General features: G+C 34.9%; 3 protein-coding genes and 1 long non-coding RNA gene across 10 annotated transcripts in view; 2 read left to right on the top strand and 2 right to left on the bottom strand.

The window, feature by feature from the left end:
- The window catches only part of LOC111048156 (DNA replication licensing factor MCM4), a 31,756-nt gene extending 9,123 nt beyond the window's left edge, over nt 1-22,633 (top strand). The window contains exons 6-15 of one of the 2 annotated variants that reach the window (XM_039427752.1): nt 2,697-2,914; nt 4,711-4,924; nt 8,971-9,165; nt 10,487-10,663; nt 12,379-12,466; nt 13,048-13,208; nt 16,208-16,325; nt 19,399-19,640; nt 19,975-20,185; nt 22,153-22,633. In XM_039427752.1, the coding sequence (XP_039283686.1) occupies nt 2,697-2,914; nt 4,711-4,924; nt 8,971-9,165; nt 10,487-10,663; nt 12,379-12,466; nt 13,048-13,208; nt 16,208-16,325; nt 19,399-19,640; nt 19,975-20,185; nt 22,153-22,248 (1,720 nt within the window). In that variant the 3' untranslated portion in view covers nt 22,249-22,633. Of the gene's footprint in view, nt 1-2,696; nt 2,915-4,710; nt 4,925-7,616; nt 7,812-8,970; nt 9,166-10,486; nt 10,664-12,378; nt 12,467-13,047; nt 13,209-16,207; nt 16,326-19,398; nt 19,641-19,974; nt 20,186-22,152 lie in introns of both variants that reach the window. The other variant, XM_039427753.1, reaches the window with a different exon arrangement.
- Nucleotides 22,634-26,267: 3,634 nt separating this feature from the next.
- LOC111048153 lies at nt 26,268-37,099 on the top strand. 4 transcript variants are annotated; one of them, XM_039427746.1, is made up of 4 exons: nt 26,268-26,377; nt 31,212-31,396; nt 33,572-33,858; nt 34,800-37,099. In XM_039427746.1, exons 2-4 carry the CDS (start codon nt 31,261-31,263, stop codon nt 35,301-35,303), a joined length of 927 nt encoding a protein of 308 aa, XP_039283680.1. In that variant the 5' UTR covers nt 26,268-26,377; nt 31,212-31,260; the 3' UTR covers nt 35,304-37,099. The 4 variants fall into 4 exon arrangements, with proteins under 4 accessions (XP_039283680.1, XP_022189710.2, XP_039283683.1 ...); XM_022334018.2 differs by lacking the exon at nt 26,268-26,377 and adding an exon at nt 27,828-28,049; XM_039427749.1 differs by lacking the exons at nt 26,268-26,377; nt 31,212-31,396 and adding an exon at nt 27,835-28,049.
- Nucleotides 37,100-37,337: 238 nt separating this feature from the next.
- LOC111048158 (ubiquitin carboxyl-terminal hydrolase 4) lies at nt 37,338-70,972 on the bottom strand. 3 transcript variants are annotated; one of them, XM_039427745.1, is made up of 12 exons: nt 70,770-70,972; nt 69,195-69,463; nt 67,464-67,731; nt 65,446-65,607; nt 64,558-64,740; nt 48,086-48,388; nt 46,700-46,901; nt 45,551-45,688; nt 44,232-44,418; nt 41,387-41,643; nt 40,559-40,647; nt 37,338-37,873 (listed from the first exon to the last, which is right to left on the bottom strand). In XM_039427745.1, exons 2-12 carry the CDS (start codon nt 69,410-69,412, stop codon nt 37,808-37,810), a joined length of 2,073 nt encoding a protein of 690 aa, XP_039283679.1. In that variant the 5' UTR covers nt 69,413-69,463; nt 70,770-70,972; the 3' UTR covers nt 37,338-37,807. The 3 variants fall into 3 exon arrangements, with proteins under 3 accessions (XP_039283679.1, XP_022189714.2, XP_039283678.1); XM_022334022.2 differs by lacking the exon at nt 37,338-37,873 and adding an exon at nt 38,842-39,142 and having other exon boundaries at nt 70,770-70,957; XM_039427744.1 differs by lacking the exons at nt 37,338-37,873; nt 70,770-70,972 and adding exons at nt 38,842-39,142; nt 70,166-70,257.
- LOC120351249 lies at nt 57,202-61,775 on the bottom strand. The gene is made up of 3 exons (XR_005571254.1): nt 61,765-61,775; nt 59,026-59,027; nt 57,202-57,429 (listed from the first exon to the last, which is right to left on the bottom strand). It is a non-coding gene; the product is annotated as an uncharacterized LOC120351249 (long non-coding RNA).
- Nucleotides 70,973-72,089: the final 1,117 nt, after the last annotated feature.

Below are 72,089 nucleotides of genomic sequence, written 5' to 3'. Positions count from 1 at the left end.
AAATCGTCATACCCGAATAGAATGGCGCCTTCTCAACCAATGTCAGCCTATGCACAGGATATCGAAGCAGCAAACCTCCGTGTCTTGTGTTATATGGGTGAGATATTATGTTGTCACAATAAGTATTATTATTCTTATGCGCATACACAGCAATCTCAATGCAGGCATTGTAAGCAGACCCAATTGTCTAAATATGGGTTTGCATGAATGCCTTACGCTAATACCTTCAATTATTTGCATTCTTTCTTGTTTTAAATATTGTATACAGATATCCTATGGAGCCTCCCCAAAATATCTTACCATAACGGACTTGGGACATGAAGTACCCATGATAGACCGCAAGAGCTGTTTTTCTGTTGGAAATATTCTTTAATATAAGTCTTTAAAGCAAATACTGCATGGGACAACTTTCTTCTAAGGCTTTTAATTTCAGTTTCCCACGTTAGATTGGACTGCAGCTCCGGACCCAAAAACTTAGTTCCATTTGTTGAATGACACTCCACTCCTGAGTCGATAGTAAGCTTTTCATTAAATTCATTTTTTACTGTGGGAAATTTAATGAAATTGAAAAGTCATGGTTATCTTCTATTCAGTACGCCTGCGCACTTTAGTTCTATCACTCCCAGGGCTCTAGCCGTGCAACCTCGGCCGGGGGAGTTTGCCCGGGGATATTAGCTAGTATAGCGAGTGACTTGCACTTCTCTGTTGGATGTAGTCGAACAGAACCCACCTCTTGTAATGCGTCGTTCAAACCTCTCCCTCAAAGTCGCTAGACAGTATTTTATCATTTTTTAATGAACCTCAATATTAGTTAGGCATCGTTATTTTCGTCACTATAGAGACAAGCAAACTGACAGCTGATTATATGTTTTGCGATTGAAAGAATAAAGCTCGGGACACATATAATCGCACCAAGCCCGTGCCGAGGTACGGTCGAGCTACGTCATAGCCACCTCTAATACAAGGCCCCGGCCTACGATATTGCAACGTCGCAGCGTAGGCCTAGAATCTAATACATGATTGGTAAAAAAGATCAGCTGGTATTTTTTGAAATCTTTTTCACCAATCATGTATTAATTTTAGGCCTACACTGCGACGTTGCAATATCGTAGGCCGGGGCCTTGTATTAGAGGTGGCTATGGCTACGTCCGTGACAAGGTGATGGTAGTAGAACACACATATCCGTGCGACAGCCGAGCGGCAGCAGTGTCTCAGATCTGTAGTGCTACTGTGGTTTGATTTCTGAATGTGTTAAACTATTTTCAATAATAAAACACTATTTAAGCTTGTTACATCCGATTTAAATTCATATTTTTCAATTTTAAACTAATTACCTGTAGACACAGAAGATGAGAATCATAGTGCTGGTATATATTTCGGTGCCTAACAATACCACAATCAGTCTTGACAGACAGACAAACAAAAGATATTTATTTCAAAAAAATGCACTTTACATACAAATTAATAATCCTATGTACTCATTATCAATATAAAACAAACAAAGAATAAAATCAACCTCATGAATACAGTAAGACAAGTATATCTTTAGAAAATGGTCTGCATGGGCAAAAAATGCCTGTGCGCAAACCAGAGTTGCATATTATAAGTTTGTCAGAGAGAAAGGAAAGACTAATTTTGCTGCATTCAGAATCCTATTTAATATTATTATTACGTACAGAGGATTATTGGATAGCTCAAAAAAAAATAAAAAGGTTAATTATTGTAATGATGCATACAGATTCCAAGAACAGTAGTCAGGTTGTCACCACCAGCGAATTTATCAATTAAGGTAGGTATAATTTGTTGTGATGATGTTTTCTGAATTGTCCACTCCCAGCTGTATTAAAAATTTCTTCAATTTCAATTTAAATAAGGATTTTGAGACGTCCTGAAATACTATGTGGTGTGGGAAGTGACGAGCCAAGTTACGGTACAGAACATGTGAAATATAGAAGGAATTTTGTTTGTGTAAGGGATCTCTGGAGGGGTATAGCTGTAATACCAGTGTTAACAGCATACAGCGTTTGATGCATATGTGTAATGGGCCCAAGAATATTCATGTTGGAGAATAAATGTATTAAAATGTTTTTAATGAAGATCTTGTATCGTGAATATATATATCAGCGAAAAAAATTGTTATCTTCTGTCTTATGTATATCTAAACGTAATTAGTTTTAAATTTAAAATTTAAGACACAGTCATGGGTTCTTCTCTCATACTTTTTGTTGTTTATCTCATTATTTATTATATTATGTCTATTATACCTTTGGCTTGAGTTATTTGGTTCTACTTCTACTTTTGGTTCAACTTATTTTTTCGTACAACCATATTTCTCATCACTTTGATCGTACCCAACTGGAAAATTCCGTATCTCTTCAAACAGTTTTTAATCCTCCATGTTGAACGAGGCCGCACCGTCTCCGTCAAAGTAAACTGAACTAGACGGTGACGGCGCGGGCACGGCTCGGGCAACAAACACGGCGACGGTGCTGACGCGGTGCGGTAGTATGTGTCCCTACACGTTTGAAAGCCTTTGTTTTCTCACTCGCAGTAGTACGTCCGTCACTGGCCGTGCCAGTGATATTCCTCTCATATTTATTCCTCAAATATCATATTTGTGATATTCCTCTCCCAAATTTAGATAAGGTTACATCTCTTACCATACAATCAAATTATATTTTTCGACTGTTTGTTAGGACAAGCAACGTGATGCCGGAGATGCGCGAGGCATTCTTCCAGTGCATGGTGTGTGCGCTGACATGTTCGGTGGAAATGGACAGAGGCCGAATCGCCGAGCCGACTCTTTGCAGCAACTGCAACACCAACCACTGCTTCACGCTCATCCACAACCGGTCGCAGTTCACCGACAAGCAACTAGTGAAGCTCCAGGAGTCTCCTGACGACATGCCGCCAGGTCAGTCAACTTATATCGATCTTAAAGTATCAATACTGTCGATAATCAAATATCGATACTATTGCTATTCGAATATTGAAAATTTTGATATTCAAATATTGATACTATCAACCTCAACAGGTCCCAGTTCACCGACAAGCAACTGGTTAAGCTCCATTAGTCTCCTAAAGACATGCCAGGTCAACACAAAAACTTTGGATAACTTACTTACTTGATCAATCCTCTTTTATCCTTAGGTGTTGAGGTTTACGAGAGCCCTCCATCTTTCTCTTTCCTGCGCCTTTCTTCTCACTTCGCTCCACCCCACGCCTCTATCTTCCGCCATCTTTCGAACACTATCCTTCCATCTCTTCCTCACCCCCTAGCACCCACAACCTTGCACTCCCAGACCCTCCTTGGCAGTCTGTCAGTTGACATCTTCATCACATGTCCCAGTCAACTCAACTGTGCGGCTTCAGAGGTTTTGAATTCAGGTTGTCTCTTATGTTTTGGTTCCTTATCCTATGCCTTCTTGTTTTCCCCGCTACCCTCCTCAAGTACCTCATCTTTTGGGCCTGCAGCTGATTCTGGCTTCTTTCGGAGAGCGCCCATGTTTAAGAGTAGGTTAGGATTGGAACATTGTAGATCTGAAAACCCCTAATTTGGTAGCCTGGCTCACCTCCCTTTTTGGAAATTTGTAGATAATGCCCAGTACAACCTTCCTGCCGCTGCTGCTTTATTAGGATAAACTTATTCTAAAACCACATTTCTATTCTATCCTATACCGGTCAAGTGCTAAATGGGAGGGAATCCTCAATACCCTTTCTGAGAATGGACATCTAAAGGTCGTAACTTCACCGTGTGAAAGTGGTTGTAAGACTGTCTCTTTAATTAGACAGAGAACAGTTATATTTTATTTTTGTATAAAGTGACTTATTTCAATAGAACTTGAGGTGTTGTTGTGTTTTTAACTTGTTGTGTATTTATCTCTATATTTTCACATACGTGATAGGCCTACTGTGTACAGTCTGATATCTGTAATATGGTTTTTTATGTTAACTTTCAATTTGTTATTGACTAGTATTCATTGTTTTTCTAAATTTGTATTATGCAAAAATGGAAATAAAACTTTTTATTATTATTATCACAAATTTATTGAAAAAATAGCTTACCCGGCGAACTTCGTACCGCCAAAAAGTCAATGTATCTCGTGTCACACTTGACTTTATTTGGTGAATCATGAAATTTATCTCAATATTTTCATTTACATCTCAATACGGACTTCCTATGTGCTAAAACTATTGTTTTAATACCAGTAAACAATTCTATCACAGAGTGACGTGTTTATTATAGCTAGTAAGTTTAGATGCTAAATCATATTATCACAACATGATCTGGAATCATGATAATATTCCCGTTCTACGTTAGCCGCTCGGCCAAGAATTTTTAAAACATAGGTATGTAAAATGGATTAATATATAATTATTATTAGCCCCCCCCCCCCTATTAAAATTTCTGGTCAGAAACCATCCCCAATATTCACACAACATATACCCAAAGTTTCATGCCGTTCTGTCAAGTAGTTTTCGAGTCTAGAAGGAACAAACAAACAGACATTCATTTTTATGTATATAGATAACTAAAGATGACTAATGACACCATTGGTTGAAACATTTAATTTTTCAATAAATTTGTGATAGTTCTAGACAACATCTCAGTGTTTCATTATTCCATTGTGTTTCAATACTTTCTTGGAAATGCGTTCAAGTGAATCGGTATTGCATCAAGAATTAACGATCGTTTGTTTTGGTTGGCAGGCCAAACTCCGCACACTGTGGTGCTATTCGCACACAATGACCTTGTGGACGCCGTACAGCCGGGAGACCGAGTGACCGTTACGGGCATCTATCGCGCCGTTCCCATTCAGGTCAACCCGCGCATGCGCAATGTACGCAGTGTCTACAAGACGCACGTCGATGTTGTGCACTTCCGCAAGCTGGACTCGAAACGACTGTACGAGCAGGAAGAGGGGTAAGCTACGATTTGTTGTTATCATTCACATTTCTATTCAGGGTGGCCACTAACGACTGGACAGATGTGTTGATCATGACGTATCAGTCAATGCTTGACAAACTTGGTATTGTAGCAAATAAATTCATGAAATTTAGAGGATACTTTCTCCAAGATAAATAGAAATAAAAATCTCAATACCCTTTTTATTTTTCTTGCCCTATTACCATAGGTAAGGAAAGTATTGCTTTCCGAAAAAATCAAGGTACCCCAATTTATAAATTTCTATACGTTTCAAGGTGCCCTGAGTCCAAAAAAGTGGTTTTTGGGTGTTGGTCTGTGTGTGTGTGTGTGTGTGTGTGTGTATGTGTGTGAGTGTATGTGCGTCTGTGTACACGATATCTCATCTCTCAATTAACGGAGTGACTTGAAATTTGAAACTTAAGGTTCTTACGATATAAGTATCCGACACAAAATTTCAAGTGGAAAAGATTGAGCATTAAAATCTCTACAATTGATGTTTAGTAACATTTTCACCTAAAATTTAAATTAAGCTCGAAATTCGAGAAAATGTTATTACTTTAATTATTGCAAACTGTTGGCAACTGTTGATTCTATTAAATCATTCACTATGAAGAGATAGCAGACTTCGTGTGTCACCAGCTGGCTTGGATTTTTGAATAGTAGACTTGAAATGCGCGTGCACACTAGCTTCAGGTGATAAATTTTCATAACGGCAAGGAAAGTTGTGTGAGTGCGCCACACCAGATTTTTTGAATTATTTTATCACATGTTTCAACATTGATGCCATTTTCAAGTGATATGAGTAATAAATAAAGCTGGAAGATTCTTATTTTTGATCATATGTTAGTGTATTCATATAATTTTATGAACTAGGACTGTAAATTTTGGATTTGAATTTGCATGATTCTATCAAAAATGGGGTTATTGGTGTCTAATTGGATTAAGTTTATTATTTTATCTTTATTATTTTAGTTTAATTTTGCCGCCTCTTCTCCAAGATATTGTTTATCGAGTGTCATACGAATTTGATTTCACAGAATATAAAAATACATAAATTTATTCCAGTGGAAAAAATAACTCAAATTAAGTATGGCACAACTAAGGGACGGTTTCCGAGCTCGGGATTTGGCTAAGTTCTAGACTTAAATAAAGCCATAAACAGCTGGAGTCAGAAAATTGGCTTTGAGAAACGGGGCGTAGTCGCAGTCATTGTCATAGTCACGTTTGAATTAGATTTCAAAAAACAAGAAAATTGAACACAAAATAAAAAAATCTGGTGTGGTACACACACAACTTTCCTTGCTCATTGAACTGGGAGCCTCATTCTTCAACGACAATAATTTAGAGAAATAACATAATGACGATTGGCGGCAACATAATTATTTGAAACTACGATCAGATTACTGTATATGTGTGTATATAATTGTTCTCAGAGTACTTTTTCCTTTGTGTAAATTGTGAAATCCGATGATTTTTTAAAAGTCGTCAAAACAGCTGTTCTACAGATGAAATATCTTGACTATGTGTTATTTTATAGACTGTTCTACCTACCTACCTCATGCACGAGAAGGAGGTTACAAAGTCCATTTCTCAAGGATGGGGTGAACCCCCCATTAGTTTCCCAGAAAGAAGACTCATGCCAGTTGATGGAGCTGATAAATAACTATACAGAGTATGAATTTGAAATAAATCAGTCGAGTAATTTTTGAGAAAATCGTGAAAAACATGGTTTTTCAGTAATTATCCGCCATTTTTCTCGAGAATATTACGCAGCTCCTACAATTTTCCTAGAAATGAGACTCATGTCAGTTGATAGGGCTTATAAATAGCTATCCATGGTATAAATTTGAAGAAAATCGTTGGAGCCGTTTTTGAGAAAACCGTGAAAAACATGGTTTTTTAGTAATTATCCGCCATTTTTCTCAAGAATATTACGCAGCTCCTGCAATTTTCCCAGAAATGAGAATCATGTCAGTTTTTAGGGCTTATAAATAGCTATCCATGGTAGAAATTCAAAGAAAATCGTTAGAGCCGTTTTTGAGAAAATCGTGAAAAACATGTTTTTTTTGTAATTATCCGCCATTTTTTCCGCCATCTTGAATTGAATTTTATTGAATTTTATATTGTCGGGTCCTCATGGTATAAGGACCTTAAGTTTAAAATTTCAAGTCAATCGGTTAATTAGGAATGGAGTTATCGTGTTCATAGACATACACACACACACACACCACACACACACACACACCACACACACACACACACACACACACACACACACACACACACAGACCAACACTCAAAAATCATGTTTTTGGACTCAGGGGACCTTGAAACGTATAGAAAACTTGAAATTGGGGTACCTTAATTTTTTTTGGAAAGCAATACTTTCCTTACCTATGGTAGTAGGGCAAGGAAAGTAATAAAGAGAAAATAGTGTAAAGTTTCAGCTATGTTGAATTATTAGAAGTGTTTAATTTCGTCAAGGAAAAACGTTTCCAATTATAGAAATGGAAAATAAAAACTGCGACTACGCCCCGTTTCGAAAAGCTAATTTTCTGACTCCAGCTGTTTAAAGTCTAGAACTTAGCCAAATCCCGAGCTCGGAAACCAGCCCTAAGTTACTCAACCCAATGGTGTTTGTGATTATGATTGAATTTTCAATAAATGTGATATTTCCGTTTAATTTCAGAAAAGACCATAGGTTCTCACCTGAGCGTCTTGTCCTGCTGAAGGCCCTGAGTGAGCGAGAAGACTTGTACGAGCGTTTGGCGCATGCTATTGCGCCTTCCATCTACGAAAACGAGGATATCAAGAAAGGCATTCTCCTGCAATTGTTCGGAGGCACTAGGAAGACTCACACTACGTCAGGAAGAGCGAATTTCAGGTAGGCCTAATTCAGTTGAACTAATTAGTTGAATCATCTCGAATTAATGAATTTTTGTATTGGAACTTTGCTTTCTCTAGCTGTTTCATTAAAACCGGGGTCATACCTTCCATGCAGCGTTCCGATCCGATAACGGATGACAACAGCTTAGAATGGTGCAATGGTCCATGTACGTCATGTGATCTGTTCATCTAATTTTCAATCTGATTGATTTATTCTAATAATTTTAAGAGATTCCGCTCTCTATTTACTCTAAACATTTTATTTTGTAATGTAGTGCAATAAATTTGTGATATTAATTCAATTCAATTTATTCTTATCTTGAATCATAATTAAAAGTTATTTCAATTATGGAGAGATTCCACATCATCGATATTTACTATACACCTATTTTTCTTATTTAAGGCAATAATATAGGCTTGCTACTAACGGTGGAAAATGAATGAATTTCGATTTTTTTTAGTAAACTTGAAAAATAATAGCTTCGTTAGTCATTTTTGTCATGGAATCTCTTCAGTATCAATGGATTTCCATATAAAACAGTTTTACGTTGAATGACAGGTTGTTTTCTTTTATGATTTTACTATTTTTATTATATTAAATGATGAAATGACCGTTGTCAAAATCACTAATTGACAGTGTTCAAAATCCACTAAATACAATACAGAAAATTCATCTATTGAGATGAAACAACTAAGAGTCGGTTTTTGAGCTCGCGATTTGACTAAGTTCTAGACTTAAATAAAGCCATAAACAGCTGGAGTCAGAAAATTGGCTTTGAGAAACGGGGCGTAGTCGCAGTCAATGTCATAGTCACGTTTGAATTAGATTTCAAAAAACTAGAAAATTAAACACAAAATAAAATAAAGAGAAAATAGTGTAAAGTTTCAGCTATGTTGAATTATTTAGAAGTGTTTAATTTCGTCAAGGAAAAACGTTTCCAATTATAGAAATGAGAAAATAAAAACTGCAACTACTGTTATAAAAACTGCGACTACGCCCCGTTTTGAAAAGCTAATTTTCTGACTCCAGCTGTTTAAAGTCTAGAACTTAGCCAAATCCCGAGCTCGGAAACCGGCCCTAAGTTACTCAACCCAATGGTGTTTGTGATTATGATTGAATAACTTTCAATAAATGTGATATTTCCGTTTAATTTCAGAAAAGACCATAGATTTTCACCCGAGCGTCTTGTCCTGCTGAAGGCCCTGAGTGAGCGAGAAGACTTGTACGAGCGTTTGGCGCATGCTATTGCGCCTTCCATCTACGAAAACGAGGATATCAAGAAAGGCATTCTCCTGCAATTGTTTGGAGGCACTAGGAAGACTCACACTACGTCAGGAAGAGCGAATTTCAGGTAACTCAGTTAAACCAACACGAACTAATGAGTTTTTGTATTGGAACTTTGCCTTCTCCATATGTTTCATTAAAACCGGGGCCACACCTTTCATGCAGCGTTACGATCCGATCAAGGATGACAAAAGCTTAGAATGTTGCATGCCACCCATGTCCGTCATGTGATCTGTTTATCTAATTTTCAATCTGATTGATTTATTCTAATAATTTTAAGAGATTCCGCTCTCTATTTACTCTAAACATTTTATTTTGTAATGTAGTGCAATAAATTTGGGATACTAATTCAATTCAATTTATTCTTATCTTGAATCATAATTAAAAGTTATTTCAATTATGGAGAGGTCCAACATCATCAATAGTTACTATACACGTTTCGATTTTGTAATTTAATGTAATTATTTTAGGGAAATAATTCAATCCAATTTATAATTATCTTAGAACATCATAATTAGAAATTATTTAAATTATAGAGAGATTCCACATCATCGATATTTACTATACACCTATTTTTGTTATTTAAGGCAATAATATAGGCTTGCTACTAACGGTTGGTCATGCATGATAAACATGTGTACATGCATTTTTATCACTATAGTTTTGGGAAGAAAATTTTTATTTCATCATTGTTATTAATCTTTCAGATCTGTTCAATCTACGAGAGTCATTTTTTTCAACCTCCGATTGGCCATGAATAAAAGACGAATGTATATAAAAGAATCATCTTCTTACTTGAAGTTACTCACACTTATGATTATTCTTCAACGTAATTGCCGTGAAGATTGAGGCATTTTTCATACCAGTGGACTAGCCTACCAAAATCCTGTTCATAAGATGTCGCCAAATGACTTTAAGAGGGGTATGACGTTGGTTTGGAGCTCCACGATAGTTTTGGAGCTCTGCCCTCAAAGGCATGTCATGAGTTTGGGGTAAAGATATAAATTACTAGTGGTAAAGTCAGATTTGTACGGTGAGTGATCGAAATTATCCCATTTGATTTGCTGGAGAAGCCGTTTGGTTGTACCCGCACTATGTGATCGAGCTGTCATGGATATCGTCGATTCCGGAAGTAATTTCAACTGACGTATTTGATTTTTTTATACCATTCACGCACAAAATCATCACTTATAATGTTCCCTGCGTAAAATTGAATTGCTGGGGATAATAAGCTGTTAAGATCTGTGAAAATCATCCCCTTAACACTTTTCTGTGTCCTATGATATGTGATCGGAGGTTGAAAGAAAATTACCCTCATGCATATTTTATACTTGTAATTAAATTGTTTTCTTTTGGGAGAATATTTTAGTTGAATATGATGTTATCAGATCTGAACTGAACATCCTGTTGTGCGGAGACCCGGGCACGAGCAAGTCCCAGCTGCTGTCATACGTGTATGACCTGGTGCCTCGCAGTCAGTACACCAGCGGCAAGGGCTCATCAGCCGTCGGGCTCACCGCCTACGTCACCAAAGACCCCGAAACCCGTCAACTGGTTCTGCAGACGTGAGTTACCCACCTCCCCACTTCCTTATCGAAACAAAGTGTATTAAAGATGGCCAATATATTTAGATTGAAATAGACACACAATAAGCTCCGGTTGACGTGTGGGGTTCTTTGAACCTTTGGATCCTTGAATCCGTCCCTTCAAACATAATAGTTAACTCAAGAGCCTGTAACATAACAGGCAGCTCAAGAAAAAAATTGAAGGACTGGCTGGCTGATAAGTGTTTTTATGACATAAATGACTTTTGTTGTGATTTTTTTGTTTTGTAATATGTGACGATTGCCAAACAATTTTATTGTTGTACATGCAATGAGTAATAAATTCAAATTCAAAACATAGATTGAAATGAAGGCTTTAATTTCACGATTGACGAAAGCAAGATATTCCAAAAAGGTATCTATTAAAATAGCAAGTTATGGTAGCTGCAGACAATTATGGTTTCAAAGTTGATGAGTATAATCTAGATTTTAGAGCAGTTAATGAGTGTGAATAATTGCCGTCAGCAGTAAGCGCTGCTGTATTCTAATAAAGGGAGTGTCACTATTGTTTAGTGATAGTATTGATGAAAATGTATTATTAATTTATTGTGACGAATTATTACAATAGTAGAGCCTATGCTCCATAATTGAGACTAACCATTTATTTGCTAAAGTTGATGTCTTTCTTTCATAATTTCTTCCAATTTTTGCAACTCTATATGATCGAGACCTGTGGCTTGGTGCAAAAACTACCAATGTCAATTTTTTTCAAAAATGAGTTTAATACATCACTAATATCGATTATTTATAGTTCCAGAAGTGCCAATATCCTATTTCAAAGCAATAAAAAGTTATAACATTCATACTACCAATGTCATGATTTAGTTCCACTCTCAGAGTGTGAAAACTACCAATGAAGACATATGTTTTTAGATTGTCATTCATACTCCGTGCCAGAACTACCAATGTCGACTTCTGCACTTCTAGCACTCGCATTTCCGTATTGAAATGCCTTAGTTCGAAAACAAGGTGAACTTTCAAGCTGATTTGTGAGAAAGTTGATATTTTGACATAGGTAGCTCTTGCACCAAGCCACAGCCTTTTGCTAAAGGAGATGTCTTCCATTTCATAATTTCTTCCAATTTTTGCAATTTCTTTCTTATTTTATATACTTTTCCAGTCACTTCTACTAAACAGTATGATTTATTCCCTAGTAAAATTATATTCCTATGGCTTTTGTTGGTGAGGAGTCCCTTGCCGGAAGGTCCCACTTCGCCTGAATATAATTTAATAGTTATCATTAAACGAAAATCCAAATTAAATGCTGTAAATCACCCCGAAGACTTCTGCTACTGCAAATATTGACAACAGGGTAAACAGCTAGATGAAAATTTGATGAGCGCTACTATTCAAAAATTGTTTGTCAGCCCGGGAATCGAACCCGGTACCTCATTTTGAATAGCGCTCATCGACTTTCCATCTAGCTGTTTACCCTGATGTCAATATTTGCAGTAGCAGAAGTCTTCGGGGTGATTCACCTCATTTAATTTGGATTTTCGTTTAATAATTATTAATTCATTAGTATTTGAATAAATGCAATATCTCAGTAATGTCCATCTATATAATTTAATTTAAGTTGGCAATGTGCCTTATGACTCATACTTCTCTAGTACTTCACTGTTTATCTTAATCAATTTTTATTAGAGTTAATTCTTCTAATAATCTTTTTTTAATAGGGGCGCATTGGTTCTGGCAGACAATGGAATCTGCTGCATCGATGAATTCGATAAAATGAATGACGCCACTCGGAGTGTTCTTCATGAGGTGAGGTATAATTTTGTTTAATTTTATTAATCCCCTCATTATTCAGATACTTAGTTACAGGCCTATTAAACTTGTAAACAAATATTTCATGTTGCATTCTGAATTTTCTTCTCTGCTCACCATTACTTGAATAATTACTTAGCGATTTTGTTAGAATCGATTCAAACTGTTTTTGTTATTAAAAGAGATGGCACTGACTTCGTATATTATTTTAACGATTTTTTTTTTTAGTTTACTGATATACGGCTTAACCGGCTAACTAATCTAATTTCAAACAAAATAAGTTTTAGAAAACGTTTGCTAGAGCACTACAAACAAGGAAATAATTGTGGCCAAATATTTTGTGCGTAGATTTTCTAACTGAAAGGTACATTTTTTTTCTTATTCGCTTTTTCTCTCCTATTAAATCAATGGAATGATATTTATTAGCTTTATTGCCTTTAAGCGTACATTGCAGCGATTGGTTCGTCAAAAAACAAGTACATAATGGATTCAACCGTTGACTCTTAACAAAGGAGAGACAGTCTTTCATGTACGTTTTCTAATAGAATTATGTAATGATTTTTTTTTCTTTCTCATAGGTTATGGAACAGCAAACGCTGAGCATAGCAAAAGCAGGAATTATTTGTCAGTTGAACGCGAGAACTTCGATTTTGGCTGCTGCTAACCCAGTCGAATCCCAGTGGAACAAAAATAAGACAATCATTGAAAATATCATGCTTCCTCACACGCTCCTGTCCAGGTAGGAAAAACTTCATGATTATTTATTAAGTTGTCAGTTTCTTCTTTAAATATATTTTCATTTAACCTTCATCCGCTCGCGCCTTGTGGAGTTACAATTCAGCTCGCGCGGCGGCAATTTGGCCGCCATTGATTTTTTTAGGTTTATTCATTCCCAAAGTGTATAAGATATTTCCAATGTCACTGATTACAAGTACTACCATAGAGAAACAATAGCATAAGTAGATATCCCATTGTATAGGGCGTTTATGTCGCAACTTTTACTGTTATCTCAAGCCGATTACTGTCGATTATTGTCGATTTTTACTGTTTTGACCAGGTAAGAGTGTATGAACGGCACAATATGAGAGACTACCAATGTCACATAGCTTCACGGGAAAGAACTATGTGGACTATCGGCTTGAGATAACAGTAAAAGTTGCGACATAAACGCCCTATACCATGGGATATCTACTTATGCTATTGTTTCTCTATGGTACAGGGATATAATACGATTTTGATAAATCATATAGCTTATAATATACCTATAATATTTATGTAGCCTTCGTGAAGTTTTAAGGCTGGTATTAGACTATGATGACTTGTTATTAAATATTTATGATCATTTTACATGTAATTTATATAATTATTGACATATGACCATAGTTTATATATTATGGTATTAGTACATTGTAATAATTATATAAATGTAATATTTTCATCAAGGGTATTTGATAATTAATTTATGTCACAGAATCAGTGTAATACCGGCCGTACTAGTCGTATAAAAGATGTTCATTTGAAATATCAGGGACTGGTAGAAATGAAAAAAGTTAAGTTACTTCTCACAAATTTTTATAAATATCTATTTGATAATGAGTAGAAGTTTACAATCCACTAGAACTTAGAAGTATCTAATCCACTTCTATGTTTTCTTGCAGTTAGGCTATTGCAATTTTACAAGCCATAGGAGATAACTTGAAAAATTAAAATTGGTTTGAGATGAAAATGACGTATTGTAATGTGAATAAAAATGATATATTTGCAGAAAAAATCTTGGTGGAGATCCCAACACAAGTGCTCGCGCGGGCGGCAATTTGGCCGCTCCCCGGTAGTCACACGCTAAAAAATCACTCCTATGCTCAAGCAAGTCACCAACTGAGCTGGATAAGGGCTGAAGAAGTTAGGGGAGATAGTGGGGAAGGAATACTTTGATAATCATTCTCACCACTCACTAATTGCCAGATTAGGAAACATAACAAAAGTTCTGAAAAATCTGGTGTGGTACACTCACACCTTGCTTCCTTGCTCATTGAACTGTAAGCCTCATTCTCAAACGAGAATAATTTAGGGGAATAACATCATGACAATTATTGGCGGCAACATATTATTTGCAACTACGATCAGACTACTGTATATGTGTATATATAATTATTGTTTTCAGAGTACTTTTTCCTTCGTGTAAATTGTGAAATTAGATGATTTTTTTAAAAGTCGTCAAAACAGCTGTTCTACAGATGAAATATCTTGACTATGACTGTGTACTTTTTATAAACTGCTCTACCTACCTCATGCACGAGATGGAGGTTACAAAGTCCATTTCTCAAGGATAGGGTGGACCCCCCATTAGTTCTCCAGGAAACAGACTCATGCCAGTTCATAGATCTGATAAATAACTATACAGGGTATGAATTTGAAAAAAATCGTTAGAGCCGTTTTTGAGAAAATCGTGAAAAACATGGTTTTTTCGTCATTGTCCGCCATTTTTCTCAAGAATATTACAGAGCTCCTGAAGTTTTCTCAGAAATGAGACTCATGCCAGTTGATAGGGCTCATAAATAGCTATCCATGGTATAAATTTGAAGAAAATCGTTAGAGCCGTTTTCGAGAAAACCGTGAAAAACATGGTTTTTTCGTCATTATCCGCCATTTTTCTCAAGAATATTACAGAGCTCCTGAAATTTTCCCAGAAATGAGACTCATGTCAGTTGATAGGGCTTTTAAATCCATGGTATAAATTTGAAGAAAATCGTTAGAACCGTTTTCGAGAAAACCGTGAAAAACATGTTTTTTTTAGTAATTATCCGCCATTTTTCTCAAGAATATTACGGAGCTTCTGGAATTTTCCCAGAAATGAGACTCATGTCAGTTGATAGGGCTTATAAATAGCTATCCATGGTATAAATTTGAAGAAAATCGTTGCAGCCGTTTTCGAGAAAACCGTGAAAAACATGGTTTTTTAGTCATTATCCGCCATTTTTCTCAAGAATATTACGGAGCTCCTGAGATTTTCCCAGAGATGAGACTTATGCCAGTTGATAGGGCTTATAAATAGCTATCCATGGTATAAATTTGAAGAGAATCGTTAGAGCCGTTTTTTAGAAAACCGTGAAAAACATGGTTTTTTAGTCATTATCCGCCATTTTTCTCAAGAATATTACGGAGCTTCTGGAATTTTCCCAGAAATGAGACTCATGTCAGTTGATAGGGCTTATAAATAGCTATCCATGGTATAAATTTGAAGAGAATCGTTAGAGCCGTTTTCGAGAAAAACGTGAAAAACATGGTTTTTTAGTAATTATCCGCCATTTTTTCCGCCATCTTGAATTGAATTTTATTGAATTTCTTATTGTCGGATCCTCATGGTATAAGGACCTTAAGTTTAAAATTTCAAGTCAATCGGTTGATTAGGAATGGAGTTATCGTGTTTACAGACCCAAAAATCATGTTTTTGGACTCAGGGGGACTTGAAACTTATAGAAAACTTGAAATCAGGGTACCTTAATTTTTTTTGGAAAGCAGTACTTTCCTTACCTATGGTAATAGGGCAAGGAAAGTAAAAGGCGGCCAATTTGCCGCCCGCGCGAACAGATGAAGGTTATCGAAAAGATAATGTAATATATTGTACCTGTGAAATTATGTTTGGAATGAAGATATTCACTGGAATAAAGTGTAGAAAGTTTACGTTTTTTGTAAATATTGAAGTGAATAGCTTAGTAAATAGTGTTCTGCTTGTTCCAGATTCGACTTGATTTTCCTCATTCTGGATCCACAAAGTGAGCAATTCGACAGGAGACTGGCCAGACATCTGGTTTCTTTGTATTATAAATCGCACAGTGCCGAAGATGATGAACTGATGGTGAGTTTTTTAATTATTATCACTAGAGAATATTTGCTCCCAAGTGCTGTAGTTATATTGAACTTCATTTGTCACCCAATCAAAGAATCCTGTTTAATAGTAAAGAAAAATAGTTTCAATAACAAAAATAATTACTATTGAAAACTATTTTTCTTTACTAAAGTGAGCAAAGTTAGGGCCGGTTTCTGAGCTCGGGATTTAGCTAAGTCCTAGACTTTAAACAGCTGGAGTCAGAAAATTGGCTTTCCAAAACGGGGCGTAGTTGCAGTAAATAGTTGCAGCAAAATAAAGATTTATTTTCTCATTTCTATAATTGGGAATGTTTTTCCTTGACGAAATGAAGCATTTCTAAATAATTCAGAATAGCTGAAACTTTACTCTATTTTCTCTTTATTTTATTTTGTGTTTAATTCTCTAGTTTTTCGAAATTTAATTTAAACGTGACTTTGACTACGCCCCATTTCAGAAAGCTAATTTTCTGATTCCAGCTGTTTAAAGTCTAGAACTTAGCTAAATCCCAAGCTCGGAAACCGGCCCTTAGTGGTTAGAAAGCTTGGCTTATAGGCATATCATTATTTTCATCTGTATAATAATACATTTATTGGGAAAAAAATTTCTAATAATTGTGTTGAACAATCGAATGCGAAAATCTAATTACTCTCAAAGATGTGATTCATTGTAATTGAAAACAAATTTGTAGATAGACGAAACTTTTTAGGTTCTTATATAGTCTGATGGTGGGTTGTAACTTGGCTATATGTAATTTCTATGTTCAACTGGCCCAATAAAACTTTGAAACTTACAAGTTTATCATTACCTCATTGACCGAGCGAAGTGAGGTCTAAGATTCAAGTCGACGGTTTGGCATTTCTCTTAATGTTTAAATGTTTATATGTTGCGTATTTACGGCGAAACGCGGTAATAGATTTTCATGAAATTTGACAGGTATGCTCCTATTTAAATTACGCGTCGACGTTTAAACAAGGTTTTTGGAAATTTTCCATTTCAAGGATAATATAAAAGGAAAAAGGAGCCTCCTTCATACGATAATATTTGAGTAAAAATCAGACTTATTCATCATAAATCAGCTGTCTAGTGGACTATAATACTACCCGTTCAAAAACATCGAACATCTTGAAAATGTATCTTTCAATCAACGTTAGTAGACAGTTGACTATAATACTACCCGTTCAAAAACATCGAACATCTTGAAAATGTATCTTTCCATCAACGTTGTAGACAGTTGCAGCCAGACCTGATAACAGCGCTCACACTCACATTCCGGGACGACACGTCACGGTACGATAGGACAGAAAGCTCTATGTTTATTTAGGATTTTTTCTAGACATTTTAAATTGATGAATTATTTATTAATTTTTGAGAAAACATAACAACAGGTCAATGTAACTTACTGAGCGCGAGGTCTACTGTTCTCAGAACTACTAGTGTATTATAACCATGCCATTCATTATGTTCAATGTAACGACCTCCTTTTTTAACATTAATATTAAATTGTAATATATATATATAAGGAAGATAAGATCATGATATCAAATTTTACGAAGTATGATTCACATTAATTGTGTTGGGTGAGGCCCATGATTGCTCTTATTGCCTTTTTCTGCCAAAAAACGCTCTGGTTCGTTGAACAGTTACTCCACATTCAAATTCCATAGCTTAGATGAGAATTGAAAAGAGAATTGAACTCCTAATTTATTTATTTATCACATTGTGTAAAAATACTTGACATAAGGAAAAGCACAACAGGCTCATGCCCAAAACTGTCCCATTTTCAATTTATACTAAAATCAATACTAAGCTAACATAATTCCTTAATTATCTAAGAAGGTAAGTTACCCATGCTAGTTTTCTAAATAGACAGTCTACATGTTCCTCCAAACTAAGCTTACTGTCAAGGACTACACCTAGCAATCTAACCGGGTTAGCGTTTTCCATTTTTGAGTTATGTCCTAAAGAAAACATTAGGTCAATTGAATAAAGCTAGCAGTTGCTAGTTCTAAGTGATTTTCAAGGAAATGCTAGGATTCGAGTAAGCTGTATAATATTTTTTTTATAGCTAGAACCAATGACTAGTTGCTAGTCACTAGAATCCAGTTTTTATTTAATCGACCCATTATCTTTTCAGTTTTTCTCATTACTTTCTAAATTATTCGATAAATACCATGACTTGGCTTGGTTAAAAGAGCAAGCTAGATAATTACTCACTTTGGTCATATTCGATTTGGCGTTTCATACTGTTGTAGAACATTTTCCTGCTGTGCAACTAACGTACATTGAATATTCGATGTAAAGTTTAATTTTGTTGTAGGACATGGGCAATGTGCCTGTTGCGCAACTAAATTGAATATTTGATGTGGCGTTTAATATTGTTGCAAGACATGGGCCAGTTAAGGCTGTTCGTTACACTTTTTTATTTAAATTGGATAATCTTTTTCAATATGATTGTTAAGATCATTATAAGAGTGAGAAAAAGTGGCAACTGAAATTTTCAAGTGGTCTAATGTGCAATTTATGGGTTGTTGAAGTGAGAACTCCGTTTTCTTTGCAGATCATAAACTGTTTCGAAGTTTCCATTGGAGTTTTTTTTAATACATTCAGTATATCATTGGCTTTGTTCTAATATGCATGTTTTCGCGATTAATGCCAAAATAAACAAGTTATCGAATTTACAAAAAATGTTACTTTTTATGAACGATATGAGGAATAAAATGTTTGAGTTTGGAAAGATACATTTTTTTTTAATTTTTAAGAGAAGTTCTGTTAATATAGTCGAAACCGTTCATGATCTGGAAATAAAACGGAGTTAGCACTTAAACAACCCATAACTCGCTTATTAGACCACTTGAAAATTTCAGTTGCCACTTTTTCTCACTCTTATAATGATCTTATCAATTATATTGAAAAAGATTATCCAATTTAAATAAAAAAGTGTAACGAACAGCCTTAAGAGACTACATTGAATATTAGATGTGACGTTTAATTTTGTAACAGGACATGGACCTGTTGTGAGACTAGATTGTAGTTTCGATTTGACACTTGCTTTTTGTTTCAGGACATGGGACTCCTGCGTGACTACATAGCCTATGCGAAGGAACACGTGCAGCCGAAACTGACAGACGTGGCAGGTGAAATGCTGGTCAGCACCTATGTGCAAATGCGTAAAATGGGCTCGGGTCGCGGCCAGATATCGGCCTACCCTCGCCAGCTAGAGTCGCTCATTCGCCTCGCCGAGGCCCACGCCAAGATGCGCCTCTCCGAAAAGGTCGAGAAGCAGGATGTCGAGGAGGCATGGAGGTAAACGAGCGTTTACTTTAGTCCAGTTTACTTGAATTACAAAATTAACCTGCTAGTCCATGATAAATTTTAGATCATACTTTCTCAAGCTCATATTTTATATGACTAAACTACTTTATATACCAATATTATGGAAACTACTTATATGGTATACCAATATATGGAAACATATATATGGAAGGTATATATACTATACTAATATATGGAAACAATTTTATATGACTAAACTACTTTATATACCAATATTATGGAAGGCTAAAATCTGTGTGAGTTTTATAGAATATTTTCGTTTTTATGGATGTATTTTTGGTGACTAATTGAAATATTGTTGTAGACTGCACAGAGAAGCGCTGAAACAGTCGGCGACCGACCCGCTGTCGGGCAAGATCGACGTGGGCATTCTGACGACCGGCCTGAGTATGGCGGCCCGCAAGCGACGCCAGGAGTTGACGCAGACCATTCGCAAGCTGCTCACCGCCAAGGCCAAGGGCTCCTCGGTCAGCTATCAGAAGACACTCTCCGACATCCGCGAGGCCTCGCAGCTGGTAAGCAGTGCAATGCACTCATGCCCGGTTGCTGAGTCGTTACATAAAATCAAACACGGCTATGTGAGACATAGATTAAAATCACTGACATAAATGGTTGGTCATTGCACAGTCGTTTGCCAAAACCCATTCAGGAATATCTCGAATTAGCATCACACATAGGTCACACTGCAGCTCTATTCACTTTTTTCCGTAATTTTCCGTACATGCTTCTATCCAACCAATGTCTTGGAATCTTGGAAAGTTTCAATAGACATCACTGTGAACAGACCTAAAAGACCTCACATAAAATTGATAAACAACATGGCGACTCATGGCTTTTGGCGAGATTTCTCACCATATTCAGCGATTTGGAGGTTATAAACATCTTTTAAAGCGAAGAAACACGAAAAATGCTAACTTAGACGGGTATACGTTTATTTAATAAATTGCCCCTCCAGTTTAGAGACATGGGAACCATAGAGTTAAAAAAACCTCTACATACGTGGCTCTGCTCAAACCCTTTTTATCATGTTGAAGAGTTTTTTCAGCTGCCTGAATCCAGCATAGACCTGTAATGCTATAAAAACCATTGAAACCATACAGGCAAAATATTTTGACTTGTACTCTATTATGTATGTGTTTTTTTTGACGTGATCTCATGCATCTATAGATGTTTCATGGATCGAGAAATATATCTATCTATCTTACTGCTTCAACAATTATTCTAAAATTCATCCAACACAAGTTGATAATTATTATACAAAATAGTACAAGGTATTCTTAGTTTTTCTCTCCCAATCCGTGCTTCATTGTAAAAAAAGAAGATATAAAGATTATAATCATTGGTTTTTAATCATCATGTAGGACATAATTATCAGCATTTAATTAGAATTTTATTATATTGATTGAGCACCTACAAGTAATGAGGCTACAATAATATGAGTTGTGGGTAGCCAAAATACTCGTTATGAAAATAAATATTTACTTGTTGGTATATATTTATTATAAAGCTACACCCGGTAAAAATAATTTACTCATATTATTTACTTATATACAGATAGTTTTTCGTAAACAACTTTCAATAAAAGCTATCACAGCCTCTAAAATGCATTTAGCGCGAGTAGATAGTGGATTTAACACACTACTTCGGGCCCTTAACTGACCGATTTAACGATTGAAGACATAAATAAGCTCCTTCTGACGACTGTGCAACAGAATCATGTGTCTAATCGGGTGTTTTTAGTTGTATGTGAGCTATAGTTTATTTTGACATCTGTGCAACGAAAAGTGTAGTTATGGCTTCGTAAATGAGTTGACTGCCTGTTTTTAACTTTATGTGACGACTCTGCAACCGGGCATCAGTCACTAAATTGTATTGGCAAACATTATACAATCTGCATTGCAAAACGTAGCGTATCTGAGTATTGATCATTCAATATTGAGATCTGAATGGCTGTATTGAAAAAAATACGGATCACGAATAATTACAGAATAAGTTTTTGGTAATTTGAGTTTGTGGCTTGGCTTTGAAACCTTGGTTCATTGGTGATTCAATTTTTTTTAATTCAGTTAACATTATCAAAAATTCGGACTTGTAATTTCGGAATCCGTTATGCTGGATTCCCACATATAAGTAAAAGTGCCCGATTCAGTGAGAATTTTATTCCTATAACTTCTAGTGGGACTTGCTTGTCTGTGCTGATTAGAACTAGAAATTAGAATTAGAGCTGATTAGAAATAGACCAATTTTCACTGTGTCGGTCACTTTAACTGATACTGATATATGGGAATACAGTTTATCAATGTATAAGTGATTTTTCCTTCTTTCCTTATTACAAAGGGTAACAAGAAATGCATGATATTAGGTCTTTTTCAACCTTGTTATTCAAAGTAAAAAATATTAAGTAGGCTTAAAACTAGAAATGAGTTTGTAATAACTATTATCATTCAATAAATTTTATTTATTAAATCATTTTTTGTTTCAGATGGTTACTCGAGAAATGTTTGAAGATTCCGTTAAAGAATTGCAAGATGAGGGTGTTATTAATGTCGTCAGTCGTAATACAATCAGAATCCTATAAGAGAAAAATACTATCATTCTGTATCAGAAACCCATTATTATTCCATCTGCTATCATAAGCACTCCAAAGTAACTTTCATAACATTTCAATGACTTTAACATGGGTTGAACTTGAATGCGGACTTGAGAATTAAAGTCCCCAATGTAAGAATTTTTCAGATTCTTAATACTAATTATTCTAGTTTGATTCCATTTTTATTACCTATGAACAACTTCTTGAGTCCTAATTTACCAATTTATATTGTCAGTCATTCTTCATTCCGAATATATGTATTCACTGATGAAAATCCTCAGAATTGTATTCACCAATAAATAGGGCTGATAAAGCATTATATGAATACTTTGTAATAGTATTTTGTAAAAATAAAAAATATGTTTCTCAAGTTCATATTTTGAACTCAATAAACCCAATCCTACAGTATTATACCTGCGTAGTAATAATGTAATCCAGTTGGAATTGTTTATTCTAAAAGGTATTTCCCAGGAAGTGACAACTACTGACAGAATCCAAGGGCAGGGCAGTGGACTGTGGATTATAGTTGGTATAAATACCTACAAATAAATCTTTGAATTCTGTACATAAAAATACTGATAGCTTGAAGTGTGGTAAGTACGCCAATAAAAGACTAAATGAATCAACAATATAAGATTTAATAATAATAAGATGATAATAGTAGGCAGATGGCCACATACAAAAACAATTGTGTCAAGTATCTTGGGATCAATAAAATAATGATAGGCAGGTGGCCACATACAAACATTGAATCAAATATTTTGAGATCAATAAAATAATAATAGGCAGATGGCCACATACAAAGGCAATTGTAAGTAGGTTAAGTCTTTGAATCCTTAAATAATAATAGGCAGATGGCCACATACAAAAACAATGAGTCAAATCTTGGGAAAATTACAACATGTGAAATAATGTAGAGAACTACAAAATTTAAAAGAAATTAGGTCAATGACATTAATGACCATTGAAGTATGACAATAAATGCAAAGGTAGTAATAATGATACCTGAAATGAATATAAATTGAGGTACAATAATAATGATTAAAAAATGACAATAAGCTGTAAAAAATGCTCAGCAAATAACATACATAAAAAATATATGTGGCATAGGCCTTCAGTGATTTGAATGTCAAAATAGACTTCGACCTAACAATTAATAGGCGTTACTGGCCTTAAAATATCACTAAGAGCTAAGGGTAGCTAATAAATACAAATGAGGACAGTCCGGGTTGAATATAGGCGACATGGGCCTTCAATGAATTGAATGTCAAGACAGACATCAATTAGAACGAGTAATAGGCGACAGTGGCCTCAGGAAATCACTTGTAAAGCCAAGGGTAGCTGTCAAATCCAGAGAATTAATAGTTGCTACTATTGAATACAATTATATAGGCGTCAGTGGCCTCAGAAAATCACTTGTGAAGCCAAGGGTAGCTGTTAAATACAAAGAATAATTGCTACAATTGAATACAATTATATAGGCGTCAGTGGCCTCAGAAAATCACTTGTGAAGCCAAGGGTAGCTGTTAAATACAATGAATTAATAGGCGTCGGTGACCTTAGTGAATTGCATGTCAAGATAGACATTAATCAAATAATAAGTAGGCGTCAGTGGCCTCAATGAGTTGAATGTCAAGATAGACATTAATAAAATAATAAGTAGGCGTCAGTGGCCTCAGTGAATTGAATGTCAAGATAGACATTAATCAAATAATAAGTAGGCGTCAGTGGCCTCAGTGAATTGAATGTCAAGATAGACATTAATAAAACAATTAGTAGGCGTCAGTGGCCTCAGAAGATCACTTGTAAAGCCAAGGGTAGCTGTCAAATCCAATGAATTAATAGGCGTCGGTGGCCTTAGTGAATTGAATGTCAAGATAGACATTAATAAAACAATAATGATGCATACGTAAATGAAAATTGAAAAGAACGATTTACATAACCTGAATAAAATTTTGAAGAGGAGATGTGGCCAGGCAGACAGGCAATGACTCCGCAATACCAACAGGAACAGGACATCAGCAAGCGATGAAGTGATCTGGCCATGCGATGACAAGCATGGAAACGTCCACTACAGCAGGCGAATCCCCCAATGTAAAAGTAGGCTGGAGCGAGTAGAATTCCAAACGAATAATCCGATCTTCAAATTGTGGAATTTTTGGATTGATTTCCAAACAGTAGAGATGATGCACTTGAAAGTTTAAGGTTCACGAGGTGAAGCCAATTGTAGAAAAATGGCAACTGAAGCTTACACGAGGTTGTAATTTTAGACAAAGTTTATCCAATTTTAACAGAGTAACTGAGTGAAGAACTCGATGAATAATTGAATCACACTGAAGAATAGAACAAACGAATTAATTTGAAGAATAATTCACACTTTAAAAAGGTTCTGTAGATCAAATAAATAGCGTTGAACGCTTACACGAGGTTGCAATTTTTGACAAAGTTTATCCAATTTTAACAGAGTAACTGAGTGAAGAACTCGATGAATAATTGAATCACACTGAAGAATAGAACAAACGAATTAATTTAAAGAATAATTCACACTTTAAAAAGGTTTTGTAAGTCCGATGAATTCAGATGAAAGGTTTAGACCGAGCGCAGGAAGCACACTCGACTATCCACCATTGAAAAGAAACGGAGACGCTGCAAGCTACAATGAAAAAGGCAAGCTGCCGGATGTGTTAGAAACGTAGGCAAAGCGCTTGCAACCGAATGGTGAAAAAGTAACAAATATCTAAAAGGTAAGATGCCTAAAGACAAGATTAAATTCTAAAAAAATCGAATAGCACAAATATTAAAATTGCAACGGCAAACAATCTGACGAAAAAATACAAATAAATGTATAGAAAACCAGCTGACTAGGGCAGTGGCAAAGAACCGCGACTGTGACGTCACTGGTCAGCGCAGACACACAAAAGACACAGCGCGCAGACAGACAGACATGATGACGACATGATGTCTACGTAGTAGCGGAACGAATAACAAGTGAAACCGTTCCAATAGATGCTTTGTCAGATTTTACAACTACTTTTTTCAATAAGAATTTTAATAATGATACCGTACTGGGCTTGTATAATATGTAAACTACACTCATTTCTCAAAAAAATACTTTATTACAAGAGAAGCAAGCTATTCATTCAAATAATTTTAGTTGCTTGAAATTACTGATATTAATGTTTAAATTTTCATTTCTCAATTATAGTTGAATGAAGTATAGTACCTATCACCTGCTATTCGTATATTATATTTATTTCCTCTCATATTGTTAGCTTCCAGCCACATAGATTGGTAAAGTTGCCACAGCAATTTTACATGTAATGGGGAGGATAATTAGTCCAATCTACATCTCTATAGTAGTGAGGTCCACGTTATGACAGTATTTGATCAACTTTGGTTTTGCTATCCTTGTCTATCATTCGACAAAGCCGGTGGTACTATCCTTTTCTAGGTCCACAACGATGCCAATTATGTTTTTGACAGGGTAAAAATATAATTACTTAATGCAGAGAATCGGCATCGCTATTCTTCTATCTTTATCCACTGCCATTATAACGTGGACCTCACTATAGAGGCGGTTTATGTTACTGCGCCTGTGTATAGATGACTTAGTGCCAGTTGCACAAAAGCCGGTTAAACTTTAATCGTGATTAATTCTACGAGAACAAATCAGAGAATCTGTATTTTTAAAAAGGCTTTCTCTGATTGGTTTTCGTGAAAGTAATCTCGGTTAAAATTGAACCGGCTTTTGTGCAACCGGGCCTTAGTAATGAGATGATTGAAGGAAATACTATGAACTGATGAATGAATACTGCAATGTACTTCTTATGATTATGCTGGGGCGCAAACTTGGAAAAGAGAGGTTGTCACACTCTGTAGATCTGAGTAGGAGATATGCTTACTCCTAGGCAGGCCCTTCCAGCAATTGAGCACTGTATTGTTGTCTCAATGCTTCTATTGTTTGTTTCTGTGTTGTCTGTTTCTACTGTTCTCAGGTGCAAGCAGGGAGAAGCACGAAAAGTAGCTTGTCGACTCTGGGACAGCGCATACCATTGGATGAAACTATGCCTGTGGCGTTCCATCAGTCAGTCTCTTTGGGTAACACAACACAATAAAGGTAGTTTAGTGGGTAGACACAGTCGTGGCAACACAACTGTGTAAATAGTCAAACTGAGGGAAATAGTCCCACACACCAGTTTGGTATTTTTCAAGACAGTGCGTTAAGCCAATCCACCTTCCAATTTATTGAAAAAGGCACAATTAGATACGTGTATCATGCGTGATATATGATGAAAGGATAAACGTATCATGCCTACTTGAAGTAACAATAACAACTGTAGTTCTTGTCCAATCACCCAATTGGATACACGTATCATGAGTGTATTTCGCTCTGTTCCACTCCCTTCTGAACTGTGGAATCATTTTTTGGAGTAATTCTAGCAGTTTAGTGAAGGTGTTTAGATTATAGAAGTGGGTGATGAAAGGGGAGTCAATTCGAACTAGTCGGCCCTACTTCAAAGAGCTTGGAATTCTCCCACTCCCAAGCCAATATATTCTGGAAACAATCGGCTTTAAAAAACACATAGGCTTAAATGAATTCAATGCAGGAGAAACATTTCACCAATATTCGACCAGATACAGAAATAATTTGAGAGATGATGCACACTATGTATGAGCGAGGGGTAAGGAGTTCAAAAGTTTTCAGACTTTTATTGCAAAAAGAGCTGCTATCAATATGTGCCTACTCAGTGGAGGAATATAAACATTTTTACAAACCTCAAGTTGATGTTTAAGAAGATAATTTACTGTTTGATTAATTACAAATCCTTATGCCCCTTTTACAGGTGGCCAGTGGATGAGAAATAAATAAATAATAAAAATTAACTTTCAGTATAAAAAGCGTTTTTTGATATTATCATTATCTATCAAACCAAATTGTTCATTCAAATTTACAACTTTTACATCAACTAACTGAAGATACCGTTACGGGTTGAGATATCAATGTACGGTTCTCGCCATTTATTTTCTCTTGGATCTTGGAACTCGCTGAATCGAAATTACGTATCACAAGACCACCTTCTCATTTAAAAAATTGAATTTGGATTCATATGAGGGCCAAATATGTTGAAGCGACAGAGTAATTTTTCATTTCAAATAGGATCCCCAATGAAACCTATACTGTCAAATTATTCTTGTAAGAGAAATATCTATCTGTTCACATAATCTTCATCAACTGTATTATTTAAATTTGCGGGTTTCATAGATTACAATACAACAGTTCTTGAGCGAGTTCTCTAACCAAGGGTGTCACTATTATTTATAGTAGCCTATGGAGTATGGAGTCAAGTAGTCAATATTGGAGTGAAAGATAAACGGATTTCTTGTTGCAACGCGAAGAAGGGCTTGCAACGGAGCAGCTCTGTCTGCAAGCAATTCAAACCACTGATGCTGAACTGGAATTGGTATCTTCTAACCTTCACGCAACGATAATTTATGACAAAACTATTAAAATTTCAATGAAACATCAAAATTATTCGTTTTGAAAATTTTATTGGTGCAATACTTTCTTAATAAACTAAAATAATTCAAGAATAATATTGTATCATTTTCTGAGTAGGCGTTCTACTCCAATAGTGCATGCGCAGTAACGTTTAGTATTGAACCACGAAAGGAATGCAATTGCAATGCCCTTTCCTTCATTGTTGAATGGTGAACAGATTTTGGTGACGTTTCCACATCGTCTGCAATAGCGCAAGCGATTTCAAAATTTTGGTTGCAATCACTGAGAGGTAAATAGAAACATCACTATCTTATCATATGTTTTGTAGTGAGAGAAATGATAGTTTCTAAAACAGGCTGGCTTGTAAAAATTCTGATTGGAATTAATTGGGCCTAGCTTTACTATGTTGATAAGGATAGATACGGTACGGTCATGTTGAAAATTGAAAGGAGAGGATTGATCTTCATAAATTGTAATGCTTACAGTAACTCAAGATAATCTTTTAGCAAAATAGCATTATTGATTAAATAAGCAATCAACATCCAACGAATTTCTTGAAATTTATTATTTTATGCTATTAGAATGGCTAGATGTAGAATGATGTTACTGTACTCCATAACTCTTTTTCAAGACATTTTCTCGGTCACCAAGTATGCCTTTTCCTTTTCTTTCTCCCATAGTCCCTTTCTCTTTCCATACACCATACTGCTTCTGCATCTTCTTTTTCAATATGCCTCTATCTCTTCTATCAGCTTCTCTCACAACTTGTGGCTTGCCCCAAACAACTGGCACCAATTCTTATACAGAGTGTGCCATGTACACCTATCAAATTCGCATCAAAGTGATGTAAAAAGATTATTCACAAAAAATCCAAAAACGTTTTAATACCGAGATAAATATTGACGATGATGTAGAGCAGAAGGAAAATTATTGCACTGTCTAGTTTATACATACTAACAGAGTTTATTTTTGCGTCTGTTGATAAGAATAAGGTTATAGCTACTCTAGGCATCCTATAGGCAAAGGATGGGTCCTAGCTACCCATTAGGCTAACCTATCCTTTTTTAGGGCTAGGATCAGTGAGTATAGAATGTATTACATTGGCTAGGACTAGGACCTATAGTGATGAGGTCCACGTTATAATGGCAGTGTAGAAAGATAGAAGAACAGCGTTACCGATTCTCTGCCTTGCCACTGCCTTTTTCAGAGAATAGTTGATGGTGGTATAATCTGATGCAAAGGGCCAGATCAAAAAAAAACCTTAATATATGGTCTGGCCACTCTAAAAATGCCGTCTGAAAACTTTTGAAAACAGCTTAATATGGTCTGGCCCATTCTGTTCATTCTTGTAGGTATAAAAACAAATTATATTTTATTCGTCAAGAAACTTGTTGGTTGGATAACTCGCTCATGAACTGTTGTATTGATCTTTGATCAAAAAATACACAACCTGTTAACAACAGGTTTAGTAAGAATTGTGGAAACAGCTAAATATTTCTTTTACAATGTTAATTTGACAATAGGTTTCATGGGGGTCCAATTCGAATAAAAAACTGCTCTTCTGTCACTTCAAAATTGTTGTCCGCCATCTTGGATCCGTCATATCTGATATGAATCCAACTTCATTTCGAATCCAATAACTTCATTTTTTCAAATGGGAGCGTGGTCATGTGATAGGCTACATGATTTTGATACAGAATTTCAAGAGAAAATTAATGGCGAAACCCGCACATTGATATCTCAAACCATTTCAATGATATAATTATTATTTAACGAAAATCCTAAATAAATGCTGCAAATCACCCCGAAGACCTCTGCTACTGCATACATTGACAACAGGGCTAACAGCTAGATGGAAATTCGATGAGAACTACTATCCAAAAATTAGTTGCCTGCCCGGGAATCGAACCCGGTACCTCCCAATTGCCAGTCAGGAATGCTTATAACCTTACACCAAACTGACAATCTCTGGATAGCAGCGCTCATTTTATACGAAACCATAGCGGCCAACCAGTTACAGATGGAATTAAATAGAGAATGCATTTATTCAAATGCTAATTAATATATAATTATTATTCAACGAAAATCCTAAATAAATGCTGCAAATCACCCCGAAGACCTCTGCTACTGCAGACATTGACAACAGGGCTAACAGCTAGATGGAAATTCGATGAGAACCACTATCCAAAAATTAGTTGCCAGCCCGGGAATCAAACCCCGGGTTCAACTAATTTTTGGATAGTAGTTCTCATCGAATTTCCATCTAGCTGTTAGCCTGTTGTCAATGTCTGCAGTAGCAGAGGTCTTAGGGTGATTTGCAGCATTTATTTAGGATTTTCGTTAAATAATAATTATATATTAATTAGCATTTGAATAAATGCATTCTCTATTTAATTCCATCTGCATTTCAATGATCTTCACATTTAAAGATACCAAGTTAATATATCATACGAAATGGGATAGATAATAATAATATCGAGTGACCTGGCTGACTCAGGTCTGATGTCAGAGTTTTCAAGTCGTAACTGATCAATTTCAGAACCTCTTGACATGACCCAACGACTTCTTTTCAGGCAGCTGGGACTGACGACTTAACGTATCCATCCGAAACACGGGAGTGGCCCGTAGATATCTTGCCCGGGCCGGGATTTGAACCGGGGCCTCTGAATCATAAAGTCAGCATCAAAATGGAATAAATGAGTATCTACATTAAAAATGAAGAGTTAGTGAACACTGAACACCTACTTGCATATTTAAAACTTTAAACAAAAAAAAATTTGATCTGTCATATTGTTTGTAATGTACCGTACGGTACTCATTTATTCCATTAATGTATGATTCATTACTATCTTGAAATGTGAATATCTGTGAAACCGTTGGGTATATTGATGTGCGATTTTCACCATTCATTTTTTCTTGAAATTCTGTTTTGATCTTGTATTAAAACCTCTCCATTTAAAAAAAAAGTTCAATTCAATGTGGTGGAACTAAGATGGCGGACCAAAATTTTGAAGCTACAGAAAACGTTTTTTTTTGCAATTCAAATAGGATTCCCAATGAAGCCCACTGTCAAATTATCTTTGGAAAAGGAATATTTAGCTGTTTCCACAATTCTTACTAAACCTGTTGGTCACAGGTTGTGTATTTTTTGATCAAAGATCAATACAACAGTTCATGAGCGAGTTATCCAACCCAGGGGGTCACAAGTTTCTTGAAGAATTAAATATAATTTGCTTTTATACAAGAATGAACAGAATGGGCCAGACCATATTAAGCTGTTTTCATAATCTTCATCAATCCTGTAGGCCTATGTGAATCCATGGAACTTTATATGGTAGGTTTCTTCATATGGGTGACTGATTCAGAATCAAAATTCAAATCACCTAAATAATACCAACGTTTTAGTAACTACCATCACAAGTTGTTTATTAATATTACGCATATGTTGCAGACCGATAATAGACAGGCAAACACACGGTAACGGAAGCGAGCTGAGACGCATGCCAGGCAGCCCACGCAGGCCACGTTTTACGGTGCAAGACGCGCAGCACACGATTTTTTGGCCAGCATATAATCAGGCAGAACACATACATGCACATCCCAAGATGGACCATAGTATTTTATGTAACAGCTCCTGTGAGTCCGATATGGAAATTGAAGAATTCATTTTATAATTATTTAGGAAAATAATTATTTTCAGATGACCTAAATAACAATCCAATTAGGCTACTATTGAATTATAGAGGCAGGCTATTGCATTGTTATTCTTGTATATATTTTCTTAAATTTGATTGCTTTCAATTAACATACATATTCTACATTTTTCGTGATATTTTGTAATTTTTGCCAGTTAATAAATGCTCAAATTCTTTCTAAACAGTCTCTAATTTGTTTTTTACTGTGATCTTCAAGATTCACATCTTACAGAACAGAAATTTTGCGCACCATTTCAATCAGTTGCCATCTACAGTTCAGTGCAGCCTAAAAATTGAAAACATGCCTGGCGTAAGCTGAAAAATCGGTGTCTGTCACATGCCGACCCTCGCGTGTGTCATACATATATGCATGCGTCTCAGCATACGCATCGCTGTTGAGTAACATGACGGCACAGTTTTCTGCATTGTGTTATGCTGTGTTGCGTGCGTCTCAGCATACGTCCGGCCACTTTATGTAAAAGTTGTATATTAATAATCTGAAACAAGGTCAATCTACCGTGTAACTAGAAGAGAACATTTCTTTTAAATGGATGGAAAAATTATAGAAATAGCATGCAATTGAATAAATTCTATATAGAATTAGTCATCAAGCTGACTAAATTCTAAATAGCAATTTTTTTCTTATGCTTTTTCAATGTAATTTTTATATCCTGAAAAAGGTTGAAGGAGTGAGTCAATTTGGTTGTTCAACGAACTTGACCTGTACCAACAAGGTTCGAAGAGTACATGTTCAAAATTTGAATCTGATTGATCAATTCTTTCAAAAGTTATTGTAGAACATACAAACTTTGAACAGACGGACGACTTTGGCCTTGAGTCAAAAGTAAGACTCTCTAACGCTTGTTCAAATATTTTTCAATAATTGAAAAATTAGTTTACATAATTGAGATGAAATATTTTGTAAATTTATTATATTTCTACATTGTTCAAATACGATTTGACAACGTAGTGAAGCTACACCAATAACAGACCAATGTTGCCAACAACAACATCAAATACTGCCATTATAACGTGGATCTCACTATAGGTTTATAGGCTACTATAGGCTATGTATTCAATATTAATATAAGATTACTTTTTATACCGTATTTATACTAAAATCTACTGTATCTAATCATCATAACAAACGTGAAATTTTAAAATGCATTGTTTAAAAAACGTACTTTACACTTCCCAATATTACAAGAAAAGAAAGATAAAAACCAAAAACACTATAAAGTCCAGTCAATATAGACATAAAAAAGGATGTGATTCTCATAGAATATAATCTCATGAACTTGTATCATCGTGTGAAATATCACTGTGAGGACAATTTGGTTGGTGTTGATGGTTGAAGCTAAAAATTAGGTGTTTTCGATAATAAAAGGAGCATTGTTGTCGTCAGGTGTACCTGAAAATCGTTATGAGATAGAGATAGAGCGTTCTACCTGGTCTCAGAATGTAGAACACAGAATTACGCCCAGAGGGATTTTGAACTGTACATCTAAATGGTAATCGGAAGATATTGTTTATCAAAAACTAATATTAATCAAAGTTGATTTTATCTTAAAATTTTACTCATTTTTGAAAAATCATAACTCGGTACTCATTGGAGATAGACAGTTCGGAATGATTTCATTTTATTCAGAATTTTATAATCTAAAATAAGGCGACAGCAAATTTTTCTGTCTGATAACTGGATTTGCCAAAAATAGCTGAAAACTGGAAAATATGAGGTTTTTGGGCCACTCTGTATCTATCACAAGGAAATTTTGCATGAAAAAATTGGTTCTGGACTTCTCTCATGTATCCAAATAATATATTAAAAAATGAGTACTACAATATTATTGCAAGCACCAATGTAATAATAATAATAACAATAATTCAAAAAATCGTTATTGACATCAACCACAACAACAAAAAATATATATAATACTGTAACTTGATAAATTTTATACAGTACGGTAATGGATTTCAGGCCGTCTGCCAAGCACCAATTTATATAGTGACTGATAATGAGCCCTGAGAAAATATGGGTGACGATACATTTAATAATGATAGATAATATACGGTATTAGTTTCATCTTTTCTGAAACAAGCATTTGTTGTTTTTCAGCAATGGCTAATACTGATGTTATGAATTTCATCCAAAGCTACAAAAGTTTGAATCTGCTGTGGGATACACTGGACAAGAATTATTCCAATAAACTGTTGCGAAGGGAAGCTCTGAATGAGCTGTCAAAGCAGTACAATTTGACTATTCCTGAGGTGAAGAAGAAGATAAAAAGCCTGAGGTCGTACTTCTCAAAAGAATACCAAAGAGCTAAGAAAACTGACAACTATGTGTCGGCATGGTTCGCCTATGACGCAATGTCATTCATAAAGGATTCGGTAACCGATGAGGTGAGTCTCAAATACAATACTCCTAGGGCTGGTTTCCGAGCTCGGGATTTAGCTAAGTTCTAGACTTTAAACAGCTGGAGTCAGAAACTTGGCTTTCCGAAACGGGGCGTAGTCGCAGTAAATAGTTACAGCAAATAAATAATTATTTTCTCATTTTTATAATAAATTGGAAATTCTGCTGCTCTTGTATTTAGTTTTAGTTTAGATTGACAATGGTGTAATAACCGAAACCGGTCTTTCTAATTATCAATAAATCAGTGGTTTTTTGACAATTTCTTAGTCTGTTTCATTCAATAAATTGGAAACGTTTTTCCTTGACAAAATGAAACATAAATAATTCAAAACAGTTGAAACTTTACACTAATTTTTCTTTACTTTATTTTCTTTACTAGTTTTTCTAGTTATTAGAGTAGTGTGAATAAATGGTAGGCTATTCACTTGAAATTTGCGGGAAAACATGAACGGAGCTGCATGCTTCGAAGTCCAGACAGCAATTGAACTCTAGAAGTAGGGAGCGTCTCCTCCTCCAATACTATGAGAGTGAATCGGTGAGAGGGGGAACACATCAAGAAATACATTGTCTTCTACCCATTATCTACTCACTATCTGTGCAAAAAAGTCTAAACTCACACTTTATGGGGATACACTTGAGAATTAGGTACCATAATATATATTATGGATTTTACAATTGAATAATTCTCGCAATCCAATTATAAAAATGAATGTGAAAAAACATGAGTGCACAATTAATGTTCTGAAAAACTTATTTGTAGAATAAAAGACTTGCTGAATGTATAGAATAAGATTTTAGAATCCAATGTTTATCATGTATGTTTTGGAAAAAAATGATTGAGAATACAGTAAATAGATGGAGGAAAGTCACGGAGGCGAAGCTATGGGACGTACTGTAGCTATATAATTGGTTTCTAAAATTGTTGCAGGATGGTTCAGGAACCCAACAAAACATGTCTTTCGCCATTCAAAACTCAAAACCAGGCACGAGTAACATCCTGAAGCGAAAGAAGCCGTTGGTGAGTGGCGGCGCAGTGGACGCGCAGACGTACGGATGCATAGGGCGAGTGGGGGACGTTGTGGCTTCGAAAGACGAGAGCAGCACGTTCGGCGACATGGTCGCGTTCAAGCTGCGTCGTCTGTCGCCGCGCAACCGTGCGATCGCGCAGAACCGCATCGGCAATCTGCTGTTTGAGCTGGAAATGGAGGAGTTTCAGATGTCTAGTGTGCAGTCGGCATCGAACTCCAACTCCTATTCGGAAGCCATGACGCAGTCCGCGACCGTTGAGCAGACGGCGTCTAACGCCAACTCCTATTCGGAAGCTATGACGCAGTCGGCGACCGTTGGATATCCGCCGCAACAGGCCAACGACTCGGCGCATCCCGACTCGCTTTTCGTCAACGACATGTGCAAAGTGGATATGCGCTCATGAGCCGCACTCCTACACTAAGATCACCATCTAGCTTTAGAGAAAATTCTTTACATTTAAAATTTACACTTTAAACATTTACTTGTGGAATTTCTCCATATTAAGGTAGAATAAGAACGATATTGCCAGTTTCACACAATTTATTTGAGCCAAACTCAAGTTTCAAAGGCACTAAGGCATCATCATGGTTAGACTGAGGAAATTGGATAGGGAAAGGAAATACAGAGATCAACCAAATCAAATAGCTTTTTATTCACAAAAACATAATACAAATTTATAAAATTCATTTACACATTTAAAAATGAATACTCTCCACATAGACTTGAGTCTGTGAGTGGAGAGTGAGAACCAGAATTTCCTTTCTCTATCCAATTCCCTCAGTCTAACAAAAAAAAAAAACCACTGAAGATGATGCCTTAGTGCATTGAAACTTGAGTTTGGCTCAAATAAATTATGTGGAACTGACAATATCGTTTTTATTTCATCTTTACATTTATGCCAGTCATGTGTCTATGATGAGGCTCACGTTATAATGGCAGTGAAGAAAGTCAGCTTTAAGATGTTTTTTTAATTTTTGCCATTCATGTGTCTATGGTGAGGTTTACGTTAAAATTGCAGTGGAGAAAGATAGAACAGCGTTGAGGATGTTCTGCATCTTATAAAAGATGGCTGATTTCAGTATATATGAGGCTTGCTACTAACGGTAGGACCTGCATAGATAGATAGATAAAATATTTATTCAACACAGCATTTTCATGCATTTTTGTATGATGTAAATGTCGTCATACATTGTTGTGTAATTACAGAGAACGGCGTCGAGTAAATTTGTTAGTTTTTTCGCTGCTCTAATTGAGGTTAAATTATTTTCCTATCATTATAATCAGTAATTTTCCAGTGATTTATTTACTGATATTGTTTGTTCATTTTATGTTAGAAGCCTCTCGCTGATGACAAAACATGCATGATGAACATGAGTGTGTGTGCATGGTAACATAGCCACCTCTAATACACCTGTATTAGAGGTGGCTATGATGGTAAACATGCATTTCCTACCATTAGTGCCCAGCCTGATGTAATATTAACTGTTCTTTCTTGTTAATAATCATCAGTTACATTTTATTCGTCCAGAAAATATATTTTTTAATGACACATAGTTTTAAATTTTCTTACTCTTTGGTACTCTTTTGAAAAGTACAACCACAAGCTTTTTATCTTCTTCTTCTTCACCTCAGAAATTGTATCACTAATTTCTATAATATGTAATGTATATAATTATTTATTAACTTCAGTCCATCAATTTATACTATTTTTTAATCCACTATAACTTTTTATTGTAGCTGAGATGAAACACTGAATTATATAGACTTTCCTTAAGGCTTTTTTTAGAATATTACATTTAACAGAAAAATTGGTTATCCGAAATGGCTCTACCCCTTTATTTCGGTTAACCAGGGTTCTATTGTAATTTAGATGAAACATTTTTTCATCTAATATCAAGAATTGTTTTGGGTGTATTCTGTATAGCATGTTCTTCTGTCACACTAAAAGCACAAATGTAAGAGGCTATTCCTCTCTTTAAATAATTAATATTACTTCACCAGTGCAATAATTTTTTCAACAGATACCTTTTAAAATGTAACATGTTCAACTTATATAAACTTACTTGATTAGTTAAGATTTGAGTCTGTTGAATATTTAAAAAATTTTAAGACTGAATTTATTGAGAATGTTATGATTTAATTTGTATATTTTTGTATCATAACTTTGTACAGGCAATAAAACAAATTATTTTTTATGATTATTGAGTAACTCTATTGGACCCACTGCACAGTTGCTCTCAATAAGTAGTGTCAATATATTTTAGCCAAAACTTACTTGGATTCCATAATGCATCAATTCGAACCAAATAATTTCTAATTAGATTTAGTTTCATATTCAATCAGGTTTACAAGAAATTATATAACTGAAAATAATACAAGTTGAAGAACAATTTTTTCAAGGATATGCCAACTCTGAAGGAAAAATAACAAACCATTAAAGGTTTAATGGAAATTTTTATTCCAGTCAGTAGGCCAAATAAAATTATTCAACATAAACTTGTAAAAATAATATCATGAGTTTTCAATTAATTGGTTTTTGTTTAATGATTTATCATGGTTTATGATCTCCTAAAACTGATCAAATTTGTACAAGAACAAATAATTCTGAATTATGAGCTCTCAACTTGAACATTAATTATCAAACTAAATAACTCTAATAATATTATGAGTTTTAAATTTATCAGAGTGAGAATCCTCAAATCAAATTTGTACCAAGAAAAAAGAACTCTTGGGTATGAGCTCCTGAATTGAATAACAATAACTTAATTGAATTTGTACTAGGTATTATTTACAAAGATCGAGTATTTTGGCAGCTTTGGGAGTTAGCACACATGGAAGAGTCTTTTCACAAAATCAGATCTTTCAAATAAAAACAGAACTAAATCAAACCGTCCATTGAGATTCATATCATGTTTGGTTTTCTTCTTTCATCAAATCATTCTTCATGTAGAGGAGTACGTAAGCGGTACTCGTCTGAAAAAAAGATTGAAAACTATTATTAGCAAGAGAATAACGTTGAGATAAGAGGTAGTTTTTTCGCTTGAGCTGAAAAAAATCAAAGATTAAATTTACAAGAGACATTGTGTACGAGTCCAATAAGTTTCGTAGAGATTCTATTTCAAATTGAAATTCAATTAATTTGTGTCTTCCAAGGCTAACAGATTACTGGGGTTTGTCCTGAGAAATGCAGCTGACTTCAGCAATGTTGTGGCAATACTGAGTGTCTATTATGCCTTGGTAAGAAGCACTTTGGAGTATGGATCCATGGTTTGGAGTCCTCACTCAGACCAAAACATTCGGGTCATTGAAAGGGTACAGAACAAGCTGATGAGGTTCTTATACTTCAGAAGGTTTGGTGGGTCGTGTCCCCTGGGGTTCCCGACTCAGCAATTGAGGGATCTTTTCCTATTGGAGTCTCTACGTCAGCGTCGAGATAAAACATCTGCCTTGTTTGTTTGGGCATTGTTGGATGGTGCTGTAAATTCTCCTACCTTGCTTGCAATGCTGAATATCAGTGTTCCAGCATTCAATAGGCGGAATGCTAACTTGTTTGCGGCTCCAAGGTGCAGAACGGTGCACCATTTTTTCTCACCTTTCATAAGAGTGCAGAGATTGATGAACAAATTGAGTTTGAATGTTCAGCTTGCTGGGTCAGAGAGAGAGGTGAGGAGTGGGTTGCTGAGGTCAATCCCTCGTTGATGGTTGGAGTTTGATTGGAGAAAGTCTTCTGTGACAGTGATCTCTTTGCTTTTTACTACTCCTTAAGTTGTGTGTTTAATTATTTCCTCTTGTTACTATTTTTTTCTCTCTCTTCCTAGAATGACTTCTGTTTAATCATAGAGACTTTTTTTTCATTTCATTTCATTTTCATATTTTCATTTTATTATTTGCAGTGTTTATTTTTTCTGCTATCTAAAATTGTGTTTAAATTTTCTGTTATGTAAATTTATCAGAGTAAGAATCCTCAAATCAAATTTGTACCAAGAAAAAATCATTCTTGGGTATGAGCTCCTGAATTGAATAACAATAACTTAATTGAATTTGTACTAGGTATTATTTACAAAGATCGAGTATTTTGGCAGCTTTGGGAGTTAGCACACATGGAAGAGTCTTTTCACAAAATCAGATCTTTCAAATAAAAACAGAACTAAATCAAACCGTCCATTGAGATTCATATCATGTTTGGTTTTCTTCTTTCATCAAATCATTCTTCATGTAGAGAAGTACGTAAGCTGTACTCGTCTGAAAAAAAGATTGAAAACTATTATTAGCAAGAGAATAACGTTGAGATAAGAGGGAGTATCGCTTGAGCTAAAAAAATCAAAGATGAAATTCACAAGAGACATTGTTTACGAGTCCAATAAGTTTCGTAGGGATTCTATTTCAAATTGAAATTCAATCAAAACATTTGAAACAATTGCAACTCCGCCAGCAGTCCATTTAAAACATTCAATAAATTTCATGATTAATAATATGAAACTGTTGCTCAAAAGAATTGAATTATCTCTATTACAATACGATCAGAATTTTGATGTTACCTAGCCTATTTTAATAAATCTATCGTGATGCAACTCACTTAAGAGTGTAAATTTTGGCAACTAATATTCATGAGTGAACTCTACTTTAGAGCAGAATATTAAGGAGAATTAGATTCAAAATAATATCATTACTATAGTTAGGTCCACATTATAATGGCAGTGAAGAAAGATAGGAGAAAAACGTTGCCAATTCTCTCCATTTTGCCACTGACTGTACACAGTTGTTACTCAATTCATCCTATTAAATTTAATCCAATAATAATTATCATATCCTTGATAAAATAATCAATTTAATGTCAAATTGATCAAGAAAATATATTTTTTCATAATTTGATTAAAAAATTTGCTTCCATAACTGAGATCAGATTTTTATTTTTATACAAACCTGAAATGGCGGCTAATTAAAAAAGCTGTGATACACCGATCTGAATTTCAAAACAACAGAAATTTAGTTATTTGGTAGGAATTCTATTCCAATTTCTTTTTAAAATAATAGAAAAATAGAGGCCCTTCTTAAAAATAAGTAATTTCAATGGATTAATCCTGAAATAACTTTTCAATGTTATTTATACCGGTACGAGTAGGTCTAACCTATACGGGTAGGCTAACTGAAGCATGGATGAAATCTAGGATGGTAGGTTATCAACTTTTAAAATGTCATTTCAGGTATTTTAATTTGTGTTTCTCATACGGTAATGTTTAAAAATTATTTCATCGTTTCAAAAATACATTTGAAATCAATTATACGACTTGTGTATTTTGATAGAATGAAGAAAGAATATGGTTTGTTCAGTTTTGTACAGTCACTGTCAAAAGTAAATATAAAATATTCTGGCAAATGGACAACATTGCAAAGCGAGAGAGAGATAGTGCTATCTGTTTTGTTGTATGATAGAAAAGGACAGCAACAGTATTGTCAATCGTACACTGCCATTATAATGTGGACCTCACTATAGTACTACTTTGAAAGGAACAATGAAACATATAATAGCTCTTCAATAGTGATGATTTAAATATTTTTAAACGATTACAAAGTACAAAATGACAATAATCGCTGCCGTGATTAAACTGAAATTATCTATAAAATTGAAAAATAAAAAATGTTCACTGCTTTACTCACCACAACGTCTTTCTCTTTCAACTTGTGAATATTACTGTCGTCAAAGCAGTACCACTGATTGTCCATTCGATTCTTTGCAAATGCTGTATCTGTAGGTAAAATAAAACAAAAACCAGTTATAAACTAAATAACGAAGATGGCCAAGATAGGACAAAATACTATACAGATGATAATTCGATTCCAGTCAACTTCGTTGAAATTGTGAATATACACACCAACTAATGAAAACTATATATTCTTAAAATTATTAAATTAGGGATAGAAACAAATTTGGCTATAGAAACAAAAGATAGAGAGGCTATGTGAGGGAGGCCAATGGTTGTAAAGACCTGTAGACCTGTAAGTAAGTAAGAAACAAATTTGGGGAAGTGCCTGTTGATTCATTCCAAATTTTGAATTATCAATAAACGAACGAATTATACTGTTCTTCCATGTTGTTTTCCATCACGAACGGCTTCGTTCTTCTTCCAGGAAGATGGCGGTCCTGCCGAAAGATCTCGTTGTCATATCAAGTCAATAAATTCATTCATTGACAAATCAGACTGCTAGTCATACTTTTTAATAGCAAAAAGTTATTTAATTATACTGCTCAATAAACAAATGAGGTGTATGTATAAACAGTAAGGACCAAGCCACATGAGGCGTTTTCAGAGGAGTCGGCATGGGCAGGGAGCTCTTGGATTGGCTGATTATCTGCTCGACCGCAAACCCAATCGGAGAGCTTCCTGCCCTGCCGGCACATCTAAAAACTAATGTTTTAAAGCCTCATGTGGCTTGGTCCTAAAGCTTTAAATGCATTTATATGGACAGAGATGAATGTACACTTACAATGTCCCTCAGACGGCCCGCCATAATGATTGATAACTCCAATGAGATTGTAGGAGACTGGCGCGTGGTTCTTGTTGACCAGGTAATCGTTCAATTTCAAATTTTCCAACGGATAGTCGACCTTCTTATTCAACTTGTCATGTCTGTTCACGATGTAAGAGAATCGTTTCAAGTTGATTATTAGAACGTTGGGCAGTGTCCAAACATCGAACTTCTTCGTTCCTCCAACTGACGGCTTTTTACAGCTAGGACAGTTCCTGTCAAACACAGTAATTAATTAATCAATTAAAAGATGTTGAGATTCACATTATACAGGGACCGGCATATTAATCTGACGATTTTGTAGTAATTGTTATGTTTGAACCACTGTCATTGAAAAGGCAGGAATGTTGCACATCGACAGGTCTATTCTTGCCATTTCAGTAGCCAGTATGTCGTGGTCAAGTGAACATCATGCGTTTGTGATTGAAGCTTATTTTAAAAATAATGACTCAGTTATTTTAGCACAGCGTTTATGTCGCAGACATTTCAATAATTTAAATCGACAAGCGCCTGTTCCCAGTAGGAATACGATCTTGTTGTGGGTAAAGAATTTCAGGAACACGTTGTCCGCTTAAAAACGAAACCAACAGGAAGAGAACGAACCGTGAGAACGCCTAAAAACGCCTAAGTAGCTGTTACACGACCTCCACGACGTTCAGCAGCGAAACATGCTGTTGCGCTAGCATTTCTGATCGAAGTGTACGACGAATTCTTCATTCGACCTAAAATTCCATCCGTATAAGATACAACTTGATGTAAATTATTGAGCACATTGCAAAGCCGCTTGCGAGATCATTCTCGAAAATGTCCACCAGGATACCGTTATTCTTACAAGTGACGAGGAACATTTTCATTTTTCGGGATTTGTGAATAAACAAAATTACCGTTATTGAGCAGCCAAAAATCCCCAGAACTAAATTAAGTCATTCAAAGAGAAATTGAAGCAATTCCACAAGTGATGATTGAGCGAGCAATGGCAAATTTTGGAATTAGGTTAAGTGAGTGTGTGAAAAGTAACGGAAATCATTTGGATGACATAATCTACAAATAAAAAATTTGTGCGTAGTCTATGTAATTCACTATAAATTTCGAAATTTTATCTTTAATTTGATATATTATATGATTTAATTGTACGAAGCCCACTTTAGTTATTATCCCTCAAAAATCGTCAGGTTTTTATGCCGGGCCCTGTACAGTCAGCACTTAATCAACAATGGTTTGCTATGCTTGCCTGTCATTGGAAAAATCAGATACCTCAATCCTTTCCAACCCCACATTGTTGCCAAGTCATTCGTAGGCTAAAAAATATGTTTCTTGTTAAGTGTAATATATTTTATATATAAATCTGAATTCGCACACAACAGTGACAGTGGAAATATAATTCCCATAAGTTCAAATTGTATTATTCATACTCACTCAGCCGGGCTGAGTGTGAATACTCCAATTAGAACTCGTGAGAATTATATTTTCACTGTCACTTTTCTGTGCAAATCTAGCTTTATTAATCATTATTAACAACAATCAACAGTTAATAATATCTGAGATATACCGGAATGACTTGAATCAGAATCACATCTACTGTAGAAGACGATGGAAAAGGAAACATGGCAACTATGTCATCCTATCATTTCCACTTTACAATGTGAATCTCAATATAGATACAATGACTTTATAACATTATATTATTTCATGAAATGTCTTGAATTTATAAAGTTGAGAAGTATTAAGGGCAATGTTGAAGAGATTAGAATCTTACCTCTAATCTTAGAGATTAGGATCATTCACCCACAAGAGGATTATAGGAGGAGTAAAAAAGTTATAACTGATCCCAGTACAGTTATACTACTTAGAGTCGATTGAGTTGAAAGGATAGCGAAATATATAATTTCTGAAATATACATTATTCAACACACTTAGTGCCGGTTGCACGAAGGCGTTTTTGAAAAGACGGCTTCTCTGATTGGTTCTCATGGAATTAATCACGGTTAAAATTTAACCGGATGTTGTGCAACAGGGCCTAAGCATTCAATTCTGTCTCTCATATAATTAATTATCTTTCAATGCTCGCACTCATTTTAGAAAAATCGATTCAAAAGCATAGAGAAAGCCACTATGTAATAATGTGAGCCAAAGTAGACAAAGCAAGCCAAAACCTCCAATAAATATTCAAAGGCCATCCAATGTAGTAATATCAGTCAAGAAGTCTATTTTCACATTTTTCAATTATATCTTCCCATTCACACATTTCCATTACTCATTCAACAATTTGCCAAAAATAAACACAATTCTCAACCTCCTAAAAGCAATTGAATATCCTCATTTATTCACATCTTGTCAATTATTACAATTTATTATCATTTACGTCTTAAGGTCGTCACACACTCAGCTACATACAGCTAGAAATATGGCTTCGGAAGACATAGCCGTCCTATCTCCAAATGCTGAAAGCTACGCTACGCTGGTGTGGAGGAGACAGATTGCGTAGTGTGGATCAACATTAGGAAGATATGGCTACGTCTTCCGAAGACGTAAAGGGTGAGTGACAACCTTAATGGTTTGTCAATTATTTCAAGTGAGTATTCTCAAATACCAAAATTTCATAAAATGAAATTATAAATGAACAGTTGAATGGTTGCTTTCTTAACTAGTACGTTTCTCTGATAAAATTGGAAAAATGTATGAGAATTACAACGAAAAGTTATACCAGACCAGAGACAAATAATCTAGGTAGGTAGGTATCTTAAACGGTATCTCAACTCTACGGTTATACTAAATACATGAAATAAATCAATGCATAACTTACCATGTATTTCCAGATTCGAGTTTTTCTGTTGATGCAAATATATCAAGACAATCTTGCAGATTCAGTTTGCGAGCTTTATTTTCGAGCGTTAGCAATGAACTATCTTGATTTGGCGTCTGAGATTTGAAATATTTTCGCATAGATGATGTCGTCCACTGCAGAACCAAGCACTGATCACCTTGATATTCTGCAAGCAAAAGTACTTGCATATTAACATGAACGAAAATTCACATGAAAGCAATGCATAAGATAAGAAATCAAGTGACAATTGTTGAAGAGTATTTGTAGAAAATATAATTGAAGTTCTACAGTACTAATTATTATTATTAAACGAAAATCCAAATTAAATGCTGTAATTCTCCCCGAAGACTTTTGCTACTGCAAATATTGACAACAGGGTAAACAGCTAGATGGAAATTCGATTTACAGCATTTTATTTGGATTTTCGTTTAATGATAATAATTCATTCATTAGCATTTGAATAATTGCAATATCTCAGTAATTTCCATCTGTTCTACTGTACTATTGATTTATTAATTGTATACAATTACAAATATAGTAGAGTACCGATCAACCGGACAAATCGATGCATGACAGTGCACTGATAACTAATAACCCGGATTTTAACTCGATTTTACCATAGAGAAACAATAGCATAAGTAGATATCCCATGGTATAGGGAATTTATGTCGCGACTTTTACTGTTATCTCAAGCAGATTACTGTCGATTATTGCCAATTTTTACTGTTTTTTTTTGGGGTGATAGTGTATGAACGGCACAATTTGAGAGACTACCAGCGTCACACTGATGCATAGGAAAGAACTATGTGAACTATCGGCTTGGGATAACAGTAAAAGTTGCGACATAAACGCCCTATACCATGGGATATCTACTTATGCTATCGTTTCTCTATGATTTTACCCTATGTCCCAAGTGTATACGAAATTAAAATTTTGCTTTCTGACCTACAGTGATTAGTAGTTAGTGTTGTATATAATATGACCTATATATACTTATCTACTTATATACTTATCTTCTAGTTAAAATAGAACCATGTTGTGTAATTCAATAAGGTACAGTAACTCAGATATTTTATTTATTGAAATATTGTACTGCAGCGGAACAATTAGCTCTTTGAAATACAGAATAATAATTATAACAGTATAATTTTTCAGGGGATTTCAAATGTTTAATATCACCCAGCGGAGTTCGGATAACCGATGTCCGGATAATCGGTGCTCCACTGTATGTATCTTGTTATGAGGGAAGAATAGATTGTTGATTTGAATAATACAATAGCAGGTGAAAGTGCACGAACCTGGAAACTTGATCAGTTGCCCATTGTTGGGAATTCTTTTTGCACTAGATGCATCTTTTGTGTTGACAACGTGCAGTGTGAAGGCTTCCTCAGGAGGCTCCTTATCGCTTTCATTTTCCGAATCTATATCCATGTCATCTGAAATTTAAGAAACGCACTCTAAGTTACATTAAAAATAAAATTCCATGTCATTTGTGCAGTAAAACTACATAATGTATGAATGATAGACGGACTAGGCAGACAAATGCATTTGACAGTGTTATTGGAATTATTCTCATGCTAATCAAGTAAAATAGACTAACTTACTAATTCTGAAAAAAACTAACACTATGACCAGAAAGAAAGCATACGCATCCTTTATGCTTATTCTATGTTATAATTAAGTGAAGCTGATACTATAATCAACGAATTTATATCATTATAGTACAGCTTTAGTAGTCAAAGTTTCGTCATCGAGTACGAATGGAACTTCAATTTTTTTTTTAAATTGTTGAATTATTACTCAGTGCCGGTTGCACAAAAGCCGGTTAAATTTTAATTGTGATTAATTCCACGAGAACAAATCTTATCAAAACGGCCTTCTCTGATTGGTTCTCGTTAAATTAATCACTGTTAAAGATTAACTGAATTTTGTGCAACCGGACCAAAGTATTTTATTATTTATTCTTTTTTCATACTATTTCTCAGGCACTAAAGACGTTTTTGAGTTAATCTTCTCATCTTTTTCCATTGCATTGTTCCGATAAATAATTCATAAAATTTATTATGATTCAATCATTATAATGATCATTTTTATCTGTTCTTACTTTACTTTTACCTCCAAACTCCTTCAATCATTTTTTTATATAAATTAGGGTTCACATAATTTTTTTACAGTTTATATAAATTTTTTTACATAAGGGTTTCACCAAGCCTCAGTTTCACGACATTTGAGCATGATCATCAAGCCGGGTACGATTTACAATAATTGAGTACTAGAATATCGATAGTAACTATCGCTTAGAAATCATAGAAGTTCCAGTGCACTCGTAGAAAACCGAACCTGATTCAATGTCTTGGTGAAACCAGACAATAGGGTGATGTTTTTCATGACTTGTGTATTATTATTGGTAAAATACCTATAGTGAAATAGTGAAATAGAGTAGTTACCTTCGGATTTGAGGCGATTATCGTTGATGTTGGATGTGAAGCGTATGTAGCGACTGAGCTTGCTGGCTATCAGGCTGTGTATTGTTTCATACTTGAGGGGAGCCGTCGGCAGTGAAATCAATGCCGGCGTGCCAAAGAGGCACGGATGAAATGACGTCATTCGATTGTTGGCCGTCACTGATGTGTCACTGGTGCTCTTCACCTAAACACGCAAATTCAAATACTCATCAACGATTGTACTCACATTTAAAGGACATTTAAATTAGTCAAGTTTTCTTGATGTTTGTGTACAGTCCTAAAGCTTTGGCTATCGGCAGAGGGCCACTAGACTACACTACCACAGAATACATACAGAATGGAAACTATCAATCAAACGCCTATCCAACCAATGCTTTTTACATGTCGCGAATACTAGACACGTCACGTGACTGCGCCATCTTGTTGGAAATTAAAATCCTGGTCTTCTAATTGGCTCGCGACAGTGAACGAGATCGATTGATCCGGATCAGTAAAGTGATCCGAACCTCCCATCTATACTATTACAATGTTGAACTTTCTTACAAGATTGCGGATTTTTGTGCCAGGATACTAACCGAATTTCCATTCTCTATGTATTCTATGACACTACCCGTTCAAAAACATGGGACATTTTTTCGAAGAGATACACAAGGAGCTTTTTAGAAATGTATCTTTCCATAAGCAACAGATGCTCTTTTGTATCTTCTCAAAAGCAACGTGTTGCATCCGAAAAGATACACAAGGTGCTTTTTGGAGTTAAGTCCTTTCACCACAACAGAGCCTATCAGCTGACATTCGTTCAACATGCTCGTTCCATTGTTGGTGATACGTTGCAACTCTCTCATTCATGAAGAATCTCTGTGTAGAGAGCTCTCTTCAAGGAAGCTTCCTCCATCTAGGTATCTAGGGGTACATAAGCAACAGATGCTCTTTTGTATCTTCTCAAGAGCAACGTGTTGCATCCGAAAAGATACAAAAGGAGCTTTTTGAAGTTACGTTCTTTTAGCACAACACAGCCTATCAGCTGACATTCGTTTAACATGCTCTTTCCATTGCTGGTGATACGTTGCAGCTCTCTCATTGATGAAGAATCTCTGTGTGTAGGGAGCTTCCTCCATCTAGGGTCTCTGAAGCCTAGGGTCTCTCACGAACCCAACCTAAAGCTAAATACATAAGTATGAAAGGTACGAAGAAAACTTTGAGATTGTTTATTCAATCACCGTATATATACTGTTGAGGTTATGGAAACTTGAATTCAAATTGAATTCACGTTAAAGGTGAGTAATGTAGACGCCCCTTATGACAGAAACGTTTAGAGAATATTGCAAAAATAGTATTTGTATGAATAATGAATAAGAAGAATCTAACCTCCCAATGGTAGACAGGTATGAGCGTGGTAGTGGCGGGGGCGGGAGACAGGTGGTGTGCCTCAGGTATGTCGTAGACATGCAGACCTGCGCGATAGGCGACATTCACCACCTCCAGTGAGTCATCCCTCGAGAAGAACTTGTGTATGTGGTGGTTGGAGACGGCCGCCAACACCAGGCGCTCAGTCTCACATCCGATCCAAGTTGACAGTTTGGCCAACAGATCGCGCACACGACTCGATTCGGACGCTTTCACCTCGTAGCGCGTCTCGTTTTTGGTCTGGTCATGTGGCACGTACAAGATCTAAACAAAAACAAATTCAATCGCACAATGCACACTTACCGATTCCTCGACAGGACAGAAAGCTCAACGATTGGCTGGTTCACAATAAGACAATCTTAGGCTGCCCACTAACGGTAGAACATGCACGATAAACATGCATGATACAAGTGTCATCATACATTGATGCTTCATTACAGCGAAACACTTTGAGCAAAAATGTTTGTTATTGCTTATTTTCTGTTCGATGCTCTATTTGTGGTTATACAAGATGCGCCAGAGAAACTTACTTATTTGAAAGATCAATAAAAACGCAAAGTACTTTAGTATTGTTTTGATCTTTTTTTATGTTAGAAGACTCTCTTTCTCTCTCTCTCTCTCTCTCTGATGACAAAACATGCATGATGAACATGTGTATGTGCATGACAAGCATGCATGTCCTACCGTTAGTGGCCAGCCTAATCAGCCGAATAGTTGGCTGATTAGGTTGACATATTAAGAACCAGTGTCAATTGGAGATCTTCCTGTCCTGACGTGTCGTGCCGTCAAGGAATCGGTAAGAGTGAAAACGGCAATTGCAGAAAACGTACTTCAATCCTAAGGATCAAAACATGATGGACGACGAAATTTAGCGGGAAAGTAGCTGAGAGTGAATAATGCTTTCACATTTTAAAATAGATCAAACCATTGTAATAGAACTACATAATTTTATTATTTGTCATGAATTTTCACAATGAATAGATAAATTGTTGACGACGGTGAAAATTCATGACAAGTAAAATTATGGAAAAAATGAGAGGCTCTAGTCAGTCGGTTACGAGGACGGGACCTGGAGCTATCTACTGCAGATAATCGGGCCCGGCTCTACCCTTCTTTTCCGAGACACCATTTTCCTGGTTCAGTGAGTTCAGTGAGCTAATATTATCAATTTTATTATTATATATTATTCATCTTTTTTATTGAAGGCAAATCCTGTAATTATTCTATTGTTTGTTTAAAAAGTTTTCTCAATATTATTTTTATTTAAGTTTCCAGTTTCATTTTGAGTTACAATTTGATTAAATCGATTACTTAGTTCTCCAAAATATAACTGTTTTGTTTATTATTTTAAAATATAGTTCCTTTCTCATGAGTTATAGAGTTAGATCAATTTAACCTCTCGCAAGCCAAGCGATTCCCCTATTATAAATTGTTACCATAATGTCTAGGGTTGTTCTCACAACCTTATAATACTATCACAATACCATACATAATATAACCCCAATATTTTCCAAATTTAAATACCCCATTACATGGTGTTGGGCGTCGTTCTCATGAGAAAGAGTTTATTAATTGACAAGATTAGCCTTCAAATTATCTATTGACATTTTCATTTCAGGTCATTATCATAATTATTATATTCTGTGTTTGATCTCGTATAATTATGTCCTCTATTCTCTCAACGTACAGGGTAAATATGATAATTGTTATTATTGTTATATTGAGATGAGTAGCTCTAGTTCTAGTGACTCTGAACAATCACCTAGTGAATTCGAGGTTTCATTATTACGTTTACCTATTGATTTAAAAGTAAAATCTCTGGATAAATCAGAATTATTAGAGCTAGGCAAACAGTTAGGTATTCACATCCCTCAATCTGTTAATATTGAATACTTGAGATTCGCTGTTGACTTGGCAAAAAAAGTTTGTATTTATGTGGACCACGATTCAGGAGCTAGAGATGCTCTAAGTCGATTACTTAAGTTAGGGTCCCTGTCTCAACGCGATCGTATTATCTTCCCTATGTTAGCCGATTACGAGCGAATAGTAGGCAAGCTAGGCAGAAATCAAGAATCCATCTACGACACAGTAGCTCCCGATAACTTAGCAAAAATCCCAATTCCAGAAAATAATATGGCAGGGAATGATAAAAGACCCTTTGCGAAACCCGAAAGCTATGGGGGTACAAAGAGTGAAGACTTCAACGAGTGGTTGAAAACCTTCAATAGGGCAGCAAAAATAAATAAGTGGGATGAGGATGATAAAATCTTGTATTTACCCCTCTACCTCAAGAAAACAGCATTGGCAATTTTCGACATATTTTCGGATAAAAATGAAAACGCGACATTTCTTGATGCAGTAGGCCACTTAAAAAGTAAACTTGTAGACCCTGTTCATGAAGAGACAACCAGACAAAAACTCGAAAACAGAAACATACACAGAATACACAGCAGATATAATAAAACTTTGTCACATTCTTGAGCCTCAAATGTCAGAGAAAAGAATAGTAGGATATGTTTTGAGAGGCTTAGACGTAGGAGCATTGCAACATGTTGCTTTCATGGACAATGCATCAGTTGAAGATTTAGAGAAAAATCTCGCCAAATATGAAAGATCTCGCTTCCTTCTAGACAAAAAGTTAGGAATGCATAATGCTTCAATCGAACAGCCTGTCCAAAAAATAAATGTAGTAGATACTTTAGAAAAGAAATTGAACGATCTGAGTATTGTGGTGAAAAATTTGAGTAGAAATGTAGGTCAATCACAAAATCCCAATCCTAATAGACAGTTTGGAAATAGGAGCGGAAACTTTTCCCCACACGAAACAAATCAGAACAACTTCCAAAGACAACCTTATTCAAACAATAATAATTACAATGATCGCGACAGAAACACACAATCACATAATCCTAATCCTAATAGACAGTTTGGAAATAGGAGCGGAAACGTCTTCCCACACGAAACAAATCAGAACAATTTCCAAAGACAACCTTATACAAACAATAATTACACACAATCAACATCAGTCAATTACAGGACACCAATCAACCCTAATAGGACTAGATTCTGTACATACTGTAAGAGGAATAATCACTGGAAAGACGATTGTTTTTTCTTATCAAAAAACTCGAATACAGGATCCCGAGCCTAGACGAATCGGATATGAACTTGGGATCCGGATTTGAAAAACAAAGCGCTGAATTTCCATTTGATAATTATTCTCCAAATTCAATTGATAAAGAAGAAATCACATGTAATATAATATCTTCTGTATCAATGAAAGATGAACAATCCAAATCAGTTATACTCAAATGAAAGTGAAAATAATTGCTCTAACGAAATAGAAAGTGAAACCAACTTCAAACAGCTATTGTCTTCCGAAATGCATGCTCAGCACGAACTTGGAATGAATGGATCATTGACTAAAGAGAGAAGAATTCAAGTCCCAGTACTTACTATTAATGGAAAATTCAAAGGAAAAGATGTATCAATTACCATTGACACCGGTACGAACGTAAACATAGTTCAAAAAAATCTTTTAAGTAGCGATGATCTAAAACATTTGAAAAATAGTAGTATTGCTTTATCGGTAGCTAATGGTTCATTAATGCCGATCACAGGAATGATCTCGAGTGAAATTCAAATACATGACAGGAAATTCGAAGTAAATTTAGTAATTTCTGAAGACTTACAGGCCGATATTATTGTTGGAAATTCCTTCTTCTCAAAATATAAAATGAAATTAGATTATGAGAATAACATCATTTCAATGACCGATAATGGTAAAATAGTCGAATTAGACATGGATAAAGAGTGGATTTGTACATTAAATAGATTACACAACGATTCTGAAACAAATATTACAAAAGAAGTCTGCATACCCAATCCCGTAAATTTCGTCAAATGTGCTCTTGAAACAATAATCCCCGCTCAAAAAGACGTGAATGTCAAAGTCAATCTAACACAAAAATTGCTCAAAGTATCCCATTTTACTCCAAATGAATCGTTATTACATAATAAAAAATTGCATGTGCTTTGGAATGAGGATGATTTTGAAACAAACATGAGTGAAATTAGAATTTTGAATCTAGGAAGGCAAGATATAAGATTGTTGCATGAAACTATTATTGGTGAAATTGAAGGAGAAGTTTGTAATTACGACGAATCTGTTTCATTAGTAGACTCTGTTCTATTCGATGGAGGGGGTTGTGAAATAGATATTAATAAAGATCTTACACCAGAGCAAAATTCCAAAGCGAAAAGACTCATCAATAAATACAAACACCTATTTTCAACAAACGAAATTGATTTCGAGGAAGCGAAATTACCCGAATACAAGTTCAAACTTACAGATTACACACCCATTGCTAAGTCACCGTACAGATTACCTATCGCTCAAAGAACAGAAATAGACAGACAAGTAGAGTTATTGATAAAAGCAGGAATAGTTTGTGAAACCCAGAGTCATTATGCTTCTCCCGCATTTTTAGTTACTAAAAAAGACGGTGGATTCAGATTGGTTGTAGACTATAAAATGTTGAACGAGAAAATATTACCGGATAGATATCCCCTTCCCCTTCTTCAAACAATTTTTGATTCTCTTGACAATTCGGATTACTTTTCCACCCTAGATATCAGACAAGCATTTTTCCAACAGCCATTACACGAAGATTGTCGAAAATATGTAGCATTTGCAACTCATAAAGGGCTGTACACGTTCAAAAGACTACCTTTTGGTCTTAGAACATCTCCAAATGCTTTCCAACGAGCAATCAACCAAGTATTCAATGATTATTTGTATAGAGGAGTTTTGATTTACTTGGACGATATCATTAGCTATGGAGAATCATTTGATAAGCAATATCAACAGCTCGAGAAAACCTTGAAAAGATTGCAAGACGTAGGACTAAAATTGAATACATCTAAATGTCACTTCTTCTACCGAAAAATTAAAGTACTTGGACACACTGTCTCAAAGGAAGGGATACAACCCGCTTCCGAAACCTTGGAAGCTATCGAAAAATACCCTATACCCAAAACTGTCAAAGATGTCAGAGCATTTCTTGGTCTTAGTGGATTTTACCGAAAATTCATTCAAAACTACGCTATAATTGCAAGACCCTTAACAAATCTGATATCTAAAAATAACGAGAATAAACCAATCACTTGGGAAGAAGATCAGCAGAACGCATTCTCGGAATTTTAATAATGATAAGGAGGTAGTGGTACACACAGATGCTTCTCGAGTTGGAATAGGGGGCATTATCTCGCAGCCTGATGACAATGGAAAATTACATCCAGTAGCTTTTGTTTCCAGAAAACTGACAAAACATGAAGAAAATTGGGCAGTAGGAGAGATTGAACTTCTATCAATAGTGTATTGTGTAAATTATTTCAGACAATACTTAATTGGCCGATTGTTTACAATCTACACAGATCATGCTAGTTTACAATACTATAAAACTTGGAAAAACCCCAGTATTCGAGTCAGTAAGTTACTTATGAAATTAACGGAGTTCACGTTCGATTTGAAATATAAACCAGGAGCCCAAATGCACGTACCTGATGCCCTGAGTAGATATCCACTAGAGAAGGATATAACTGATCTCACAAAGGACGAAAACTACAATATATTCGAAATAGAAGAAATAGACATAAAGACTTTACAGAAAAATGATGAGAGTATAAGAAAAATATATGATGCAATACGAAACCCTAATCATAGTGATACAGCTACGATTAGAAAGGCGAGAAAATACACGATCGAAAAAGACATTGTCTATCTGAAGAAATTTGATGGGCATACCAATCAATTGAAACTTCTCGTACCCCGATCTCTTATCAATAAAATCCTTGAAACATTCCATGATGATTCCTTAACAGGTGGACATACCGGCATTTATAAAACCCATGAGAAAATATCATCGAAATATTATTGGGAAAATATGTATGAAAACATTGCGAATTATGTAAGATCATGTAAAAATTGCCAAGAGAGAAAAACCCCTACTACGAAGCCTCAAGGTTTCTTATCACCCATCAAGTGTGATAGTAAGCCTTTCTCAAGTATCATGATGGACTACATCGGTCCGTTAGAGAGCTCAATGGGCTATTCATACATTCTAACGATTGTTGACTTAACGACCCGATATATTTTAGCTGAACCTTGTAAACACGCCGACGCAAATAATACCACTAAATGCTTATGGAAATTAATATACCGATTTGGCGTTCCAAAAGAAGTTCGATCCGATAGAGGTACACATTTTGTAAATAAAAAAGTCGATGACCTTATGGTTGAGCTTGGAATCAAACACATATTAGGATCATCAAGTCACCACCAAAGTCAAGGTCTGGCCGAAAGAGCCAACCGGACAATTCAAGAGATGCTAACAGCTTACGTAGCCGATAATAGGAAATTGTGGGTACAAATGCTGCCGAAAGTTTTATTCGCATACAATACTTCGAAACAATGCTCTTTGAAATATACACCTTTTTTCTTATTGCACGGTTTTGAAGCCACTACTCCTTTAGATTTGAAAATCTTTCCCGAAAATGACGACGTCACTTATCATTTAGACGCGAGATTAGCAAATCTTAAAGAAGTGCGAGAACAGATACCATCAATCTTATCAGATGCACAAGAAAAACAGAAATACTATTACGATAGGAATAGAACAGATTGCATTTTTGAACCAGGAGATTTAGTTATGGTCCACGATCCTGATGTAAGACAAGGACAGTCTAGGAAATTAGTCAAAAAATATTCAGGCCCATATGAAGTAGTAAAGAAAGTAACAGATGAAGTCTATGAGATATTTTTTCCGCTACGAGGTACTTATAAAAATGTAGCTTTTCATGTAGATAAATTGAAAAAATATTTCATACGAGATCCCATCAATTAAGTGTTTATTGTTCTATTGTCTAACTGTATTCTTTATTCCAGCACTTTTCTTTATGCTAGCAATTATACCTCGCTCATCCTAAATCTTTGCCTTTCATTAATTTAAAAGACAATTGATGAGAAGAAATCGAGATGAAACATTCATGTAATTTATTTATTTTCCAAATCATTGAAAAACAATATCATGCTTACAACTGAATTTTTAGAGAATTTTGTTTGCGAGATCAGTATTGACTTGTGAAGCGATCAAATCCATTTTCTCACGACTAAATATCGAGATGATTCTCAAATCACAATAGTATGCAGTTTTCAATCAATCAATTAATTGATTGGATTTCTACTTCGATGAAACAATGAAATATAATTGAGCTCTGATAGACAATTTTACTAGACATTCTAACGATGATTCATTATTAAAAGATGTGAATTGTTCTCACGTTTTTGTTTATGAATGAATGCTATTTGAAAATCATCAAATACGATTTATGCTTGAATATTATTTTCTTGACTCGTATGTAATAAAATGTTTCTCTTTTTCAGAAACGGATGATTCTTGATATAATAATTTATTTATTTATAAGATTATTTATGTGAAAACGTATATTTTAATAACAATATTATCTGTATTGATGTTAATGAAATAATCAATTCCAGTAGGTGATTACGATTGGAATATAAGAAATAGCTATTAATTTGACCATTTACATAATCTATTTGTAGGGTTTTTGGGGATTTAACTGGTAATTATTGTTTATAAAATTGATATCTTATACGAACTGTTCATTGATAGATTAATATAGAGTACTAACTGATATAATATTTTTAATATGAATACCATAATACTTTGTTCCTTAGCATTTGTAGAAATATGTTGTACGGTATTGTCTCAAGAAATTTCTCTTTTTCACGGAGCTCTATTTAAAGAAATTCACAATGTAGTATTTTACGAGTCCACAGTTCCAATAACATTCAGTATTCCTAGGTCAAATCCTTTATTTGTTATGAGGAACCTTCTGAGTACTCCTTTAAAAATTGACTCATGTCCTTTCCCTTCCTCATCGGAGTGTGCAGTATTTGATCAGATTCATCGAACGGAGCTGCAACTTCTACAACTACAAGACGGCATTTACATTGGCAGCGATGACGACAACACTCCAGCTGAGAGCGAAAATCGACTACCACGCCGCGAACGCTCTATCGATACGATCGGGGCGGTCCTAAACTGGTGTTGCGGAGTAGCTACCGACGAAGAATTGGGCGCATACGTGAAAACCGAAACCGACATCACTTCTCATCTCAGTAATCTTCAAGACTTCGTTCACGCTGAACATGTCGAATTGATAGACAACACACGCAAGATGAACGGCATGGCAGAGAACGTGAAGAAAGTATTGAACAACATGAAGCATGACCTTATTCTTTGGCAAGAATCATTCACCCAACAGAATAAGTTTCAGAAAGGGAATACTACAACCGATGTACTGAAAACACAACTGAGGACTACTATTTTCATGTATATGATGACTCTATCTAACAACTACAATGAAATCGACATGAGATGCTACAATCAACAACTTTCTCATCACGTCATTTCAAAAGAAGACCTAAACAATCGACTTCAAGAACTCGAAAAGAAAATAAACAAGAGAAACTTCACCATATCAACAAAAGACAACGATAAAATTCGAAACTTGAAACTAACATCCTGCAGAAAATCCGACAACGAACTATTGGTTACCCTCAAAATACCAATAAAGAAGAAAAATTCAACTATTTCATTATTCCACCTGCAATCTATCCCGCTTCATTGGAATGGTCATACCTGCCGTTTGACCTCCCAACATCACCTGATACTTAGAGAAGAAAATAAACTGCAAATCCTGTCAGATGACGAAGAAGACGATTGCCAGTTCAAGCAGAAAGGCCTCTGCTTGATTCCGAGGAAAAAGATGTCGAACTCCGCCACCCAAGCCACTTGTCTCCACCTTCTAACATCAGAAGCAGACGTATCGGAGCTACGAGAAGTCTGCAAATTTGATTGTAAAGCAACTGACAATCAAACCCTAATCACTCGCCTACGAGAAGACACCTTCCTATTCCACAACACCGGCAAAAAGACGACAATTCGCTGTAAAAACTCAACAACTGAGGTCCCAAGCAGCAGTCCAGGAACCCTATCACTCCACATCCCTTGCAACTGCGAACTTCAAGACGACAACGGCGACGTACTGATAAGCACTCTTTATCCTTGCGACTCCCGTTCCCATCCTTCTCCAGCTATTAATAACTTAATTCCTCACATGTGGACAAATTTATCTAAATTGAGCATCCCAATTTTTAAACATGAGACTCTGCCTCAGTACTTAAACCTTTCGGAAATCTTAAATGAAAATTGGCACTTCTCATTCTTGAGCACAACTCATTCTCAGAAGATATTTTCCATCATGTTGAAATGCCAAATAACTTTGATTTGTTAGGGGTGAACAATAAACTGATCATTTATATTATTATTGTCTGGCAAACACTGATAACTGTTATATTCTTGTATTTATGTCTTCAAAATTATATTAAGAAGAAAGCAAATCAACTGAGAGTCCCGAAACGTACTCCAATTGTGGACTACCCACAGGAGCTTTAAGAATATATTGTGTTTTAGTAAAGTAGTATGTAATGAAATCATTAAAATAATGGGTTAGGATATAGGAAACTATGCAAATAATAATTACTTATTCACTATTATTGTATCCATTTACTCTTTTATGCTATCGATTCAAATATTTTCCCAGATTAGAAGATAAACTATTTCAATTATTATTATTATTCTTATTTTCAAGGTCCACAATATTATTTTGCTTACTCGAATACTATTCGGACTTGATGTTTAATTTTTGCATTATGATTCAATTTTATTACTTTCGTAGATTTTGTAGGTTTAATTTTATTCATCAATATAATTGAATTTTTTTTCCATTCAATTCTTATTCAGATATGGATGTATTGAATTGTTGATTTGAGGTTGATTGATGTGTTAAGTTTGATTTTTAGGAATTAGTTCACTATAATGTAATTTATATCACTTGCATTTAGCTTATGAATTGGCACTTACATAGATTTAAGGTATTCATTGAAAGTTATGTTACATATAAATATCCAATTAGAATAATATTGTGAATAATAATAATAATAATTTTAGCTTGCGGTAATTTTGACTTTAATTTTTGAAATATTATTGAAATGTGTAAAAATTAACTTAGAGAGATGCCGTTTTTTCGATAACTTCGGGCCGAAGTTTAGGGGGACCCGGGGATGTAATAGAACTACATAATTTTATTATTTGTCATGAATTTTCACAATGAATAGATAAATTGTTGACGACGGTGAAAATTCATGACAAGTAAAATTATGGAAAAAATGAGAGGCTCTAGTCAGTCGGTTACGAGGACGGGACCTGGAGCTATCTACTGCAGATAATCGGGCCCGGCTCTACCCTTCTTTTCCGAGACACCATTTTCCTGGTTCAGTGAGTTCAGTGAGCTAATATTATCAATTTTATTATTATATATTATTCATCTTTTTTATTGAAGGCAAATCCTGTAATTATTCTATTGTTTGTTTAAAAAGTTTTCTCAATATTATTTTTATTTAAGTTTCCAGTTTCATTTTGAGTTACAATTTGATTAAATCGATTACTTAGTTCTCCAAAATATAACTGTTTTGTTTATTATTTTAAAATATAGTTCCTTTCTCATGAGTTATAGAGTTAGATCAATTTAACCTCTCGCAAGCCAAGCGATTCCCCTATTATAAATTGTTACCATAATGTCTAGGGTTGTTCTCACAACCTTATAATACCATCACAATACCATACATAATATAACCCCAATATTTTCCAAATTTAAATACCCCATTACACCATAATTCAACTTACTTCCTGTACACATCAAGATAATATAAAACTCAAGAAAATTTAAATGCACCGTTACAACTGGATCACAACGACTGGAGGATTTAATATAGAAAACATAATTTCGAACAATATGTGAGCTCACTTACCCAATGTATTTGCACCCCCACTCTAAATGTATCACTACTACAACTGTTCTAGTCCAATGGGTTTCCCATAGTTGAGTAGGTTAATTTCCGAAAAAAAATCAATTTATTTATATTCGTAGTAAATTTCATATATTGTATTTTTTAATAGTATGTACATTTTATAGATTAGATTGTTTGTTTGTATATTAATGGGAATAAATGTATTATTATTATTAAAAATAGAAGCTTCAACCAGCTACCTAACTTGGATATTCTTTCCTTAATTTCTCCACCTCAATGTTAGATTAGATTTATTTATTAATGTGAACCACAATAAACAAGCTACAAGCTCCCGCTTGCATCGGCGCTCAACACATTCCAACGCCGATTTTCGATTGAAGGTACCTTCGCCCTTCGCCGCTCCACTAAGCTTTTACTCAAAACATACCGCTCCAATATGTGGGCCGCCATTCTTTCTTATTGATTTAGTTTCTGTTTGTGTAAACAATTGGTTTTCAATGAGGCTTATTTTGGCATAAAGCTGTAAGCCTCTATATGTTGTAATTTTTCTAAAGATGTAAATAAATAAATACATACATTACATTCAACTCCCTCAAGCTTGAAGTTACCTTCGCCGCTCCACTATGTTTTGGTACTCTGGCATAGGGATGCAAGATTTGTTTTGGGCTGTGCCTGCTGGTTTTCCACCAAATTATTTTAGAAAATGATTGTGTATCAATAAAAGAATATTGACATTGTATGGGATACCTAAAAAACGGAGATTGCAGTTGCTAAGTGAAATCAGTTTCCTTCCAATTCTGTTAGGTTAAGAATGATTCCCCAACACTATTTAGAGCTGGCAAATTTCAATAAGTTGGTAGTACGTTGACTGTACTGGTTGATGACTTGCATGTAACTAGTGCTTTGCACTGGTAAAAATTTGGTATTGTAAAATGCCATCTCCTTAAGTCCAGGAAACATACCAAAATAGAATAATTATTCATTATTTTGTTAAAAATAACGTGGATAATCTTGAGTTGGAAATTTCCAGTAAAAAAATGTCCGTGGGTTTGATATGTCTCGAACTAAGCTACCAAGTCACTTGAAGAAAGCCCTGTTTGGTTAGGCTTTTATGGTTCCGTAAACTTTGAATCACAAATTGAATAAATTTTTTTTAATTATTTGATTAGAATTAATAATATCAATAAAAATAAGCCTATGGATGTCCATCCTTCATAAACTGAGAATATTTATGCTAATTTTATGAAAAGTGGGACATGACACAAGAGATTAAGACACGCTTATCCAGAGCAACAGCTGCCTTCAACAAAATGAACAAAGTTTTCAAGAGCCATGATGTTACAGTTGCAACATAAATTTGACTTTTGAGGTGTTACATCTTCTCTATTTTCCTGTTAGCCCAGTCAATGAAGGTTTTTTCGATCCGAAAAATAAATAAAAGCTGAATCTTTTACCATCGATAGAACCCTCCCAGAGGGTCATTCTCCCAAAAGTCCCAAGAAATCCCCTTGGAGCTTTTCCCCCTAGCCCCCCTCAAAGTTGAAAAATGCTGGTAATCACGGAAAATCAATTATCTCTGTACCCATTGATCGGAAACAATTCTATCATATGCCATTCGATTCGTTACATTATGGACTACAATATTAGTTTTATTCATTTTTTCAATAAAATTAACAGTTTTCTTGATAAAATATAATATATGTAAAGATTTAGGGGTTTTTCGATTTGATTTTTTTGTTTTCTCCGATTAACTTCGAAGCAAGTAATTTTAATGAACAATGTGACGAATAATTATTGTAGCCACATTCATTGGGAATCCATTGATGTATATTGTTATGTATTTGCGATTCAAGTTGACGCTGTGGAAGGGGGACTCCCTTCACCATAGTAAACAGAATAATACTGCTGTCTACATTGCATCTCATTTACACTATGGCGCTCGAAACAATTAATTTTTCTATTGTTTTGACATGCGCTGTATATAGATTTTCACTTTTCAATACTCTAAAAAATATTACAATTTTCTTGATTTAACCATGCTCATGATAAAAATCAGGATTTCGTTGTTTGCTCACAGAATTTATTATATTAATTTAAGGGTGCCTTCTCCATAAGAGTCAGAGGTAACACAATTTGATAACTCTAGTTTCAGATATTGAATTGAGCAACTGAATTTCACAGTTACTATCCACGGTTCAAATCGCACTGTGATTTCCATTTACTTCCAAATGGATTGAATTGCCTCAATCTTCAACGTAACAATTATTGTAAAAAAAAACCAGTGGAATGTAAACGTCATCCAAATAGCATTTGAATTTCAATTTTCAAATCATGAAATTCATAAAAAACTAATTCTTGAGAGAATAGTGATGAATTGCAAACAGTGCAAGTAACATTGATACAAAGCGATACAATGAAAATCAACATCGATTAATTTAATACTGGACTTATCAAACTTATATTACCGTTAATTTATATTATTTATAAAGCTTATAAAATGTAAAACCAACATTTTAAATTTTCTCTACTGGTGCATAACATCGATAGAAAATAAAGAAGAGCCCATTATAAGCACAATATACTTGTGTACTAGAATTTACTTGAACTAACTCATCACTTCAACCCTTCAATGATCACAATGAACTGGAATGGTATAAAAACCATGAAATTGATAATCAGGTACATTTTTCAAATAGCTTCACCCAACTAAATCTGTGAATGTTAAGTTTTAAGAAATCATGATCAATAGATTTAATTTGAATGCTTCAAATAGAAAATGATCTATTCTTTTGGTGCCCTAATCAAAATCAATTTCAATCAACATTAATCGACATAAAGAAAAGCTTCTGCCAACCTTGTGTAATAAATGACAAGATGCGAGTGGAAGTGAAAAATCGATATGTTAACAAAAATAATAGAAGATGATGAATCATCTTTCAAATTAATCTTATACGGTAGGGTACTTTGGTTAAATGTGAAACACTTTCATGATTTTCCTACCTTTCATGCATGCTTACTCTTCCTTAATTTGTATGTTTGCATGGCTTTCATCTTTAGAATCTACTGAATTTTCATATTGGACTGTCTAAATAATGTAGATTCAACTAGTAAGAACAGAAGATAAGCTACTTTACAGAGAGAATAATAGAAAGTTTCAACTCAACAAGCCCAATGTATAAAATTTTTTATGCCTCAGCCGTCATATATATTTGGCTCAACTGAAGGTATATTATCAACCTGGCTTGGAGAATATTAACTGTAGAAAACAGCAAACACTGCACGCTATGATTTTTCAAGAAATTGCCACTGTTAACACTATTGTAATCTATGATTTATCTCAGTTTTTGACATTCATAACTTATGATAAATTTTAGCATAGAATTATGATCATACACACATATTACAAATATGTATTATATTATGGAATAGTATGAATATTTTGTCGGTTGCAAACAATATCTTTGTCTGTCATAGAATGCATGATTTAGCACATAACAACAAAATGATTTTAGAGAATTAAAATGTGAAAAATTAGTTTCATCGCATGTCAAAACAATAGACAAAATTGATTGTTTCGAGCGCCATAGTGTGAATAAGATGCAACTTAGAAAGCAGTAGGCCTACTACTGTATTTTACTGTTTACTATGGTGAAGAGAGTCAGCCACGCCGTACCGCGTCGACTGTTTCCCCTTCCACAGCGTCAAATCGAATCGCAAATAAATAACAATATACATCAATGGATTCGCAATGAATGTGGCTACATTAATTATTTGTTTATTTTTTTTAGATTATTTGCTTCGAGGTTAATCGGAGAAAAAAAATCAAATCGAAAAACTCCTAAATTTTCACATATATATTATTTTATCAAGGAAACTGTTTGATTTATTGAGGAAATAAATACGACTAATATTTTAGTCCTCAATTTAACGAATTGAATGACATATGATAGATTTTTTCCGATTAATGGTTACAGAGATAATTGATTTCCAGTTTGCTGTTTACTATGGCTAAGAGAGTCAGCCGCGCCGTTCCGCGTCGACTGTTTCCCCTTCCACAGCGTCAAATCGAATCGCAAATACATAACAATATACATCAATGGATTTGCAATGAGAGTGGCTATATTAATTATTCGGCTCATTTTCCTTTAAAACTACTTGTTTCGAAGTTAATCGAAGAGAACAAAAAAATCAAATCACAAACCCCCTAAATTTTTACATATATATTATTTTATCAAGAAAACTGTTAATTTTATTGGAAAAATGAATATATCTAATATTGTAGTCCATAATGTAACGAATCGAATGGCATATAATAGAACTGTTTCCGATCAATGGTTACAGAGATAATTGATTTCCCGTGTTTACCTGCATTTTTCATGTTTTAGGGGGCTGGGGCGGAAAGCTCCAAGGGGATTTCTTGGGACTTTTGGGAGAATGACCCTCTGGGAGGGTTCTATCGATGTTGGGAAATTCAGCTTTTATTTAATTTTCGGATCAAAACTGCTTTTTTGGACCTTCATTGACTGGGCTATGTATGGAGCAGAGTCATAGACATTGAACAAGAAAATGATTAAGAAAATTGAAGCTTTTGAATTATGCTTGGAGAATGCTTGAAATATCATGGGCATAGCATGTTACAAATAAATAAGTTCTAAGACGGATGAAGAAATCTAAAGAAATTCTGAACACCATTAAGGGCCGGTTTCCGAGCTCGGGATTCAGCTAAGTTCAAGTCTTTAAACAGCTGGAGTCAGAAAATTGGCTTTCCGAAACGGGGCGTAGTCCTAGTTATATTCAAAGCCACGTTTAAATTAAATTTCGAATAACTAGAAAATTGAACACAAAATGAAATAAAGAGAAAATAGTGTAAAGTTTCAGCTATTTTGAATTATTTAGGAATGTTTCATTTCGCCAAGGAAAAACGTTTCCAATTATAGAAATGAGAAAAAAATATTTTGCTGCAACTATTTACTGCGACTACGCCCAGTTTTGGAAAGCCAATTTCTGACTTCAGCTGTTTATAGTCTAGAACTTACCTAAATCCCGAGCTCGGAAACCGGCCTTTAGATCCGTAAACTTCAATAGGCTACTCAGGACACATAATGAGAAATAAATCCAGATACTCTTTGATGCAGCTCATCATGCTGGGGAAGATAGATGGAAGGAGAGGACCAGGAAGACGAAGGATATCCTGGTTACACAACCTTTGGGAATGGACCGGGAAGACATCTGTTGAACTTTTCCGAATTGCTGTTGATAGAGTCAGACTTGCCCTGCTGGTCGCCAACGTCCGAAACGGATAGTGCACTACAGGAAGCAGAAGATGAAAAATTCCAAGTTAATCAGTTCAGTAGTTCAGACGTAATGATGGACGTGATTCGTGTATTTCCTATCCAGTACATGTGCAAGACGATTCTTCCATTTATTATATTATAGATAATCTAGAATGTGGACGATCGATGAGTGTTTTTGTTACCTTGAAGACTTTCTCCTTGTCGACAGGCAACGGCAGCGACAGGAAGCACATCGGATCGAACTTGACGGACACCGTTTCGCAGTTCGGGCAGATCAGCTTCGACCGCAACAGACCGTGGAACAGGTCCACTATTATCGAATCGTTCCTCTTCAAGTACACATCCCATGTTTCCTTGGCCAACTCCTACAAACAAACCATTTCAAATAAAGTAATTCATCATTAGATCAGTTCAATAAAGAAAGTTCAAACTTTCTCTTCTTCAATGAGCATGCAAAGTTCATTTTATTGAACTACCACGAAAAACGGTTGATCCCACTAATCGTTATACTCTTATTTGGTGCAAATGAATAGTGTAGCTGCCACAATTAACAGCATGCCAGTGATGATGGAATTGAAATATCTGTTTGAAACTAGCCTAGATATGAGCACAAATGAACAAAGAATAAATCATCGATGCAAATCAACAGTCCAACCAACATAAAGAAAAATACACCTATATTGCGGATAATAATCGACTTACCCTCGTAATTCTTCAAAGAATCATTCAATTTTGTGGAATATGTTAGTCGGATTTTTAATGGGCTGCACAATCTTTCATTGCCGAATTAGACAAATGAATTATTGAATTTTAAATGAATTATTGAATGTCTTCGCATATTCAATTGCGGAATTCACGGCTCATTGCGAGCAAGTAAGACTGATTAGATAAATCTAAGACTAGGACTGATTAACAAATCTACATAGCCCTTTTAAAGGTGGTCAACAGATGATTTGATAATAAAAAAGTAAAATAAAATAAAAATGATATTAAAAATGTGGCATCAGTAGAACGAACATTTTGTAAATGTTTAAATGTAAAATTCATTAAAAACTGTAAAAAGCACCTACCGGATCAGGACGACCTTCAGTTTCAATGGTGATGCCTCCTTTATGCTCTTTGGCTCTGTTCAGATCCTCATGGAGATTATCCAAAACAAAGGTGAGAAACTCCTGGGCGTCAAACTCTTGTTGGAACGGGTCGTACTGATTAGTGAACTTTTCGGCATGCATCTATCAACAAACATTTACAATTAATTAGCATTTAGTAATAAAATTATTATTTATTTATTAGCATTTAGTAAGAGTACATATTATCATAGAGAAACAATAGCGTAAGTAGATATCCCATGGTATAGGGCGTTTATGTCGCAACTTTCACTATTATCTCAAGCTGATAGTCCACGTAGCTCTTTCCTGTAAAGCTTTATGACGCTGGTAGTCTCTCATATTGTGCCTTTCATACACTCTTAGCCGGTCAAAACAGTAAAAATCGACAATAACCAACAGTAATCGGCTTGAGATAACAGTAAAAGTTGCGACATAAACGCCCTATACCATGGGATATCTACTTACGCTATTGTTTCTCTATGCTGCTATTTTAGCTGGTTCTTCCAGAGACTACCAGCGTCACACAGCTGCATGGGAAAGAACTACGTTAACTATGGGTTTGAGAAAACAGTAAAAGTTGCGACATAAACGCCTTATACCATGGGATATCTACTTATGCTATCGTTTCTCTATGATATTATGTAAGAAATTTAAACACGTAGTGAGATCGGTCTCGAGCAGAGAGACAGATAATCTAGGTAATCGTTGGAAGTTGAAGATTAGGTAATATTTAATCATTGAACGGTATCTCTACTCTATGGTCTCCAGTCTCAATCCTCAGTCAAAACTGGAGGTAGATCGCTCTCAGGTGTGGACCAAATCATGAGATCAACACAGAAATAGCCCATACCAGAACATAGCGGTTCAGTTGAAGAATTAAGCAGAGCAAAGTTTGCAATTGATGTCCATTATCCTATACTATTAAACGAGCAATTTCTGTTTAGATGTTTATATATTTAGATGTTTATATGTTTGTATTTCACCGGATCTCAAAAACGGCTCTAACGATTCTCACGAAATTCAGAACATAGTAGGTTTATAATATACAAATTTGATTGCACTAAGTCTCATCCCAGGGAAAACTCGCTGAAGGTCATTAAAAGGATAATTATTATTCATCCTTGGAAAAACAGCTGATAATAATTATTATTTCGTCGTCTGTTGATGATAGAAGCTTAGACCAGTTATAGAATAGACACGGCTCATTGTATATTCATACTGAAAGTCGATGAAGCCAACATCTACTGCCATATCGCCAAATCGTGATTTTGTACTACTTTTTTGTAGAGTTTGTTTACATTGTTTTCCATAGCAGATTGTGTCTATTCCAGCGGGAGTTTACCACTTTGATGAATAATAATTTACATCCTTCTGAAATACACAATCTGAAAGTTTTCTATCCGATGATGACGTCACGATTTGGCGATATGGCAGTAGATGTTGGCTTCAGAGGCTAGACTTCCCAGCGTGTCTATTCTACCTATAACTGGTCTAAGGATAGAAGTGAGTGAGGGAGTTCATGTGTGTGGGACTGTGTCAAAATTATGACTCATCTGTTGAACTTTTTTAATGATTCAATCAAATACTTAGTGCCGGTTGCAAAAAAGCCGGGTTATTTTCAATCCTGATTAATTCCAGTAGATCCATCTTTTTGAAATGGTCTTCTCTGATTTTGTTCACGTGAAATTAATTAGGATTAAAATTCAACCGCTTTTGTGCAACCGGGCCTTTGTGAGGGAAATTTTTGCATTCCTCTGGGAATTAATCTCAATTTACTGTGATTAAATAGAACATTTCTGTATGATCTATGAAAGTTATTATAATTTCTTCTTTTGTAATAAATTTTTTATGCTTTTGTACTCCAGAGCGAAGCTCGGTCTCCGATATTGTATTGAGTGAACAGTGAAGCAGTATACCATGCCCACTGAAACAATAATACTGAGACTCTGCGCTAAGGAATCGAAACATACAATACCTACCCTGAAATCTCTAGCTAGAAGATATTTGTGTTCGCCACTCCACATATTCTTCAACAATACGCCGAACGTTCGTGCCATCTCTCCTTTGGTGCCTCGCGGATTTGTCAGATTCAGTTCCCGCATGTAACGATCATCGAGGAAGTAGTCAGCTAGAGGCGGACAATGAGCCAAGCACTGTACCACACAATTCATGAAGCAGATTCGGTTCGGATTGACTAGACCACACAGCCCTGAGCCTCGCTTGAATGCCTCGTTTGAATTATGTTGTCTGGAAAACACAAAAATGGTTAAACTGTGATGAAAGCAGTTTTATATGAACCAAGTTGACTGTAGAGTTGATGGATTAGGGGCTCATAATACGGTTAGACATATATGATTGTATAACTGGTCAAATCTTTGATGATTTGATGGTCTAATAGGTCATATCTTTGATCAGATATTCACTTTCTCGGTAAGGGCTACTCGTATTTATATAAAAATAAAAGAACAAAGTAACATTTTTTAACTTTTATTTCATGTAATATTTGATATTATCTTTGATCAGATATAAGATCATATTCATCAATGTGAAATGAGGCCCTTAGTCGCTCTAGATAGTATTTCAAGGGATCTTGGTTTTTATTTAAGAATGATAGCTTGATGAAAACATTCAATGTTTTAAAATAAAATAAGTTATGCAATTAATTTATTTATTATTTTACAAAGGCGACTTCCTAGAAATATTTCAAGCCTAGGTGATGATGATGGTATGAATGATAATACATTGAAGGTAGAGTTATGAATGAATAAAAAATATAGGTTATGCTATCCACTTGAATTGATTTGAGTCCATTTTTCAGTCTAGAAATTAATCAACTAGAAATTTTGAATTTGATTTGATTAAAAACCGAATATAATGTAAAAAAACAGTTTAAGTTAAATAAAGTTAATACTTTATTATTATGAATTCAAACAAATTGGTAAGAAAGTAGGCCAATTTTCTTAGGAATATAACTCAAGTATAACTCTTATAAATTGATAAAACAATATATTTTTTGCAATTTTTGACTTTAAAAACTTGATTCAATAAAAATTTGATTTAATTTTTGGTGTATGCACACAGAGAGTGGACAGGTGTTCCAAGTTCCAGCAGCCTCGAGTATAGAAACATACTATACTCACTTTATACTTGAATTCTTTGTCATTGGCTGGGAAAACCAGATAGACTTAGTCAAGGAATCTTGGAATACCTCCCCTTAGATTCTGCTATGGCAGTGGATCTCTATGGCAGAGGAATGAAGGCTTATCCTTCAGCTCTGTCAGTAACAGATGGGCCGTTCCGACAGTAAGTTGCTCCGTTATCTTGCATTGGAAATGTTTTTCTTAGCATCCTTTACAAACTTGGGGAGATGATTGCTGCTATGTGGAAACTTTTCCGAGTCCCAGTCAATCTGCCACGGGGTATATCTAAATTCTCTGCACCTCGAGTTTGGTGGACATGCACATTGCTTCTTTTCATTATACATTTCCATAGATATAGGGGTATAGAAGGGTGAGGGAATAGTTATGGATATAGGCTATAAATGGATATCCATATCTAAATCCTCCTAAGACAGCTTCGACTGCTAATCGCTCTCTGAGTGTCCACAACCTATATAAGAGCTTGTTATAGCAAATAATTTCATATTTATTGAAAATATATTAATAAGATGAGATACTTCCTTGGATAAAGTTCATTCTAAAGAAACTTACCTATTCTCACGACTCCACGAATAGTTGGAGTTGCCAGCTCGCGAGCTGCACGCGATTCTTGTATTTTCATTAGTGTGGTCATTATCAGTGTTTCCTAACCTATTGTAGAACTCTTCTCGGTTATGAGTATTGAAAGCCCCACCAGCTGCACCATTTTCATCTTGTGCAACAGAAGCCTTTGTCTCTTTATCCAGTAATTTATGACTGGAAATTGACATTGCATAGATCAATAGTTCGTCGACATAAAATCCAGTATTTTATGCTTTTACCTAGAAAAAAGAAATTATAACATCAATCATTTGTGATTAGTAGGTAACCCATGCTCTGCTAGGGTGTAATTAAAAACTTGACAAACTGAAAAATGACCTAGGTACTGAAAGAGTTTAAAATAGGTCTATAACCATCCTTGGTAAATTAAGAATCTATATGCAAAATTTCAAGTTGATCAGTCCAGTAGTTCAGCTGTGATAATGCTTCATTCATAAATTTCCTATCCCGTAAGTACGTAAGCCAATTCTTTCATTTATTATATTATAGAGTACCTATCATAATCAAACAATAATTTTTTTCCAACCTCTCACTCTAGTTTAATTGTAAAAAATACAAACTTAATATCGTACAAAATTATTTTCAACTGAATATTTTAAACTAATTATTTTCAACTGTAAGTTGGATCCAATAATGTTGTTGGATAGAATTAAACTACATTATCATTGCTTCAATAAAGATGAACTTAATGTATTACAGTATGTTATTACCACCGTAATTATCAGCACGACCTACTACTTTGCAAAGACAAGTAGCCTAGTGAACTTTATAAGGTTGAAAATTACAACTTTGTAATTTACAACTTTGGTCTCATGAAGAGTTAAAACAAGGAGAGAATTGAGGAATTAAATTAAGTGACTGGAATTAGTACTGAATTAAAAAACAGTATGCCCATGTATTAAGTTTATAATAATTTTACTTACTACTGTAGGCTACATTGAAGAATTAAAAAAAACATAGTAGAAATAATACTGTAGGCTACACCTTTTATAAACGTTTAGTGGATGCTACAAAATTATATAAACAGTCAGGACTGGTTGCTTACAACAATAATGTGTGATATCGATTCCTTCTATCTTTTATTGGTAATAAACTTTTAAAATGCTCATCGATAATAAAAATACAAGTAAAAATGTAAATCTCATGAAAATTAACTAGTATGAAAAAATTCTAGTAATAAAAAAGATGACACAACAAATTATACACTTATACACACACTTATCACAATTAGAAACAATTTGAATACCGTTACAAACAAAAAATGCTCTAGGATAGCAACTAAGGTTAGGTTCGAGATGGACTTATGCACTTATGATTTCATTTTGGTCTCAAGAAGAGAGTTAAAACAAGGAGAGAATTGAGGAATTAAATTAAGTGACTGGAATTAGTACTGAATTAAAAAACAGTATGCTATTGTATCCTAATTCTAATAAGATTTGAGAGAAAAATATTACAATGCGAAAAAGTTTGGTTATGTATGTTTACAGTACTTTACTTGATTATAAGTTGAAAATAGAATGAACCTACAATCAGGTTGAAGAAGTAGACAGCTAATAAGGATAATAAAGATTATTTTTCAGAAGAAGACTAGGATAGAACTGTGATTTGTAATTCTAAATAAAACAAAACAGTTGTCTGCAGTTACTAAGAAACACAACAGATTGATCAATTATTCGATTTAAAAAACTTGATGATTTATAATATAACCTCGACCCTCGACTGTGCCTCGAATAATCAGCAGAATATCAGAAGTATCGATACTCATTGGCCAATATATCGATTTTTACATTTGATATATCGATAGTAGTTCACAGATTTTAGGTTAGCACTTACTTATGCACTTTCACATAGAAACACGACCGTATAGTCCAGGCAATGAATGCCCAAAAAAGGGAATAGAGGGAAAAGTTTGGAAGACAATTTTTGACCCCGCAGTTCAGTTTAGGGTAGTGAGGAGGTAAACATATCAAAAGTTCAAGGTACCATTTTTTGGTTTCTCGCATATAATTCGAAAATTAAGCATTTTACAGACATGACTATCCTATAAGAAATTAAAGCTTACATAATTTCCTACAATATTGATATAACAAGTTTTTCTATCTCTTCAACTTTTTGCGATATCCGCTCTAAAAGATGTGACTTTTTTGGAAAAACACTTTTTTCTTAATTTTTTGCTCTTATAACTTTTTGAATATTGATGGGAAAAATCCATGCTGATCATGAGCTTCTAAAGCATCAAATTCTCTTCAATTTGAAGTATAATTTCAAAAGTTTACGCACATCCTCACGACTGTTGCAGTAGCTACAGTGTTGAGTGTGAGATCTTCAGTTAAGCAAAAATAGACCAATTGACAAAGGAATTTGGAGAGAATGTTTTGAACATAATTTTTGAATTTGGAGCTTTGTTGGGACCAGTTAGGGGGTGAACATATCAAAATTCCCCATCTCTACTCCTTGTGCTAAAGGGATGAGGGTGGATTAAAAGTTATTGCATTTTCCAATATTTTGCTTACACACTCATATCTTGAGAAAAATGCGTTCAACCGAAATAACTAACTATTCAGAAATGAAGCTTGATAAATTCTCTACAATTTTGTTCTGTGGTGATTTGTGATATCTCCAACAGTTTTCGAGATATACGCTCTTAAAAGTGTTAAATTGTTTAAAGAACAGCTTTTAATCCTATTTTTTATGTTTCAGGGCCTACAACTCTCCAACAATGCATTGTAAAAATGAATGCTCACCGTAGATTTGTAGAGCTTTGTTTTCTCTTCAATTTGATGTATTATTTCACTACTTAATGTTTTCCTTCTATTGTTATAGCAGATTCAATATGGGGGTGAAATT

The sequence above is a fragment of the Nilaparvata lugens genome, chromosome 5 (assembly GCF_014356525.2).
Source record: "Nilaparvata lugens isolate BPH chromosome 5, ASM1435652v1, whole genome shotgun sequence".
NCBI classification, from domain to species: domain Eukaryota; kingdom Metazoa; phylum Arthropoda; class Insecta; order Hemiptera; family Delphacidae; genus Nilaparvata; species Nilaparvata lugens.
Note: the sequence above shows the minus strand (reverse complement) of the source record. Positions and strands in the feature narration are given on the sequence as shown.

Coding starts and splice junctions, on each gene's coding strand:
- LOC111048153 (XM_039427746.1), top strand. CDS start 31,261: ATGCCAGGCAGCCCACGCAGGCCACGTTTTACGGTGCAAGACGCGCAG. Junction 31,397..33,571: donor TATTTTATGTAACAGCTCCT/GTGAGTCCGATA, acceptor GTTGTTTTTCAG/CAATGGCTAATACTGATGTT. Junction 33,859..34,799: donor AGGATTCGGTAACCGATGAG/GTGAGTCTCAAA, acceptor AAATTGTTGCAG/GATGGTTCAGGAACCCAACA.
- LOC111048158 (XM_039427745.1), bottom strand. CDS start 69,412: ATGTCAATTTCCAGTCATAAATTACTGGATAAAGAGACAAAGGCTTCT. Junction 48,389..64,557: donor ACAAGGAGAAAGTCTTCAAG/GTAACAAAAACA, acceptor GTTTTTGTTTAG/ATCTTGTACGTGCCACATGA. Junction 41,644..44,231: donor CTCGAATCTGGAAATACATG/GTAAGTTATGCA, acceptor TGTGTTTGACAG/GAACTGTCCTAGCTGTAAAA.